This window comes from Mus musculus, chromosome 5 (genome assembly GCF_000001635.26).
Source record: "Mus musculus strain C57BL/6J chromosome 5, GRCm38.p6 C57BL/6J".
NCBI classification, from domain to species: Eukaryota; Metazoa; Chordata; class Mammalia; order Rodentia; family Muridae; genus Mus; species Mus musculus.
In genome coordinates this window covers 93,619,773-93,691,861 of record NC_000071.6, presented here as the reverse complement: position 1 = coordinate 93,691,861, position 72,089 = coordinate 93,619,773, and the positions used below count along the sequence as shown (strand labels likewise).

Sequence of the window (72,089 nt, the reverse complement as noted above, 5' to 3'; positions counted from 1 at the left end):
GGCTCATGAGAATATATGTTGCTAACATGTTTCAGGAAAAACTTGTTTCTGTTCAGTTTGTGGTGGGCAAAGTTTAAATGCTAACATGTCTAGCTCCCTGTTTATTGTTTCTTTTTGTTTTCATTAATTCATTTATGTATTCACTTTACCACCTGATCAATTCCTGCCTGTCTTTTCCTCCCAGTTCTACCCTCTGACCTTTTCATCTCATTTCCTTCTGCCATTCTCCTCAGCAAAGGAGAGGCACACACTCCCCACCCCTACCAGGTTCCACACCACTTTGACACAGCAAGTTGCATCAGAACTAAATGCATCCTCACCCACTGAAGCCAGAAAAGTCAGCCCATCAAGGGGAAAAGGTTCTAAATGCAGAGAACAAAGTTCAAAAGGAAAAAACAGCCAGTCTGATTTTTAGGAGACCCACATTTAAGACCGAACTTCACATCTGTCCCATATGAGTAGGAGGCCTAGGTCTAGACCATGCATGCTCTTTGATCGGTAGTTCAGTCTGTGTGAACTCCCAATGGGTCCACATGACTTAGTTATGTAGGTCTCCTTCTGGAATGCTTGACTCTGTTATAAAGCTCTGATGACCGTTAGCTAATGGGGACCCTCGAGTGAAGAACTCATAGAAAATGATGATTTCAAATTCAAGAGAAATTTATTGTTCCAGTATGCTAGGATCATCATGCACCTCAAGAAGAGGCCCCAAACCCACATGGCCCATTTGGCCAGTATTTATACAGCAACTAGGCACAGTATGAATTTTAAACTGATTGGTGTTTAGGGAATGAGGTGGCAAGGACTTCTCTTGTCTGTAGGTGGCAAATGGACGCTGTGCCCATGGGTACTCCTGAGAAATGTAATCCAGGAAGGGAGGGGTGCCTACATGCTTCATGACCTCCTCTGTCTTCCAGGAAGGGCTGGGTCCTTAAGCTCTGCTGTTTGGTCAAATTTGGTAAAATCCCTGGTCTGATCTCTTCACCATCTGGCTCCCTCTATCCTTCCTCTGACTTTTCCACAAGACTCCCCAAATTCTGCCTAATGTTTGGCTGTGGGTATTTATCTGTTGCCATCAGGTGCTGGATGAAGCCACTCACAAGACAGTTATGCAAGGCTTCTGTCCTTAAGTATAACCAAGTATCATTAAGAGTGTCAGAGTTTGGCTCTCTTCCATGGGGTAGATCTCAAGTTTGATTAATCATTGGTTGTTTATTCCTTTAATCTCTGCTCTATCTTTATACCTGCATATCTTGTAGGCAGGGAAATTTTTGGATAGGAATTGGTGGATTGGTGTCCCCATCCCTCCATTGGAAATCCTGCCTAAGCTAGAGGAGGTGGCTACTTCATCTCTTTATACCCATCTGCTGGGCTCTCAGCCAAGGTCCCTCCCATATACTCCCAGCACCCTGCTCCATCCCAGGTCTCTTGCTTTTCCCTGAAATGCCCCCACATGGATTGCTTTTCTATCTCACAAATCTCTAAATCCCTTGACCCTTCCCACCATACCTGATACCCCAAAATGTTCCTGTCCCTCTACCCTCTCCTATACAGATCTCCCTAAGAAATCACCACTGATACCAATTTATTTCCTCTTCTGAGTGAGATTCAATAACCTTACCTTGTCCCCTATTGTTACTTAGCTTGTTCAGGTATTTGGATTGTAGCATGGTCATCTTATACTCTATAAGTAATAATGCATTAACAGTGACTACATAACATGCAATTCCTTCTGGTTCTGAGTTACCTCACTCAGAATGATCTTTTCCAGTTTCAGCCATCTGCCTGAAAATAACATGATATTCCTTATTTTTTAATAGATGACCAGTATTCCATGGCATAAATGTACAAAGTAGTCCTTATCCATTCTATGTTAGAGGGACAGGTGGGTTGTTTCCACTTTCTGCCTATTATGAATAAAGGTGATATGAATGTAGTTGAGGAAGTATCCTTGTATTATAGGGAAGCATGTTTTAAGTATTTGCCCAGGAGTGATATAGCTGGGTTTTGAGGTAGAACTATTTGTGAGAAATACCAAGATTGATTTAAAAATGTAGTATAAAATTTGACACACTCACCAGAATTTGAAGACTGTCTCCCTTACTCCACATCCTCACCAGCATGTACTGCTTCTTGAGTTTTTAGTCTTTTTTTTAAGTGGGAATCTTTTTTTATATATATATATTTTTATTATAACGTATTTTCCTCAATTACATTTAGAATGCTATCCCAAAAGTCCCCCATACTCTCCCCCCCCACTTACTTACCTACCCATTCCCATTTTTTTTAACCATGCTGATGGTTATAGGATGGACCCTCAAAGTACTTTCAATATGCATTTGACTAGGAAAGTAGAATATGTCGTGAATTGCTTCTTGACCATTATAGATTCCTCTGTTCAAAATTCTCTGTTGACCTCTGTACTCTATTTTTAAATGGAGAATTTGGTTTGTAGATGTCTGGTTCCTTGAGATATTTATTTTGTTTGGGTATCAGCCCTCTGACAAATGAATAGATGGTAAAGATGTTTGTTGTTTTTTTTTTTTTTTTTCATTTTATAGGCTTCTGTTTTGACATACTAATTCTGTCCCTTGTCTTCCAGAGGATATTCCATTTAATGGGGTCCCTTTTATTAACTGTTGAACTGAGTGCCTGAGCCATGGGTGTTCTTTTCAAGAAGTCATCACCTTTTCCAATCTGTTCAAGAGCCCTGACATTACTAATGATATTCTGCAGACAGGAGCCTAGCACAACTGTCCTTGGAGAGGAATCACACAGCCATAAATAGAATCACATGCAGAGACCCCAGGCAAATGAAGTTCAGGGAATTTTGTAGGGAGTGGGGAGGATTGAAGGAGCCAGAGAGATCAAAGACAGCACAAGAAAAACCTACAGAATCAAGCTACCTAGCCACAGTTGGGATCATTGAGATTGAACTACCAACCAGAGAACTTTCATGAGACAGACCTAGGCCCCTTACACATATTTAACAGTTCTGAAGCTTGGCCTTCATATGGCACTGAAACGACAGAACAAGGCGTGATTACTGACTGTTGCCTAACTTTTGATCACTTTCCCTTATTTGGGCACCATTGTCTAGCCTTAATTGAAAAAGATGCACATTGATAAGCTAATATTTATCCATGGGAAGTCTCCCCTTTTCTGAGGAGAATGGGAGGCAAGGTGTGGAAGAGAATAGGGAGTGATTGAGAGGAGTGGAAGTGACTGAGGGTATGCTATGAACTGTAAACTAATCACATGACCCTGCTGCTGGCTTCTGTCCTTAAGCATAACAAAGTATCATTAAGAGTGTCAGAGTTGTGACAGACATGTACACAAATAGAATAGAATTGAAGACCCAGATATGAACCCACACACCTATGGTCACTTGATCTTCTACAAGGAAGCTAAACGCATCTAGTGGAAAAAAGACAGCATTTTCAACAAATGGTGCTGGCACAACTGGTGGTTATCATTTAGAAGAATGTGAATTGATCCATTCCTATCTCCCTGTACTAAGGTCAAATCTAAGTGGATCAAGGAGCTCCACATAAAACCAGAGACACAGAAACTTATAGAGGAGAAAGTGGGGAAAAGCCTTAAAGATATGGGCACAGGGGAAAAGTTACTGACTAGAACAGCAATAGCTTGTGCTGTAAGATTGAGAATTGGCAAATGTGACCTCATGAAACTGCAAAGTTTCTTTTTTTGCGTTATAATTTTTTTAATTTATTTATTTATTTGTATATTTTTTTGTGAAGTATTTTCCTCATTTACATTTCCAATACTATCCCAAAATCCCCCATACCCTACCCTCCCCCCACTCCCACTTTTTGGCCCTGGCGTTCCCTTTTACTGGGGCATATAAAGTTTGCAAGTCCAATGGGCCTCTCTTTCCAGTGATGGCCGACTAGGCCATCTTTTGATACATATGCAGCTAGAGTCAAGAGCTCTGGGGTACTGGTTAGTTCATAATGTTGTTCTACCTATAGGGTTGCAGATCATTTTAGCTCCTTAGGTACTTTCTCTAGCTCCTCCATTGGGGGCCCTGTGATCCATCCAATAGCTGACTGTGAGCATCCACTCATGTGTTTGCTAGGCCCCGGCATAGTCTCACAAGAGACAGCCATATCTGGGTCCTTTCAGCAAGATCTTGCTAGTATATGCAATGGTGTCAGCGTTTGGAAGCTGATTATGGGATGGAACTGTGGATATAGCAGGCTCTAGATGGTCCATCCTTTTGTCACAGCTCCAAACTTTTTCTCTGTAACTCCTTCCATGGGTGTATTGTTCCCAATTCTAAGAAGGGGAAAAGTGTCCACACTTTGGTCTTCGTTCTTCTTGAGTTTTATGTGTCTAGCAAATTGTATCTTATATCTTGAGTATCCTAAGTTTTTGGGCTAATATCCTCTTATCAGTGAGTACATATTGTGTGAGTTCCTTTGTTATTGGGTTACCTCACTAAAGATGATGCCCTCCAGGTCCATCCATTTGCCTAGGAATTTCATAAATTCATTCTTTTTAATAGCTGAGTAGTACTCCATTGTGTAAATGTACCACATTTTCTGTATCCATTCCTCTGTTGAGGGACATCTGGGTTCTTTCCAGCTTCTGGCTATAATAAATAAGGCTGCTATGAACATAGTGGAGCATGTGTCCTTCTTACCGGTTGGAACATCTTCTGGATATATGCCCAAAAGAGGTATTGCAGGATTCTCCGTAAGTACTATATCCAGTTTTCTGAGGAACTGCAAGACTGATTTCCAGAGTGGTTGTACAAGCTTAAAATCCCACCAACAATGGAGGAGTGTTCCTCTTTCTCCATATCCTTGCCAGCATCTGCTGTCACCTGATCCCACACACCTATGGTCGCTTGATCTTTGACAAGGGAGCTAAAACCATCCAGTGGAAAAAAGACAGCATTTTCAACAAATGGTGCTGGCACAACTGGCGATTATCATGGAGAAGAATGTGAATTGATCCATTCCTATCTCCTTGTACTAAGGTCAAATCTAAGTGGATTAAGGAACTCCACATAAAAGCAGAGACACTGAAACTTATAGAGGAGAAAGTAGGGAAAAGCCTCAAAGATATGGGTACAGGGGAAATGTTCCGGAAAAAACAGCAATGGCTTGTGCCGTAAGATCGAGAATCAATAAATGGGACCTCATAAAGTTGCAAAGCTTCTGCAAGGCAAAAGACACCATCAACAAGACAAAAAGACCATCAACAGATTGGCAAAGGATCTTTACCTATCCTAAATCAGATAGGGGACTAATATCCAATATATATATATAAAGAATTCAAGAAGGTGGGCTCCAGAAAATCAAATAACCCCATTAAAAAATGGGGCTCAGAGCTGAACAAAGAATTCTCACCTGAGGAATACCGAATGGCAAAGAAGCACCTGAAAAAATGTTCAACATCCTTAATCATCAGGGAAATGCAAATCAAAACAACCCTGAGATTCCACCTCACACCAGTCAGAATGGCTAAGATCAAAAATTCATTTTCCATTCTTTACGCTGCCATTTTGTCCTATTGATGCTGTCTTTTGCCTTACAGAGGATATTCAGTTTCATGAAGCCCATTTATTGTTGATCTTAATGCATAAGCTATGGTTGTTCTGTGCAGTAATTAGTCAACTTTTACTATAACTTTGAGAGCCCTGACACCATTAATGATATTCTTCAACCAGTAGCAATTAGGAGTGGAGGATATAAAACTATTTACACTACTACTGTTTGGTTTTCCTCTAATCTGATTGTGACTGTGCCCCTTTTCTTTTCTCTTGAAGTAAAAAGTATTTCATATGCAAGGGCCACCATGAGATATAGCCTAAAAAGGAAGCTCCTGTTACTCGAAACTAGGGATCACTGAGCAAGAGTGAGGGAGAGTGACTGGCATTTCTTTCTTTTCCTTTCTTTCCTTTCCTTTTCTTTTTTTTTTTTGATATTATATTTATTAGATATTTTCTTTATTTACATTTCAAATGTTACCCCCTTTCCTAGTTTCCCCTCCAAAAATCCCCTATCTCCTACCCCTCCCCATGTTCACAAGCCCACCCACTCCCATTACTTGTCCTGGCAATCCCCTATATTGAGGCAGAGAGTCTTAGCAGGACCAAGGGACTCTCCTCCCATTGATGACCGACTAGGCCATCCTCTGCTACAAATATAGCTAGAGCCTCAAGTTCCACCATGTGTTTTCTTTGGTTGGTGGTATAGCTCCAAGGAGCTCTGAGTGTACTGATTAGTTCATATTGATGTTCCTTCTATGAGACTTCAGTCCCCTTCAGCTCCCTGGGTATTTCTCTGGCTCATCCACTGGGGACCTTGTGCTCCGTCCAATGGACAACTATGAGCATTCACTTCTGTATTTGCCAGGCACTGGCATAGCCTCGCAGGAGACGGCTATATCAGATTCCTGTCAGCAGACTCTTGTTGGCATCTGCCTAGTGTCTGGGTTTGGTGGTTGTTTATGGGATAGATCCCCAAGTGGGACAGTCTCTGGTTGGTCATTCCTTCAGGCTCTGCTCCGAACTTTGTCTCTGTAACTTCCTCCATGAGTATTTTGTTCCCCATTCTAAGAAGGAACGAAGTATCCACACTTTGGTCTTCCTTCTTCTTGAGTTTCATGTGTTTTGCAAATTGTATTTTGGGTACTCTAAGGGACTGGCATTTCTTATCAATGGTTTCCTGAAGGACAAAACTCTGCTACCAGGAAAGGCAGAAGAACCAAAAGAAGAAAACAAATAGAATAAAATCATCCTGAGGCCCATTTAGTTATATTTCCATATCTCTATCTATATATCTATATCTCCATACATCATATATTTCCATATATATTCCATATAGTCCATATAATTTATATATAGTTATATTTTCAAGTACAAATTAATCATGGTTGCAAGAGCTGGGGAGAGGGTGGTGGTGTATGTAAGCTTCTCAGCCTAGCCCTTGGTGAGAACACACAACTACCCGAGGCACCGTTTATACTCTATGTCAGTGCTGCCCCCTACTGGAAACCAGGTTGATCTTGGCTACAGGATTGCTTCAAAGATTCAAGGTTCCTACTACCTGCACTCCCAGCCCGTAAGGATCATTCTTCAAAATCACATGTATTTTTTGAGACAGAAAAGTCACAATCCATTAATAACTACAGTCTATGGAATTGAGCAGAGCTTACAGACCAAAGTCATTATCTTACTTAAGGTTTCTATTGCTGCGATAAAATCATGACCAAAACAAATGGGGAGGTTTATTTGGAGAGAAGTCCTCACACAAATGCACATTAGCTTCCCAAGGTGCATCTGTTTTTATTGAGGCTAGACAAGGTTTTCCAGTTAGAGAAAAGGGGCCAAAGGCAGGCAATAGTCAGAGGAGTCACTAGAGTGTAACATCCCCCCTTATCCCCCCCCCCAACCAAAAGTTCACTGAATCAGACCTCCTCAAATTTGTTGCCACCAAGGAGATTATCTAGGGTGTATCCTGCCTCCATAGATCACTCTATTGTTCAGCCCCTGTCCGCTGCTACCTACTGGGAGTTGGCATAGATATTCAGGAGTCTACATCTGATCCTACAGGTGGTCACCTGCAGCTGGACTCCAAAGGATGATTTGGTGGGAATGGACTTCCCCTCTCCTTTATACAACGTGTCTGCCATTAAAAATTTGAACCTTGATCAGAACACTGTCTTGGTTTCATCTCTCTCATCACCTAGTTTCCCTCTCTTTCAGCGCCTTCCTGTCATTCAGGTGTACCTGTCCTTGTGAGCTGCTGGAAGGCTCGCCACACTAGAGGACTTCAGATCTGGAACTAAAACAGGGCAGGAACCTGGAGGCAGAAGCCTATACAGAGGCCTTGAAAGGTGCTGCTCACTGGCTTGCTACACTCAATGCTGCTGTTGTTCTTGGGGTCATCACATGATACTGGCAGCTCCAACACACTGGAGTCTTCTGCTGTGACAAGATTGCACTTTTAGCAATAGGATCTCATAGGCTCTCCTCATGGTCCAAGCTTCATCTTCTCTCCATCACCCCTATAAGCATGTGCCTTCAAATGTCACTGAGGCTTTACCTTCACCAATGTCCTCTACTGGCTTCTCACAGGGCCAAACTTCAGATGCTCTCCTTTACCCTTCATGCCTTCTAAACCAGTATAGCCTTGATGACTCTTAAACAACAAAGACTGGCTGCCAGTGCAGGAGGTTTCTCCAGTATTCCCCTCTAGGTTCCTGCTTGACTTCCTCCCCTGATGCCCCTCAGTTAAGGACTGGGACCTGAAGGCTGTAAGAGGAAAGAAATCCTGACTCCTCAAGTTGCTTTTGGTAAAAATGTTTTGTCACACAGCAGAAAACTGGTTAAGACAGCATGTCCCAAAGTTTTCATGTGGGTGATGGGAAATGAGCCCAGTAGTCTGAAAGAGCAGCCTCTTAACCACTGTGTGGTCTCTCCAAAACACCCCCATTTTTTTAAAAATTCAAACCCATCCCTAGTGGCAAATATCCCCCAGCAGGATCATAGCGACTGAGAATTCCCAAACAATGCCACCAACTTGAGAGCAGGTATTAAGACACCCCCACGACTAGAAACAGCATCATATACATCCCACCAGAGATTGTTCATTCCCAAAACTCAGCATCAGCTTATAATTTATTTTCTTGGATGTAAATTATTGCAAAAAGGAGGGAATAAGGCACTCAGTTGTTGAGTAAAGTCTTTAATAGACTTTAATAAAGTCTTTTAGTAGACTTTCCTAAGGTAACATTGCTTTTTCTTGTGACTTGTCTTCCTTTATCTTCTAGATTGTAAACAATACGAGGACCAGTAACTTCCTGTATGAGGGGACGTCATTAGACCTGACAACTGTGAAGCAGATGAACAGACTGAAGTCATCAATTCCTCATGTTCCTTTCTGAATCTGTCCCTCTGGTGTTCTCATTAGGCAATAACAACTCATGTGACTCACACAGATTTATTCTTTTAGAGAATGATGACTCTGGTGATGAGACTCCTTGGACACTCTAAAAAGGCTTCAAGGGGTCTTAGGAGTCAGCATGCAGGCGTGCCAGCTGGGATGAGGAGCTGGTCCTTGGAAGAAGGGCTGGAAGAGCTCAGTGTGTTTTCCACCAGCTTAGCTGAAAAGCCCAGCTCACTTGTCTTGAATCTGAAATTGAGAACCACTTTACCTTTCTAGTTACAAATGTATCCCCTCCTCACACATAAGAACCACCTGCACATGTCACTGTGAGAGCATTCATTCCTGTAACACGGTTGTCAGATTGGCTTGTGAAAGTAAAGCTGGTTTCACAATTTAGCCAAGTTTTCCCTTTTCTGTGGTGTCCTGGTACTTCGTACAGGTCGATTTGTTTTGTGCCCAGTCACTGATGAAAGAAACATAAGTCCCTTTTTATAGTCTTTGCCAGGTGGATTTCTGAGTTCGAGGACAGCCTGGTCTACAAAGTGAGTTCCAGGATAGCCAGGGCTATACAGAGAAACCCTGTCTTGGAAAACCAAAAAAAAAAAAAAAAAAAAAAAAAAAACAACAACAAAAAAAAAAAAACAAACCTCTGACAGGAAGTGTTGGTAAGTATGCAGATAGAATGGAGAACTAGTCACGGTTGCCTGTGCTGCAAATTATACAAGAATTGTAAGAAAGTGTCTGGAGATGTCTCAGAATGAACTAAAACTAACAATAGTATCTGACCTTGCTTTTTCACTTCTGGGCATATGCAGAGAGGATTATATACCCTACTACAGAGGTACTTCACACCCCAATGTTTGCTACTGCTCTGTTCACTAGAGCACTGAATTACATTACAACTAGTAGTTCATCAACAGACAGAATAAAAATGAAAGGCTGATATATATGTAACATGGATTACTATTCAGATCTAAAGAAGAACAACGTTATAAAATATGCAGAAGAGGCACAGACATAAAATGATTAACACCAAGTGAGATCACCCAATATCAGAAAGAAAAATGCATGTTCTCTCTCCTATGCAGTATCTGTCCATATATGTACATGAGTAGTCATTTGGTTACAATAGAAACAGTCAGAAAGAAGACAAAAGGACTAAATACTAGAGGACCAGAGAGGACAGAATTGCTGACTGACATGAGTTGTACATTGTAAAGAGGATATACATCACATGATTTTCTCATTCAAATGTCATGGAATTTTCAGGCTTTGTGGTAGATAGGTGTACTAGAATATATTCCTTATTGAAAGTATAGAATCAATTGTGAAGTTCCACAGATAAAAATACTGTTTTTAATGTGTAGAAGTTTATAAAGATATACAGACTTTGAGTCTGGTTTACTTTGATGTGAGATTTTATTGGCAAAGTTCTTATAATAAACACTATAAAATTTTATTTTTGAGATTATGATTACAACATCTCTCTCTTCCTTTTCCTCCTTTCAACCTCTCCAATATATCACTCCCAAACAACACACACACACACACACACACACACACACACACACAAAGTTCCACCAGTTCATATTAAAAGTAGTAACTTAAGAATAAGCCTCAATTATCCTCATTCTGGTCGGGGACATACCTGCCATCTTCCTTCTGAGCCCTGCGGAGGCCACTAAGGGTACCAGAGTGCTCTCCACACTGCAGGACCTTGGGATGACCTTGGGATCATGGGTGAGTGATTCCATCCCATCAGCTCCAGAGAATGGCAGAGGGTCTTGTGTCAGCAGGAACAGGGACAGAGGAACCCCACCTGACCAGAGGCTGGGACCCATTCAGGTCAGGGGCAGCCCGGCCATCTTCTGCATGAACCAGGCCGAGGGCATCTAGGGCACCAGAGGATGATCCACACCGCAGGACCCCTAGCATACCCAGGACCTTATGATCATCTGAGAGCACTTGGGCAATAGAAGCAACAAAGCACCTTGGTCAGGGTCCCATTGGGCCTTCATCCTCAGCCAGGAGGCTGAGCTGAGACCCAGATCCCTGGGCACGTTCCTTGCCAGAGGAGAGTCAGCCTACATGGATGACTCTGACCCCAGATCTCAGGATGTGGATCAGAGCCCCACACTTCTGGACACCTGCCCTGCAAGAGGAGAGCTTGCCTGCAGAGAGTGCTCTGACCACTGAAACTCAGGTGAGAGTTGGAGAGTGCAGACAGAGGCTAACAAAATCACAGGAGGATCAAGCTCCAGCCAGAGACAGCTTGAACATTAACACCAGAAAATTCCATATGGTGAATGGGAAACGTAAGAATCTTACTAACAGAAACCAAGAACACTGGGCATCATCAGAACCCAGTACACCCATCACAGCAAGTCCTGGATGGCCCAACACACCCAAAAAGCAAGATGCAGATTTAAACTCATATCTCATGTCTCATGATGGTGGTAGAAGATTTAAGAAGGACATTAATAACTCACTTAAAGAAATACAAGAGAACATTATTAACCAGGTAGAAGTCCTAAAAGAACTACAGGCAAACACTGCTAAACAGGTAGAAGATTCACAAAAAGCCCTTAAAGAAAAACAGGAAAACACAACCAAACAGGGGATGGAATTGAACAAAACCACCCAAGATCTAAAAATGAAAGTAGAAACAATGAAGAAAAGCAAAGGAAGACAACTTTGGAAATAGAAACCCTAGGAAAGAAATCAGGAACCATAGATGTGAGCATCAGCAACAGAATGCAAGAAATGGAAGAGAGAATCTCAGGTGCAGAAGATCCCATAGGGAACATGGATATAACAATCAAAGAAAATGCATAATGGAAAAAGATCATAACCCAAAACATTCAGGAAATCCAGGATACCATGAGAAGACCAAACTTGCTGATAATAGGAGTAGAGGAGAAAGAAGATTTTCAACTTAAAGGGCCAGCAAATATCTTCAACAAAATTATAGAAGAAAACTCCCCATACCTAAAGAAAGAGATGCCCATGAACATACAAGAAGCCTACAGAACTCCAAATAGACTGGACCAGAAAAGAAATTCCTCCTGACACATAATAATCAGAACAAATGAACTAAATAAAGACAGATTATTAAAAGCAGTAAGGGAAAAAAGGTCAAGTAACATATAAAGGCAGGCCTATTAGAATTACTCCAGACTTCTAACCAGAGACTATGAAAGCCTGGACAGATGTTATACAGATCCTAAGAGAACACAAATGCCAGCCCAGGCTACTACACCCAGCAAAATTCTCAATTACCATAGATGGAGAAACCAAAGTATTCCATGACAAAACCAGATTCACACAGTATCTTTAGACAAACCCAGCCCTTCAGAGGATAATAATGGGAAAACACCAACACAAGGATGGTAACTACACCCTAGAAAAAGCAAGAAAGTAATCCTTCTACTAACCTAAAAGAAGACAGCAGCAAGAACAGAATCCAAACTCTGACAACAAAAATATCAGGAAGCAATAATTACTTTTCCTTAATATCTCTTAATATCAATGGACTCAATTCCCCAACAAAAAGACATAGAGTAACAGACTGGCTGCACCAACTGGACCCAACTTTTTGCTTCTTACAGGAAACCCACCTCAGGGACATAGACAGACACTACCTCAGACTAAAAGGCTGAAAAACAATTTTCCAAGTAATTTGTCTGAAGAAACAAGCTGGAGTAGCCATTCTAATAAAGAATAAAATTGACTTCCAACCCAAAGATATCAAAAAAGACAAGGAGGAGCACTTCATACACACCAAAAGTTAAGTCTACCATTATGAACTCTAAATTCTAAATATCTATGCTCCAACTGCAAGGGCAGTCATTCATTAAAGAAACTTTAGTAAACCTCAAAGAACACATTGCAGCTCAGATAATAATAGTGGGAGACTTCAACAACCCATCCCACCAATGAACAGATCCTGGAAATAGATACTAAACAGAGACACATGGACATTAACAGAAGTTATGAAACAAATGGATTTAACAGACATTTACAGAACATTTTATCCTAAAATAAAAGGATATACCTTCTTCTCAGCACCTTATGGTACCTCCTCCAAAACTGACCATATAATCAGTCACAAAACAGGCCTTAACAGATACAAGCATATTAAAATTATCCCATGCATCCTATCAGATCACCATGGACTAAGGATCATCTTCAGTAACACCATAAATAATAGAAAGCCAACATTCACATGGAAACTGAGCAAAACTCTACTCGATGATACCTTGGTCAAGGAAGGAATGAAGAAAGAAATTAAAGAATTTTTAGACTTTAATGAAAATGAAGCCAAAACATACCCAAACTTATGGAACACAATGAAAGCAGTCCTAAGAGGAAAACTCATAGCCCTGAGTGCCTCCAAAAAGAAACCAGAGAGATAATACTCTAGCAGTCTGACAGCACACACAGAAACTCTAGAAAAAAAGGAATCAATTTCACCCAAGAGGAATAGACAGCAGGAAATAATCAAATCTAGGGCTGAAATCAACCAAGTGGAAACAAAAAGAACTATTCAAAGAATCAACCAAACCAGGACCTGGCTCTTGAAGAAAATCAACAAGATAGATAAAGCCTTAGCCAGACTAACCAGAGGGCACAGGGACAGTATCCTACGTAACAAAATCAAAAATGAGGAGGAGACATAGCAACAGATCCTGAGGAAATCCCAAACATCATCAGATCCTACTACAAAAGGCTATACTCAACAAAACTGGAAAACCTGGATGAAATGGACTCCTTCCTAGACATATATCAGGTACCAAAGTTAAAACAGGATCAGATTCATGATCTTAACAGTTCCATTTTTCCTAAGGAAATAGAAGCAGTCATTAATAGTCTCCCAACCAAAAATAAAAGCCCAGGACCAGATGGGTTCAGTGCAGAGTTCTATCAGACATTCAAAGAAGACCTAATTCCAACTCTCCTCAAACTATTCTACAAAATAGAAACAGAAGGTTCTCTACCCAATTCATTCTATGAAGCCACAATTACTCTGATACCTAAAACATACAAAGATCCAACAAAGAAAGAGAACTTCAGACCAATTTCCCTTAGGAATATCGATTCAAAAATATTAAAATCCTTGCAAATGGAATTCAAGAACACATTAAAACAATCATCCATCCTGAACAAGTAGGTTTCATCCCAGGGATGCACGGATGGTTTAATATATGGAAATCCATCAACATAATCCACTATGTAACCAAACTCAAAGACAAAAACCACATGATCATCTTGTTAGATGTTGAGAAAGCATTTGACAAAATCAAACAACCCTTCATGATAAAAGTTATGGAAAGATCAGGAATTCAAGTCTCATTCCTAAACATAATAAAAGCAATCTACAGCAAAACAGTAGCCAGCATCAAAGTAAATGGTGAGAAGCTAGAAGCAATCCACTAAAATTAGGGACTAGACAGGCTGTCCACTTTCTCCCTACCATTAAACATTGTACTTGAAGTCCTAGCCAGAGCAATTCGACAACAAATGGAGATCAAGGGGATACAAATTGGAAAGGAAGAAGTCAAAATATCACTATTTGCAGATGATATGATACTATATATAAGTGACCCTAAAGTGATTCCACCAGAGAACTCCTAATCCTGATAAACAGCTTCAGTGCAGTAGATGGATATAAAATTAACTGAAACAAGTCAACAGCCTTTCTCTACACAAAGGATAAATAGGATGAGAAAGAAGTTAGGGAAACAACACCCTTCTCAATAGTCACAAATAATATAAAATACCTTGCTGTGACTCTAACTAAGGAAGTGAAAGATCTGTATGACAAGAACTTCAAGTCTCTGAAGAAAGAAATTGAAGAAGGTCTCAGAAGATGGAAAGATCTCCCATGCTTATGGACTGGCAGGGGTAATATAGTAAAAATGGGCTATCATGCTAAAAGAAATCTTCAGATACAATGCAATCCCCATCAAAATTCCAACTCAATTCTTCACGGAGTTAGAAAGGGAAATTTCCAGTTTCAAATGGAATAACAAAAATCCTGGAAGAGCCAAAACTATTCTCAACAATAAAAGAACCTCTGGGGGAATCACCATGCCTGACCTCAAGCTGTACTACAGAGCAATGGTGATACAGCAACAGACAGGTAGATCAAAGGAATAGAATTGAAGGCCCAGAAATGAACCCACACACCTACGGTTACTTGAACTTTGACAAGGGAGCTAAAACCATCCAGTGGGTAAAAGACAGCATTTTCAGCAAATGGTGCTGTTTCAACTGGTGGTTATCATGTAGAAGAATGCAAATTGATCTTTCTTATCTCCTTGTACAAAGCTCAAGTCTAAGTGGATCAAAGAACTCCACATGAAACCAAACACAATAAAATTTATACAGGAGAAATTGGAGAAAAGCCAAGAAGATATGGGCACAGGGGAAAAAATTATAAACAGAACAACAATGGCCTGTGCTTTAAGATCAAGAATTGACAAATGGTACCTCATGAAATTGCAAAGCTTCTGTAAGGCAACAGACACTGTCAATAAGACAAAAAGGCCACCAACAGATTAGGAAAGGATTTTTACCAATCCTAAATCTGATAGGGGAGTAATATCCAATATATGCAAAGAAGCCACGAATCTGGACTCCAGAAATACAAATAAACCCATTAAAAAATGTGGTATAGAGATAAACAAAAAATTCTAATCTAAGAAATACCAAAGGGCTGAGAAGCACTTGAAAAATGTTCAACATCCTTAATCATCAAGAAAATGCAAATCAAAATAAACCTGAGATTTCACCTCATACCAGTTAGAATGGCTAAGATAAAAAATTCAGGTGACAGCAGATGCTGCTGAGGATGTGGAGAAAGAGGAACACTCCTCCATTGTTGGTGGGATTGCAAGCTTGTACAACCATACTGGAAATCAGTCTGGTGGCTCCTCAGAAATCTGAATATAGTACTACCAGTAGATCCAGGAATACCTCTCCTGGGCATATAACCAGAAGATGTTCCAAATGGTAATAAGGACACATACTCCAGTATGTTCATATCAGCCTTATTTATAATAGCCAAAAGCTGGAAACAACCTAGATGTCCCTCAACAGAAGAATGGATACAGAAACTGTGGTACATTTACACAATGGAGTACACTCAGCTATTAAAATCAATGAATTTATGAAACTCTTGGCCAAATGAATGTATCTGGAGGATATCATCCTGAGTGACATAACCCAATCACAAAAGAAGTCACGTGATATGCACTCACTGATAAGTGGATTTTAGCTCAGAAAACCTAGGATACCCCAGATACATTTTCCAAAACACAAGAAAATCAAAAAGGAAGACCAACACATGAATACTTCATTCCTCCCTAGAATAGGGAATAAAATACCCACGGAAGGAGTTGTAGAGACAAAGTTTGGAGCTAAGACAAAGGATGGACCATCCAGAGACTGCCACACCCAGGAATCCATCCCATAACCAGCCACCAAACACAGACACTATTGCATATGCCAGCAAGTTTTTGCTGAACGGTCCCTGATATAGCTGTCTCTTGTGAGGCTATGCCAGTACTTGGCAAATACAGAAGTGGATGCTCACAGTCATCTATAGGATGGAACACAGGGTTCCAGATGGAGGATCTAGAGAAAGTACCCAAGGAGCTAAAGGGAACTGCAACCCTATAGGTCGAACAACAATATGAACAAACCAGTACCCCTGAGCTCTTGTCTCTAGCTGCATATGTATCAAAAATGGCCTAGTCGGCCATCACTGGAAAGAGAGGCCCATTGGACTTGCAAACTTTATATGCCCCAGTACAGGGGAATGACAGGGCCAAAAAGGGGGAGTGGGTGGGTAGGGGAGTGAGGGTGTGGGTATGGCGGAATTTTGGGAAGCATTGGAAATGTAAATGAGGAAAATACCTAATAAAAAATTAAAAAAAGAAAAAAAAGAATAAGCCTCAGTTTATCCATGCTTCAGCCTTCAGGACTGAACTAGACAGAAGGTTACAATTCAATAGCATCAACTTGATGGCTCAAATCAATGACTGCCTGTGACCGCAAGACCTCCCATGTAATATGTTTCATTTGTGAATAAACCAGCTAACATTCTCTTCCCATCTTAAGTCTACAAGTCCAGGAGTTAACAACCTCTTTCCTTCTACAATCCCCAAATGAAGTGTGTTCTACATGCTGACACCCCCAGTAAGAACTAAGTTGTGGTTTGGAAAAGTCACTTTCCTTCCCTACGACTTCAATATTTGTGGCTTTTTTAAAAATCCTATATCCTGGTGTTTCTCCTGCACTTCATGCTTCCCAGAGCTGTGATGCAGTCCACAGGACAGACTCTATTCTCACCTGCAGGTGTAGCCTGGAAGCTTCTTCCCTGTAACTATCCTGGCAGGGATGAAAGGGGAAGACAGTCTAGACCAGTGGGCCTCAACCTTAGTGCTGAGACCCTTCTTCAGTGCACTTCACATTGTTGTGGGGACCCCAACCAAAAAGTTATTTCATGGTTAGTTTTTTACTTTATTTTGCCAAGGTTATGAATTATAGGATAAATATCTGATATGCAAGATATATAATATGGTACATCAAAGGAGTCCTGTCATACAGGTTAAGAACCACTGATTTAGTAGATGCACTGAAGAAAATGAGGCAATTGATATAACTCATTTTAAATACATTAAAATTTCACTATCTGGGTCTGGAAAGATGGCTCAGCAATTAAGAGCACCAATTGTTCTTCCGAAGGTCATGAGTTCAATCCCAGCAACCACATGATGATTCACAACCATCTGTAATGAGATTTGACCTCTTCTTCTAGAGTGTCTGAAGACAGCCACAGTGTACTTACATATAATAAATAAATAAATATTTTTAAAAAATAAAAAAAAATAAAATTAACTCAAACAAATCAATGGTCTTTCTCTACACAAAGAATAAACGGGCTGAGAAAAAAATTAGGGAAACAATACCCTTCATAATAGTCACAAATAATAATAACTTGGTGTGACTCTAACTAACGAAGTGAAAGATCTGTATGATAAGAACTTCAAGTTTCTGAAGAAAGAAATCAAAGATCTCAGAAGATGAAAAGATCTCCCATGCTCATGCATTGGCAGGATTAATATAGTAAAAATAGCTATTCTGGTGAAAGCAATCTACAGATTCAATGCAATCCCCATCAAAATCCCAACTCACTTGTTCACTGAGATAGAAAGGGCAATTTGCACATTCACCTGGAATAATAAAAAACCTAGGATAGCAAAAACTATTCTCAATAGTAAAAGAACCTCTGGTGGAATCACCATGCCTGACCTCAAGCTGTAATACAGAGCAATTGTGATACAGCAACAGACAGGTACATCAATGCAGTAGAATTGAAGACCCAGAAATGAATCCACACACCTATGGTCACTTGATCTTTGACAAGGTAGCTAAAATTATCCAATGGAAAAGAGACAGCATTTTCAGCAGTTGGTGCTGGCACAACTGGCGATTATCATGTAGAAGAATGAGAATTGATCCATTCTTATCTTCTTGTACAAAGCTCAAGTCTAAATGGACCAAAGAACTCCACATAAAACAAGAGACACTGAAATGTATAGAGGAGAAAATAGGGAAAAGCCTTGAAGATATGGGCACTGGGGAAAAATTCCTAAACAGAACAGCAATGGCTTGTGCTGTAAGATCAAGAATTGACAAATGGGACTTCATGAAATTGCAAACTTTTGTAAGGCAAAAGACACAGTCAATAAGACAAAAAGGCCACCAACAGATCGGGAAAGGATTTTTACCAATCCTAAATCTGATAGGGGACTAATATCCAATATATACAAAGAGCTACTTTCTCTTGGACATACTATAGGGTCTGAGTTTGACCCCTGACTCTGAGAGAACCCTGTCATTTTAATCTGTACCAAAGATTAGAATATTACATTGCATTATCCCTTTAATTTAGGAGTTAATCCAAGTTGACCTGTCAATCACCTGGCAAAGAGACCATCCCAAAGGAAAGTTGGTTCACCTGAGGATATTCTAAGGGCATGGGAAGAATGATCAACCACTTAATTAGCTGCAGTTCTTACACTTCCCTCCTACCAGTTGAGCGGTCATCTTCAATGCCAATCCAGCATATTGTTTGGGTTCTAACTCAAATTTGTGAATGCAATCTTTAAACTTTTTCCCTCCAATACCTGTGTATGTTCTAAACATTCCTGCTGTGATTCTTTGGGCTTTTTGTCCTTCTCTTCTGTAGACACCACCTGCCTTTTTATATTGTGTTTGCAGACCACCATTGCTGTCCCTAACTCTAAAGACATGATTCTCCCTCATTATCTCCTTTCCCATCTGGTACCTTCTGGGATTTACAGATGGCCTGTCTCCCTCTCGGACTCTAATAAGATGATATAGGCACTTCCTTCTGAATTTCATTTTCAATTCTTTTTAATGTACTTCATCTCTGTTAGGACTGCAAAGAGATTCCTGGGAAGATGGCTGCAGAGGCTGATTGGCTGACTGGCATGCAGTGACATGGGGGAGATAGAATGCCTCAGGCAGGAAACTGAACACAGTTGACTTGGGGAATCTTTATTGTATTAAATAGCCATGCCTTGTCTCTCCCTGCACGTCCCACCAAACACCCTGTCACTAACAAATAAAACAGGACCTAATATCCTAATAGATTTTTAAAAAATCTTATAGTGTATTAAATAAAAAACACCAGTCCCAACAATCAAAAACTTCAGAATGTTCTCAGATGGCATCTGAAGCTGATATGAGAGATTTTTCAGGTTTTAAAAACCTACCTACTAACATTCCCAGCAATGTAAATATTAAAATTTAACATTAAAATTTTACCTATATATTTTTTTGAGTTGCTAGTATAAGAACTTCATGAGACTGCTTTTATGTTGAAACATGAAATTTGGTGTAACCTAAATCTTTTTTCAGAACATGACTACTCCTATTTGGCACCAGAATAAAGTATGTTTTATTCCCTTTGAGATTAGAGTTGGTTTGTTTCGTTTTGTTTAGTTTATAGGTGTTGTTTTATAGGTGTTGTTTTGTATCAACAAAAAGGGAATCCACTTCTCCCCTTCCTGATGTGTCAATCTTAACTTTTTGCTCATCACACAAAGAAACCGAGCATTGCATTGGGAGAGATCCAGTAATAATACACAAACAACTACACATAGACACATGAACATATGAGTGTCTGTACAGATCTGTAATATATAACTACAACCAGCTGAGTCTGATTTACTATTTCCTGTGTATATGTGTTTTCAAGTCCAACCACCTGGAGCTGCACAGCAATTAGGAAGCTCAGGGTTTTTGTTTTTTGTTTTTTGTTTTTTTATTAATTCCCCCTCACTGAGCAGCCCTTGGTTACTGCGATTTTTTTAACTAGAGGTGGGGCTCTCTGAGATTTACCCCTTCCCATCGAATCAAATTGTAGCTTGTGGGTGGATCTGGGGTGGCAAAGAGGAGGAGTAAGGAAGAAGGTGGCTTTTTGTTCCAGAGGAGTAAGGGAAACTTTCAGAGTTGTAGAACCTAAAACTTCAGCCTGTCCTTGCTTGAACTAGGAACAGTGTCACCAGAGGTAAGTTAAACACCTGCATTCTGCAGCCCACCCTGCCATTCCATGCTGAGGACATTGGGTGGTATGGGGCACTGTAATTTCTGAGCCCAGATTTGCTTTTTAGAGGTTGGTTTCAAACCCAAATTCAGTTTTAGTTTAGCTAAAAGTGTCTTTTCCTTTGATAATGTGTGACTCTTCATTTTTGAGACAGCATTTTGATATGTTGCCCAGACGGGCCTGGAACTAGCCATGTAGCTCAGATTGACTGGAATTTGCAGTCCTCCTGTCCCTGTCTCCTGAATCCTTGAGTCATTGGCATGTGTGACCAAACCCAGCCTCAGCTCCCAGGGGCTGACCTTACAGGCTATTACTCAAGAATCTTCTGTTTCATTTTAGTGTTTCTGGCTAGTTTTATTGCTTGGTTAGTTTTGCTAAACTGAAACATGGTCTCCTATAATCCAGGCTACTTCAGAAATATATATGTATCTTAGAAGAGTTTGAGCAGAAGAGACCTTTCTACCTCTATGTCCTATGTGATGGGACAAAGTTCAAGCTCTGTGGCCTCTTAAAAGTGTTTGGTGACAGAGAGTGCTCAAAGCACACTGGCAAGCCTTCCTGAAACTCACTACATGTCTAATATCTACCTTTAAACTTTTATTTCATTTATTTTTGTCAGCATTCATGGAACTTAGACTCATTAAAAAATGAAGTTCTCATTGGTGAGAAAAATGTAAAGAATAATACCTTAAAATATCTTGAGGGGTTTTCCTCTGTTACTAATAAGAGTAAGAACTGTTGGGTTGGAATTTGTGTGTAAGTGTGTGTGTGTGTGTGTGTGTGTGTGTGTGTGTGTGTGTGTAGACAGTTTTGTGTCAACTTGACACTGGCTAGAGTCATCTGAGAGTAGGGAATATGAATTGAGAAAATGCCTCCATAAGACTGCGCTATGGGCAAGCCTGTAGAACATTTTCTTAATTAGTGATTAATGAGGAAGTGCACAGCCCATTGTGGGTAGTTCTATCCCTAGGCTGGTGGACCAGGTTCATCACAGCAAACAATCCCAAAGACATAACCTGGTACTGGCATAGTGGGATGTTACCTTGACAGACCTGATCATGTTTTAGGGAGTATTGAGAAAGGATTTTGGAAATTTGGGTAGGAAATCCATTAAGTGAGGAGATCTCAGGCGTTCTGTAGGAGGTTGGAAGGTAAGAGCATTGAGAGCAGTACAGATGGTGGAGGCATGGCTTGTGATACTTCGGAGGGAAGCCAAGACTACTGAACCATTTGAGTTAAGACTTCTTGGTTCAGGTTTTAGCTTAAGAATCAGCTCTTGATGAACAGGTCACCAGAACAAGTAAAGTGAAACCTTTGCTTTCCTGAAATATCAATATAGGTCAGCTGGGGCTGAAGAATCAGCAGATATAAATTAAGAGACCAGCATTATTGATGTAAAGTCATCTGGAGAGTGTTCTCTCAGAATACAAAGAAGCTGTATTCCAAAGTTGGCAGCTGAACTTGTTAGTGAAAGAATCACCCAGGTGGTGCTGGTTATGAAGTTACTAAGGGGAGAACAGGTGAGGCTTGGCATTGGAGAGCATTGCTGGAATCTTGGAGTCTAAGAAAGGCTATGGGTGAAAGTGCTACCCAGTTGACAGACCCCCCCCCCAGCATTTGGAGATGCAGTACATTGGCATGAGTACCAAGGACAGCAGGTATGGAGTGGAGCTAGCCTGAGCCTAGAAGACAAGCTCTGTGTGCAGTACAGGGCAGACCAGAGAAGTGATCCAAGCCCTTTGAAGGAACCCAGAAGAGAGAAGGTAGTCCCCAGACATTGGACATTGAGTTCTTTATACTCTTGCCATTTAGGTTGGTTCTAATCTGATTGTGACTATGCCCTGGTTTTCTCCTCTTAAAGTAAGAATTTAATTTACATTTGATTTTCACAGGAGCTCAGACTTGAGAGACTTTGGACTTTGAAAGGAGATTGTGTATTTTAAAAGAGAATGGATATTTTGTTTAAAATATTCTCTAATATATAAGATACATCTCATTCATATTTCCCCTTCCTCTACTCCTCCTAACTCCCTGTAAACACATATCTCCCCTTCCCAGAGCTAATCCCCTTTTGTTTTCTCTTCAGAAAAAATGCAGGTTTCCAAGAGATGACAGCCAGAGAGAACAAAACAAGGCAAGACAAAGGCTCCCATATCAAGGCTGTACAAAGGAACCCAATAGGAAGAAAGAGAGACTGGATGACTTCCATTAATTTATTAATTTATTTATTTTACATCCAGAATGCAGCTTCTCCTTTCTGTCTGGCCAGTTATGCTCTCTCACCTCCTTTACCTCCTCTCCCCTTCATTTCTCCACAGAGAAGTGGAGGTCTCCCATGAATATACCTTGGTATATCAAGTTGCAGTAGACTTTGTGCTTCTTTTTTTTTTAATTGTGGCAAGACAAGGCAGCCCAGTTAGGGAAAAAAGATCCAAATGCGGCAAGAATTAGACAGCCCCTGTTCCTGCTATTAGGGGTCTCATGGAAAGACCAAGGTGCACATCTGTTACATCTGTGTAGGAAGCCTAGGTCTATCCCGTGGATGCACTCCAGTTGGTAATTCAATCTCATTGAGCCCCTATTGGGCTTGTTTTGTTGATTTTGTAAGTTTTGTTGTTTACTTGAGCTATCTGATTCTTAAATCCTTCCTCCAACCCCTTTCTTCCACAAATTCTCCAAGCTCTGCCTAATGTTTTGCAGTGGGTCTCTGCATCTGTTTCCATCAGCTGCTGTGTGAAGCCTCTCAGATGACATGTATGCTAGGCTCCCGTCGGTAAGTATAAGACAATATCCTTAATATAACATCAGGGGTAGTGTCTCTCTCCTGGCATGAATCTCACATTGGTCCAGTCATTAGTTATGCATTCCCTCAATTTCTGCTCCTTCCTTATTCATGCATATTTATAGGCAGGGAAATTTGTGGGTCAAAGGTTTGTGGCTGAGTTGTTGTCTCCATCAGAAAACTTGCCTAGTTACAGCATGTGACAGGTTCATTTTCTATATGTCCTATTTCAAGAAGTCATAGTTAGGGTCACTCTCATAGATTCCAGGGAGTTTCCATTGTCCTAGTTATCTAGCTCATCTCAGAGATTCTCCACAGTCACAGATTCCACTTCTCTCTGCCTTCAACCTCCTCACACGTGATCCCTCTGGTTACTGTCCAGATTTTCTCTCTCACACATTTCCCTCCATCCATCTATTCCTGATGTGTTCTTAATTTCTGTTCTTAGTAAGATTCAAGCATCTTCTGCAGGGTCTTCCTTCTTAGTTACTTTGGGTCTGTGGATAGCATGGTTATCCTGTTCTATATGGCTAATATATACTTATGAGTCCATGCCACATTTGTCCTTTTTTGGTCTGAGTTTTGCCTACAAATTCCATGATATCATTGTTTTTAATAGCTGAGTAGTATTCTGTTGTGTAAATGTACCATATGATCACTATCCATTTTTCAGTTGTGGGACATTGCTTTGTTTCAAGTTTCTGGCTATTTCCAGTAAAACTATGTACATAGTTAAAACACTGTCCTTCAAGTATGATCAAGTATCTTTTGTGTGTATGACCAGGAGTGGTATAATCAGTTCTGGGAGAATTATTTCCAATTATTTGAGAAAACTCTGAATTGATTTCCAGACTGGTTGTATGAGTTTGCACTCCTACCAGCAAAGGAAGAGTTTTCCCCTTGCTGCACATCATAGCCAGCATGAACAGTTGCCCTATTAAAGGATATAAAATGAAATCCTATAGTCATTTTGATTTGGATTTCCCTGATGACTAAGGGTGTTGAACATTTCTGTACATACATCACCATCATTAATATCCCTCTGTTGAGAATTCTATTTAGCTATGTGCCCATTTTTAAGACTTGGGTTATTTGGTTCGTTGGTGTCTATGTTTTTTAGTTCTTTATATTTTTTGCATATCAGTGTTCTTTCAGATGTAAGGGTGGTAGAGATCTTTTCCCAATCTCTAGGCTTCTATTTTGTCCTTTGACAGTGTTCTTTCCCATACAGGAACTTTTTAGATTCATGAGGTGCCCCCCCCCCTTTTTTTTGGTTCTTCGAGGCAGGGTTTCTCTGTATAGCCCTGGCTGTCCTGGAACTCACTTTGTAGACCAGGCTGGCCTCGAACTCACAAATTCACCTGCCTCTGCATGTGCCACCCTCCCTGGCATGAGGTCCCATTTAATTGTTGATCTTAGGGGCTGAGATGTTGGATCTGTTCAGGAAGTTGTCTCCTGTACTAATGGGTCCAAGGCTATTCCCCACTTTTCTATTAGAATTAATGCATGTATGTCTAGGTTGATATATTTGATTCATTTGGACTTGAGTGCTCTGTAGGGAGATAGATATGGATCTATTTGCATTCTTCTACATACAGGCATCCAGTTAGAACAGCATCATTTGTTGAAGTTCTTTTCTTTTCTTTTTTTTTTTTCTTGTATGGTTTTGCCTTCTTTGTCAAAAACCAATGTCCATAATTGTACTGGTTTATTTCTGGGTCTTCAATTTGATAACATTGTTCAACCTCTGTCTTGAAACTAACATTTCATGGTTTATTACTACTGCTCTCTACTAGCACTTGAAATCAGAGATGGTGATCACTCCAGAACTTTTATTGTACAGGATTATTTTAGATATCTTGTTTTTTATTTTTTCTCTTTTTTTCCAATTTTTTATTAGATATTTTCTTCATTTACATTTTAAATGCTATCCAGAAATTCCCCTATACCCTCACCCTGCCCTGCTCCCCTACCCACCCACTCCCACTTCTTGGCCCTGCCATTCCCCTGTACTGGGGCATATAAAGTTTGCAAGACAAAGGGGCCTTTCTTCCCAATGATGGCAGACTAGGTCATCTCCTGCTACTTATGCAGTTAAAGACATGAGTTCTGGGGGTGCTGGTTAGTTCATATTGTTGTTCCACCTATAGGGTTGCAGACCCCTTCAGCTTTTTGGGTACTTTCTCTAGCTTCTCCATTGGGGGCCCAGTGTTTCATCCAATAGATGACTATGATCATCCACTTATTTTTTCATATGAATATTAGAATTGTTCTTTTAGGGTCTATAAATAATTGTGTTGGAATTTTGATAGGAATTGCATTAAATCTATAGATTGCTTTTGGTATCATGACCATTTTTACTAGGTTGATCCTACCAATCCATGAGGGTGGAGATTTTTTCCATGTTGTGATATGTTCCTCAATTTCTTTCTCCAATTTCTTTTAAGTTTCTTTCTTCAAAAACTTGAAGTTCTTGTCATTCAGGTCTTGCACTTGCTTGAGGAGAGCTTTACCGAGATATTTTGTAACTATTGTAAAGGATGCTGTTTCCCTAATTTTGTTCTAAGCCAGTTTATCATTTCTATAAAACGAGTCATTTTTTACAGTGAGCTTTGTATCCATCCATTTTGTTGAATGTGTTTATCAGCTGTATGAATTCTCTGGTAGAATATTGGGGATCTTTTATCTATTCTATCATATGATCTGTGACTAGTGATGCTTTGAATTCTTCCTTTCCAATTTTTATCTCCCTGAGATCCTTTAATTTTTACTCTAGCTAGAATTTTAAGTAATATGTTGAGTAGGTAGGAAGAGAGTTGGAAGACTTTTCTGGTCCCTGGTTTTACAGAGATTGCTTTAAATTTCTCTTTTTAACTTGATGTTGGGTATTGCCTTGTTGCATATTGCTTATATTATGTTTACATATCCAATTTGTATCCTGATAACTCCAAGATTTTAACATAATAGGCTGTTAGGTTTTGTCAAATGCTTTCTCAGAATCGAGTGAGGTGATCATGTGATTTTTTTCTTTAATTTGCTTTTATGGTGGAATACATTGATGGATTTTCCATGAATTGAACTGTCCTTGCATCCGTGGGATGAAGCCTACTTGATTAAGGTGAGTTGTGTCTTTGAAGTAGTCTTGGATACAGTTTCCAATATTTTTGCATAAATATTCATAAGGGATGTTAGCCTGAAGTTCTTATTTTATGTTGAGACTTTGAATAATTTAGGTATCAGGGAGACCCTGGCCTCAGAATGAGTTATCAATGTTCCTTTTGTTTCTATTTTGTGGAATAATTTGAGGAGTATTGGCATAATCTCTTCTTTCAAAGTACAGTAAAGTTCTGCAATAAAACTGTCTAGCCCTGAGCATTATTATTTTTTGGGGGGGGGATGGGCTCTTTTTACTGACTACTACTATTTCTCTAGGGGTTATAGGAATAGCCAGTTAACTGGACATTGAGTTTTAACTTTTGTAATTTGCATTTGTCTTGAAAATCATCCATTTCATTTAGGTTTTCTAATTTTGTAGAGTACAAGTTGTTGAAGTAAAACCTAATGATTTTCTTGGTGTCTTTTTTCATTTCTTCATTTTAATTTCTGATTTTGTTAATTTGGGTACTGTCTCTCTGTCTTTTAGTTAGTTTGCCTAAGATTTGCCTGTCTTGTTGATCTTCTCAAAAAACAAAAAAACAAAAAAACAAAAAACAAAAAAACAAAAAACAAAAAATAAAAACAAAAACAAAAACAAAAACAAAAAAAAAAACCAAAAAAAAAAAAAAAACAAACAAAAAAACAAGAACCAAAAAAACCTTGTTTGGTTGATTCTTTTTACTGCTCTATTTGTTTCTAATTGATTGTTTTCAGCCCTGTTGTTTACAAATGGTGGGTGTATTTGCTTCTTTTATTATTAGAGCTGTCAGGTGTAGTATTAAGATGCTAGTATGAGAAATCCAATTCTTTAGGATGGTAATTAGTGTTATGAATTTACCTCTGAGGACTGCATTCCCCATGTCCCATAAGTTTGGGTGTGTTAACCCTTCATTTTTATTGACTTCTCAAAAGACTTTAACTCATTTCTTCTTGACCCAGTGATCACTGAGTAGACAGTTGTTCAGTTCCCATGAGGCTGTTTGCTTTCTGTTGTTTCTATTGTTAGAGTCCAGGTTTAATAGAGTGGTCTGATAAGATACAGGGATTTATTTCAGCTTTCTTATATTTGTTGATGTTTGCCTTGTAACCAGCTACATGGTCAATTTTGGAGAAGGTTACATGAGTTTCTGAGAAAAGGTATATCCTTTGTTGTTGAGGCCGGCCCTCAGCTTGCAATGAACGTTTCAAATGAGATGGCAACTTGGGCTGAAAGAGAAGAACTAGATGAGCAGAAGAAAGAACGAAGCCAAGTCAAAAGTCACTCTGATCAAAGCTCAATTTTTACTGTTGTAACATTCAGTTATGAAGGAAGGGGGAGGGGACTTGATAAGTAATCTCGGAGTCCAGTAGCAGGGTGAGCACGTGGGCGTGACAGAAAGAATGAGCAGGAAGCTCCACCCCAGAGCAAGCAGGTTTCAGGCTGGGGGAGGGGAGACTACACTTTGTGTTTGGGTGAAAGGGTCTGAAGATCTGTTAGGTCCATTTGATTCATATCTCCATTTCATTATTTCCCTGTTTACTGTTTGCCTCAATGACCTACCTTTTAGCGATAATAGTGTATTGATGTATCACACTATTAATGTGTGCTATTCTAGGTTTTATTTAAACTTTAGTAATATTTGTTTTATGAAGGTATGTGCCCTTTCATTTGGAGCATAGATAATGATAACTGAAACATCCTCTTGGTATGATTGAGTGTGAAGTAACCTACCATAATTTTCACTGAAAGTCTGTAAAACTATCAGGATGGCTACAATAAGTTGCTTCTTGGTCTGTTTGCTTGGAAAATCTTTTTCCATCCCTTTACTCTAAGGTAATGGCTATCTTTGTTGTTGTGGTCTGTTTCTTGTATGACATGGAATGCTGGATCTTCTTTTCACATCCATTCTATTAGTTAGTCTGTGTCTTTTTACTTGAAAATTGAGTCCAATGATGTTAAGAGATATTGATGACTAATGATTAGTAATTCCTCTTCTGATGTTGGTGATGGATATGTGTGTGTGTGTTCCCCTGCTTTTGTTTTTGCTGGTGTGGAATTATATTATTTCATGTACATATTTTGTGTTTCCTTCACCTGATTGGATTGGCATTTTCCTTTTAGTATCTTCTATAGGGCTGTATTTTAAGATAAATATTGTTTAAATTTTATTTTCTCATGGAAAATCTGGTTTATGCCATCTATGGTGATGTAAAATTTTACCTGGGTATAGTTGTCTGCGTCTTCCATCCGCAGTCTCTGCTGTAAGACATTTGCTAAGGCCCTTCTGGATATAAAGTCTCTTTTAAGAAGTTGGGTGTAATTTTAATAGGTCTCCATGTATATACAACATGACCCATGTAGAATCAAGTAGAGGATCCTGGGATTCAGGGAAACAAGATACTTAATCTTTGAACCACGTGGACCTTGAGTACTTTGCAGGATGATGAATATGGATTTATTTACATTCTTTTACATGCAGCTATCAAGTTAGAAAAGCACCATTTGTTGAAGATCATTTTTTCATTGTCTGGTTTTGGCTTTGTTAAACATCAAGTATACATTGATGTGTGGATAATCAATTCAATTCTATTGATCAACCTGTCTGTCTCAATACCACTATGCAGTTTATATTACCATTGCTCTGTAATACCACTTGAAATAAGAGATGGTGATAACTCTAGAAATTATTTTATTGTTCAGAATTGTTTTTAACTATCCTAGGTTTTTCGTTTATTCATATGAAATTGAGAATTGCTCTTTCAAGGTAAATAATTATGTTGGAGTTTTTGGTGGGAATTTCATTGCATCTATAGATTTCATTTGAAAAGTTGTCCATTTTCACTATGTTAATCCTTCTGATCTGTAGAAAAATGGCATGACTCCCAGCCTGCTATCTGCGAGGTGACATAAGGATTTCTGTAAATCTCAGGATACTGAGACATGGAGAAGATGTACTTTCTCAGCAGAGAACACTGATGTTAAGCCAATTTAGGTGTATGCCTGAGGAAGTGGGTTTCTTTGCCATTTTTTCATTAGAAATGTACTTTGCTTTTAATTAAACTAAGCATCACTTAAATTAAGTGGGTTGCTGACAGAATTCTCACTCAGCAAGGAGGTTTGTGTCACCTTGAAACTAGATAAGTTATGGCTTGAGATATGGAAGCTGTTGAGAATTAGAATCTGTAGGCAACCTTTATTCTGAGTACCTAGAAAAGATTATTGAGCACTCAATAAACTATGCATTGTCACACTGTTGCTATGCATCCCTTGTGTACTTATTAATGCAACTCTACCCTTCAGACCTATGCCCTAGACATTGATACCAATCCATAAGCATGAGAGATCTTCCCATGTTCTGATATATTCCTCATTTTCTTTCTCCAAAGACTTGAAGTTCTTGCCATACAGGTCTTTTACTTGCTTGGTTACAAAAAGATATATTATTTGTGATTATTGTGAAGGACATTGTTTGTCTAATTCCCTTTTCAGCCAATTTATCATTTGTATAGAGCCAAGATACTGATTTTTTTTTACTTAATTTTCTATCCAGCCACTTTGCTAAAGGAGTTAATCAGCTATTAGATTTCTCTCTTAAAATATTTGGGCTCATATACATATGCTATCATATTATCTGTAAATAACAATAATTTGGCTTCCTTTTTTCCAATTTGTATTCTATTGACCTCTTTTAGATGTCTTGTTGCTCTAGCTGGGCCTTCCAGTACTGCAATAAAGAGACAGGGAGAAGATGGACAGCCTTGTCCCTGATTTTAGTGGAATTGCTTTAAGTTTCTCTCCTTTTAATTTGATCTTTGTTTTTGACTTGATGTATATTGACTTTATTGTATTTAGCTATGTGCCTTTTATCCCTGATCTCTCAAAGATTTTCAACATAATACATTGGATTTTATCAAAGTCTTACCCAGTAGCATGCAATTTTTCGTTGGTATGTTTATATGGTAGATTATATTGATGGCTTTTTGTACTTTAAACCATCCCTGCTTCTCAGGTATGAAGTCTAGTTGATCATTGTGGATTGTGTTTTTGATGTCTACTTGGGTTCTGTTTGCCAATATCCTATGGAATACCTAGGTCGTAAAACCCATTGTAGCAAGCACTCAGTGTCTGTTTACCTGCTCAAGGCTGGGGGGAGATTATAATCCCCACATTTTTATTTTATAAACATGAGCAGTAGCTAGACAGGGGCACAAGATTTACTTGTTTTTTGTTTTTGTTTTTGTTTTCGTTTTTTTTTGTTTTGTTTTGTTTTGGTTTGGTTTTTTGTATTCCCATATGGGGGTATAGTAGCTAGGTGACCATGCCTATCTTATGTCAGTGCCTATTTTGCTCCTTCTTACCAATGATGGAGGACAAAGGTAGCATTGATGTATTACTCTCTTAGATTGATAGAAGCATAAGAACTCTCATACCTGTCTCTGGCTACTGGCCTTCTGTCACACTCTTTCCCATTCAGACCAAGGCTACAAAGGGTATATGAATATGCACTCATTGCATTTCTTTATAGCATGAATAAGTGATATGGTGAAATAGCTGAGCTTGCTAAAGTGATCCTGTGTGAAGGCAACCAATCTGCCTAAGATAAAAGGTACAAAAGTTAAAAGCAACAAGATTATATTTAATGGTTCAAACAGTTTAGAATTTAATATTGTAAGCCATGGGAAATTGGAATATCAGGATTCAAACCATCCCTGATTCTGTCCTTTTTCTTTTCCTTTTGACTATCCCTACTCGAACTTTTTAAATAGAATCATTTACTATTCCTGAATGATGGATATAAAAGTAACATTCTTCATGAAGGGCTGTACATAGTTGTTCTTGTTGAAGGAATAAAAGATTAGGAGCTTAAACACATGTACTAACACTTGTTCAAAATCCAGTTCCTGTCCAATTTTATCCCCTGCAAATGTAACTGCATAAAGAACTGTAACTAATTTCCAAGTATGTCTCTGAAAATGTACAGAACTGTGGGAACTAAAAAGGGGCCTGAGAAAGAAGGGGGAGGGACTATAGCCCATGTCTGGCCAGAGTTCCACCTATGCTCTGGCCAGGCTGAAGTGGGAAGGTTGCCAGACACTTTCCACTCAGCCCAGGTGGGCATCCAAGCCTCTGACCATTTTGACAGGGGGTGGACAAGGGGCAGCCCTGAAACCAAAAGAGGCCCTTGGGTTATACCCTGTAGCCCCGGGGTTATGGGAGAGAGGGCATAAGGAAGAGAGGTTCCCACACAGACAAGAGTGAGCACAGAGGACTTTGGCTGGAAGGCCTTCAATTGGGAGATCAGAAATGGCTTATTAGGAGAAAACCTATCTCATCATCCTCCAAATTCAGTGGGCCTTGATGAACAGAGACTGTCCATGGTTTTAGAGCTTTATTATAGAAAGACAGGAGGGAAGAGAGAAGAAAGAAAAGACAGAGACTGGCCATGGCCAAGAGGAAAGAAGGGGGAAAGGAGAGAGAGAGAGAGACAAGAAAGGCTAGAGAATGAGAGGGAGAAAGAGGAGAGAAGAAAGAAGACAAAGAGAGAGGAGAGAGGAGTGAGAGAGCAAGGAGGGGCCAAACAGCCCCTTTTAAAATATGCTGCTATTTTTTCTGTTGCTAGGTAACTGGGGAGGAGTTTAGCCTGAAGGTCAGAAGCTTGGAGCATTGCCTATGTGACTGCTAGCCACACACTTCTCCTGTGGGGGCTGAGCGGGTTGGTGTCCTTGTAACGTTTCGCCAGCAAAACACACTTGGACAAACAGATCCTTCTATAGCAAAGCTTTATTGCTTACTTCTCAGGAAGACCCCAAACCCGGGAAAAAGAGCTGCTTAAATACCCCTCCATGTGACGTGTCAGCTCCTGATTAGCTGCTCACTCATCACCCCACTGCTACGCCCCAAGATGGTCAGTGACTTGGCACAAATTTACTCCAGCACCTGCTCACATTGCTTGTTTACTAGATAGGCACTGAGGAAGCCAGCGCCATCTTGTAATGGCGATTGCTCACGGCTCTCCACATCTCCCCCTTTTTATTTTATTAAAATGCAAGCCACTCTTTAATGGATGAAGATAGAGGTCGAATCCCTAGTGTGCAGAAATAGGAGCCATGTACAGGATTGGCTCTTAGACTCACAGGTTTTTACCCAGAGCAACCCTGACCTGCTCCCGTGCCGTTTTTCCTAGGGGAGGGACACTTGGACACTCAACCCTCATGCAAATTGACTTGTCTTCTAGGACTGCCCAAACCTCTGAGTGACTCCTATGTGGTACTTAGACCAACAATCCAGAAGAGTTAAAGACCTACTCACTCGTTCCTGTTCAATGAGTCTAGCCTCTAGGGGAACAAGAGCTGAGTATGGCCCTGGGCAAGCTTTAATTGTTGAGTCTCTCTCATTTTTCTGCAGAACCGAGGAGCGCAAGAGTAGAGAACTCAGATGCCAATTAAGTCTTAAGCATGGATAGCCAAATTTCAGGGGAGGCCCCCTTGTTCAATGGCAGCAAGTGCTTGAGCAATAACGACCTTTTCACAGTTTTGTTGGGTTCTGAGCTTGTAAACCAACCAGAGCATAAACACAAGTCCACAGCAGATAACAGCAGCAAACAAAAGTAGCCCCACCCATTCCTTAAAATAAGAAAATGCAGATGAAATCCAGGAGGAGAGACCCTCTGTCAATGACAGGTCCTCTCGTGTTGAGTTGATCCTGAGAACAGCCACTCTCAGGGCCTCAAGGGTCTCATCGAATCTTTCAGACCAATTTCCTGCAAGATATAAAGAAAGCTGCCTAGACAGATTAGATGCATGAGTAAATTTATCATATAGAACACTGGTAGTGCACAGAGCACCCACTTTTCTTTCACAGCCCAACTGGGCCAACTGGTATAGAACACTTATTTGTTCCTCAACCAGATCGAGGCGCTGATTCAAAATCATCAGCCCTTCTTTCAACTGGGCACCAACACCTGTCTCATTACTTAGAATCCATTGGTAATATGGCCAAATATTTTCTTTTCCTGTAGCATCTCCTTTACCAGTTATTACAGCAAAATCCAATGGAGGTGACAAAACAAAACAATATGTTATTTCTTTCTGAGGAAAAAGTTTTTGATTGACAAGGTGAAAAAAACTATAGGCAATGCAAGGTCCGGATGACACCAAGGCATGCTGCGTATAGCAGTATTATTGTCAACAGGCCATCGTGATCTTTTTGGGAATAGTCGCATTTCCCTTTATTATAATCGTGGTGATGTTTATAGGTGAAGTTACATTATTTCCATCACTTGAGCCTGACTGTGCTCCTTGAGCAACTTGTGTTAAAGCATTAAATAACACTCCAGAGCTCACTTTATTTTGGCTAATGAAATCTGCCCAATTAGAGGTAATCTTTTTCTTTAAAAATATTCAGTTGCCAAAAACAAAGGCAAGGTAGAAGAATTGGAATGTACAGGTAAAGGTACTGGCCATGATCTTACTATGGCCCACAAAGGTATACTTATCCTGGTCTCAATCATCAGGAGTAAGAATAACAGGATCATCTTGGGATTCATCTTGATCTTTCACGGTCCTTGTCAGTCACATCAGAACCCAAAGTGGATTTTCTTCACCCTGTGGAAAAAACACAAATAGCTCCCCGGGATCTGATTAAGATAGGATCCGGGCCATACCATTTATTATCAAGGACATTCTTCTACTTGACCATTTCACTTGGCGGTTGAGGCCATTGTCCATGCCTTTCAGGTGGTGATCTCCAAGCATTATCCAGTTTTAAGAAATTAAGAGTAAATATTATAAGGCATAGAGCCATCTTTGGCATCATAGCCTTTATCCCCCCCTTTATGTTTTTGTTTTTAAAGAAGTTTTAATTTTCCTAATTATCTAATGACCAGTTTGAGATAGAGGCCTTCATATACATTCTGTGTCCTCCCCAGGATATAGCCTGTGGGAGTCGGTTGCCATGATGCCAGGTGTAGGTCATGAATCTTTTGATTTACAAGAACAGAACATTTGTTTCTAGGGTGGCTTTTCAGCCCAGTCATATATACTATTTATATTTACAAAATAAACAGCTAGGACTTATCTGTTTAGTCTTTCTTGCCAGTGGCTAACTTCAGCTTAGGAATTTTTCTCTTGAATAGGAGCCAGGTAATGATGTATGTGCTCTAACATGTTGAATATAAAAGGGGTGCTCACGCATCAAAATACAATCTTGTATTTTCATCAAAATTTTAGATACTGAACTGTTAGTTTTAATACAACATGAACAGTGACTAATTACCTTTCAATTGTTTCTCTTGAAGAGAGATTGTAACTAGAATGCTTGAAAAGACATTATAGTCACTTGTGTATAATTTATTTATTTATTTATCAGAAATTAGAGAAAATCTTTAAGTTGTCTCTGTAAATAACTATCTTCTAAAACCCAAATGAATATAAGAATCCTGTATCTTCTCAGGAGCTATCTGTAATCTTTATTATTTAAAGCTTTATGTAAACCTCTATAACACAAAAGCAAATCCTGGGGGTCATTTCCAGGCAACCCAGGATAAGATCTTAACTGTCCAAAAACAATTTTCTTAAAGAAACAGTATTTTTTCTTATAAGTTGCATAAGCAATTGTAAGCTCTTAGATATAATATTAACTATTAATGTACAACTTAAAGTTTGATTGTTCAACATTTTTGAACACCATCTTCAGCACACAATTTAATTATCTGTGCTGAAACAGGAGGAAACTCAAAAGAATAATCATGTGATTTAATTCACATATACATTTTTCTTCTCATATAAAGGCTATTTTTAAACACAATAAATGGAATGCATGCATGCATGAATTTATAAATTTTTAACTTATCTTAGGATGATGATTATCAATTTTACTTTATATAATGGTATGCAATAAATCAAACATCAATATTCTGCAATAACCAAATTAATGGCTGTTTGGAACAAGGAAAAGACACTTATACATGTAAGCAAACTCTGTACACTCTAACTTTATATAAAGTAGGCAAGTCAAATCGCAATGTATGGATAAATTTCACAGTGTAATTGACCTTTTATAAACTTTGAATTTGAATTTTATTTAGAACAACATCTGGCTAGGTCTGTAATAAGGCTCTAAGAAGTGTCACACAAGCCAAGCTGAGGCTGCTCCCCTCTGAGCTCTACTTCAACCCAAATGCAAACTTTTCTCAATCTGAACACTCTGCCACAGTCCCGGCCCAAAGACTATCCCATATTGAAGTATCCCTAAAGACCTGCCCTCTTGTGTTCGTTCATGTTGTCTAGAAAGACTCTAACCCTGAGTTCCCAACCCCAAGCCAACTTTCCGTTACAAGCAAAAGGCTGTCTGCCCCTTTAAGAGCTCCGTTTGCAATCGGCCCTCAGCAAGGCTTTTCCAGCTGTACTTGGCTCCCAGCCACAGTGTAGCAAACTTATCTGCTTGTGCTGTGGAAATTGAGACTGCTTTTTAAACAAGGTAAAGGATGGAGAGCCAGCAGATAAAGTTTTAACCATTTATATTTTTTTCAACATGAAACACAGAACAATAATCATTCAAACAACATAACAAAAACAAACATGAATTGACAGATATATGGACAATTTGTACTGGTGCACCAGAAACAAACAATAGACAGACAGGGAATAGAACTTGGTGTCTCAAAGGGACACATATATCCTAGCCAGAGCTAAGAATATCTCCATAGGAGCCAGAGAGAAAGTAGGACGTCTCACATTTTTTCTTCTGTTCCCAGGAGAGCTCTGAAACAGCTTATTTTCATTTTTTCTCTTTTTTGCTAAAAGATCCCAAACAGGGGATAACTGCTTTTCTAAAACTTATTTTCTCTCTCTCATGTTCAGACTCTACTTCCTTATCTCCTTCTTCTGGGAATACTGCCAGTGAATGAGAGGAGGCACAGTGACCCTGAGAACTATCTTTAAGCCTTTAATGAAGGCTGCCTCTTTAGTCAAAGTCCTCGAGAGGAGGGTAAATTGACTTAATTTGTATTATCCTTTGTATCTTTATAATTTATATTATCTTTTGTATCTTTATATTTTCTATTATCTTTTGTTTTTCTGTTTTCTCCTTTTCTAAACTCTCCCCGGGCATTCTTTACCGACATTATCTTTTCCTCAGGTTCAAGACCCATGGAATGGCCTGTATGCTTGATTGGTGCACCATGATTCCCTTTTGGCTCCTACTCTCTCTCCCCGCTTTGCCTCTGATAGGCTTTCTTGAATTTCATCCAAAATTTTCTGCCCTGCCTTAACTACTTGTTGACATTCCTCGTCCTTTAAGCATGATCTTACCACCTTCCACAACAGCATGATTCCTGCTTTAAGTTTGCTGTTCTCCTGCTCCCCAACTAAATCTCCCCTGAGTTTCTCCCAAGAGGAGATAGTTAAGGACCCTGAGCACGCAAACCTCGGTGCTATGCGATCTATCTCTTTTACAAAGCCTTCTAGTATCTTGGTGGAGACTTTCAAGCCACTCTGCCTCAGGACTGACCGTAAGGTGGTCACCACAGAGTGGGAGGCTCCCATGCTATCTTCTTGCCTTTTTTCTAACCTTGCCTGACTTTGATTGAGCACTAGTTAGCAATTCCTCCTGTGGAAACTGTACGCAATCTAAAGAAAAGAACGAGCCCTGTGAAAAGGAACAGAAAGGCTTCTAACACTGGAGAAAGTTCAAGGCCATACCTTGAGAAATTACCCAAGGAGCTAAAGGGAACTGCAACCGTATAGGTGGAACAATGATATGAAATAACCAGTAACCCTGGAGGTCTTGTCTCTAGCTGCATATGTATCAAAAGATGGTCTAGTCGGCCATCACTGCAAAGAGAGGCCCATTGGACTTGCAAACTTTATATGCCCCAGTACAGGGGAACGCCAGGGCCAAAAAGGGGGAGTTTTTCTTTCTCTACATCGTTGCCAGCATCTGCTGTCACCTGAATTTTTATCTTAGTCTTTCTGACTGGTGTGAGGTGGAATCTCATGGTTGTTTTGATTTGCATTTCTCTGATGATTAAGGATGCTGAATATTTATTCAGGTGCTTCTCTGCCATTCGGTATTCCTCAGGTGACAATTCTTTATTTAGTTCTGTACCCCATTTTTTAATGGGAAACCCTGTCTCTAAAAACTAAAACAACAAAAAAAAATTAAGCAATACCCAAGACCCCAACCTGCAGTATGAGAGGGTCAGACAGACAGACAGACATATATCATGCTGGGACAAATAATGAACTTTCATTCATCCATGGTGAAGGACTCAATAATAGGACCCACAGAAAAAATGAGATGAATTTATCAGATTCCAGTCCTCCAACTCTACATACATGCTGACACACCCATGCACGAATGAACTAAGACAGTCATCACATACAGAACAGGTCGAGAGATGATCCAGTGTGGTGATGCAAGCTTCAGGGAACTGACGAAAGATGGTTCCATACAGATTCTAGCCTAGACTATATAATGGAATTCTGTCTCACCCAACCAAATACCAACAATGGGAATTGAAGATAAATAGACAGCTCAGTCACTTGTCCTGGGCTTTCATGACTGAAAATAGCTGCAGTAAAAATTTCAAATTCCTCGGGTCAAGAGAAAGAGGTTTTCTACAAAGAGGTCTATAGAGGTCTTTTGGGAAAAGTAAGGATAAATCGTTATTGAAAAGAAAAAATTTTCCGGGTAAAATGGGATCAAGACAAAGGAGACTTTGAGCTGGGTCAGGCTCATGAGCAGGAAATTATCCTAGGGCCCAGCATTGACCTTGACAATTTAACAAGCACCACAGTTATTAATGGAAGGGCCACAAGTACCTCTGGCCAGATAAAGACAATGACTCACTTTTTAGCATGCATGAAAAATTTCAAGCCTCAAAAGTCATGGAGGCTTTTGCCTAAACACCCACTGGTAAGAAAAGGACTTCCTTCAGTCCAGGCTTTGGGCTCAATGGGAAGGGATCCATCCCTGATCCTGTTATATTGCTGAAAGCTGTTTCCCAGAGCTTTTCTGTGATTGACCTGTGTCCCTCTGAGAAGCTTGTCCAGGGTGTCCTTGGGGAATTCCATGCCAAGGATAGAACACAGTAGGAATGGTTTCAGCATGATGCTAGGAGTGCTGCCCAGGTGACTTTCATCTTCTGTTTCATGCTCTTCAGAGTAGAAGGATGGAGAGCCTGGCAGGTGTTGTTATTGTTTCTTTCTTTGTTTGTGACTTCTGTCTTTTGTTGAGTGTTTCTCTGGTGTTGGCTGAGGCTGAGATCCTGCTGCCAAGCCCTGTTCTCTGTCTGGCCATGAAACTTCTAGCCCCTTTGCTGGTCTGTTTTTCAGAGCTTTTATTCTGGTGGCTTGCTTCCCTCTACCACCTATGCAGGTGTAGCAGCTGCTTCACAGTTGTGCCCTTAGTATTTAGCATTCACATCTTCCTAGCCCACACAATTCCTTTGCATTGCTAACCCTGAGCCTCCACAGTAGGAACTGGGAATGAATACTTGTGAGCCTCTGAGCAAAACCTGCTTTCTGCCCAAATCCAGGAACAGCCATTTTCTTCCTTTCTTGGCAGTTTTACTCAAAAGGCACAGTCCAGAAACTGAAGACTTGAATCCAAAGGAACTGTTGAGTTTGGCTGATAAATTTTTATGATGAGATCTTTACTCAATAAACTTGAGAATATTGGAGGATGATAAATACAAAGCAACTTGCTTTCTTAAACATGCAGATATCCTGTTAGACAGGCACCATTTGATAGGGACGATTTCTTTTTTTCAATGTCTCATTTGAATTCTCTATTAAAAATCTAGTGTCCAGGTCTTCAGTTTCATTCCATTGATCAACCTATTTTCCTGCCAACCCAATGCAGTTTTCACTATACTATGGCTATGTAGTATAACTTCAGATCAGAAATGGTGATACTTCTAGAACATCATATATTATAGAGGATTATGGTCTTCAGGCTCAGTCTAAAGGTTGCCTGTGAGTGTCTGTAATTATCTTAGACAGGTGATAGCAGATCCTCTCAGAGGTCGGCCATACCTGTATCCTTTATATAAGTACATCTTGTCATTAGCAATAATGTAGGGGTTTGATGTCTCCTAATTAGATTGATCTCAAAACCCTGTGTCTGGATGGCCCTTTCTTCAGTTTTTTGTCCCTGTTTTTCTGTTAAACAGGAACAATTCTAGGTTAAAAATTTTGAGATGTGTGAGTTGCACCTTCCCTCAACTGGAAGCCATGCCTACCCACTGGGGGTGGTCTCTTCAGGTTCTGTGTTCTTTGTATTGCATATTAAGGCTTGCATTTTATTGTTTCCTTCCTTGGTTATTTATTGTTTGATTGATTTCTTTACTCTCCTTTTTGCTCTTGACCTTCTTGGTTTGGATTGTATTCTGTGACAACATTGTTCTATAGTCAGGGATAATTTATAATTTCAACTCATGGGGATCTTCTTGCCCTGGCCTTCTTGCTGGAAGGATTACTATGTGAGCCAAGTCACCTAGTTGTGTTTTCCTCATTGGTGACCAGCATGGTTCAGAGGGAAATTCACTTGGGAGCCATAATCTGTCCTTGAAAATACATGTGCAAAACCATAAAATACCATTGTAAGAGGAGGACATGACAAGTACCTTGAGCAGTGCATTTGGGGCCTCCTTGTAGGAATTTGGCAGGAATTTGACAATGGGCTAGGACAGTGAAGTAGGCTCAGATAAGAATATTTACTTTGGGGCTAATACAATGCTCAAGGAAAACTCAGCAGAGGAATGTGTGGCATTTGTTTTACCATGGTCAGCTTGATAAACCCATAGAAATATTGATCAGGGGATATTTATTTATTTATTTTTGTTTGTTTTTGTCAATAGAATTTTTATTGGATATTTTATTTATTTACATTTCAAATGTTCTTCCCTTTACCATTTTGCCCTCTGGAAACCCCATCCCATCCCCTCTTCCCGTTTCTACGAAGTTGCTCCCTTTCCCAACCACACCTGACTCCCCACCATGGCATTCCCCTACACTGAGCATTGAGCCTTCATAGGACCAAGGGCCTCTCCTCTCATTGATGCCCAACAAGACCATCCTCTGTTGCATATACATCTGGAGTAATGGTTCACTCCATGTGTACTCTTTGGATGGTGGTTCTGTCCCTGGGAGCTCTTGGGTTCTGGCTGGACGATATTGTTTTTCTTATGGGGTTTAAACAATTTCATCTACTTCAGTGCTTTGATAACATCTCCAATGGAGTCGCCTTACTTGGTTTGTTGTTTATTGCCTGTTTTGTTCCTTGACCTAAAACTGACTTTATCCTTTGCATGTATTTAGACTAGTATAAAAGCAGACTGGAAAAGAGTGAATCTACTTCAGCATTAGCACTGGCTGGAGTCATGGAATAATGTTGTCTAATGGTCATTGTCTTTTCAATCTTCATTCCCACCCTTGAGACCTTGTTGCCTGACTGAGCTCTCTTGGTCACACATTAAAAAATTATTTCACTATTCTGGAATAAAAAGGTAAGCTTCATGCTTTGCCAATCTTCTACTATGGTAGCCCTCAGAAGGCTGAAGCAGGGTGATGGCTTCATCCATTTTGTCAGGGAATTCTGTGATATAACTTGAGTAAAAAACTCCTTGCTTGGCGTTCACATCTTAGATTTTAAATCATTGCATGATCTAGACAAATGGGGCATGCTGTGTTCCCAGTTCATGTGAGTCTGAGTAGAGGCTCAGAAATCCAGTGACACCTTGGAATGTAATAGAAAGTGCCATGAAAGCCTGAGCTGTACTAAAATGTTTTCAAAAAAATGTAAATGGTGTGTCATGAAGGGACATGCCATCCATGATTGTAAGAAAGTTGGAGCATATTTCAGAAAGGAAGGATCACTGGACTTGGAGAGAGTCTCAGTGTTTACTGGCCATAGAGAAAATCTCTAGGATTAGGAGAGAACCTTGTTATTTGCAGAATAGCTAAACTCAATGACCAACAGGTGTGGTGATGACTTGGAACTACCCTTACCTTCAGTGTTCTGGCATCCTCTGCCCTTTCCTAGACTTAATAAGCACATACTCATATGTGTGCACAAACACACACACACACACAAACACACACACACAGAGAGAGAGAGAGACAGAGAGAGAGAGAGACAGAGAGAGAGAGAGAGACAGAGAGAGAGAGAGAGAATTTAAAACTCAGAACTAAAGAGGTATGTCCAAAGAATCATGTCCAAAAAATACTCCCCTCAAGGCTCAGGGAATCCTGTAGAAGAGAACAAAGAGGGATAGAGCCAGAGGGTATGGTGGACACCAAGCAAGTCAGCCCTTCTTTTCTTTTTTTTTTAAATTAGGTATTTAGCTCATTTACATTTCCAATGCTATACCAAAAGTCCCCCATACCCACCCACCCCCACTCCCCTACCCGCCCACTACCCCTTTTTGGCCCTGGCTTTCCCCTGTACTGGGGCATATAAAGTTTGCGTGTCCAATGGGCCTCTCTTTCCAGTGATGGCCGACTAGGCCATCTTTTGATTCATATGCAGCTAGAGTCAAGAGCTCCGGGGTACTGGTTAGTTCATAATGTTGATCAACCTATAGGGTTGCAGATCCCTTTAGCTCCTTGGGTACTTTCTCTAGCTCCTCCATTGGGAGCCCTGTGATCCATCCATTAGCTGACTGTGAGCATCCACTTCTGTGTTTGCTAGGCCCCGGCATACTCTCACAAGAGATAGCTACATCTGGGTCCTTTCAATAAAATCTTGCTAGGGTATGCAATGGTGTCAGTGTTTGGATGCTGATTATGGGGTGGATCCCTGGATATGGCAGTCTCTACATGGTCCATCCTTTCATCTCAGCTCCAAACTTTGTCTCTGTAACTCCTGCCATGGGTGTTTTGTTCCCACTTCTAAGGAGGGGCATAGTGTCCACACTTTAGTCTTCATTTTTCTTGAGTTTCATGTGTTTAGGGAATTGTATCTTATATCTTGGGTATCCTAGGTTTTGGGCTAATATCCACTTATCAGTGAGTACATATTGTGTGAGTTCCTGTGTGAAAGTGTTACCTCACTCAGGATGATGCCCTCCAGGTCCATCCATTTGGCTAGAAATTTCATAAATTCATTCTTTTTAATAGCTGAGTAGTACTCCATTGTGTAGATGTACCACATTTCTGTATCCATTCCTCTGTTGAGGGGCATCTGGGTTCTTTCCAGCTTCTGGCTATTATAAATAAGGCTGCTATGAACATAGTGGAGCATGTGTCCTTTTTAATAGTTGGGGCATCTTCTGGATATATGCCCAGGAGAGGTATTGCTGGATCCTCCGGTAGTACTATGTCCAATTTTCTGAGGAACTGCCAGACTGATTTCCAGAGTGGTTGTACAAGCCTGCAATCCCACCAACAATGGAGGAGTGTTCCTCTTTCTCTACATCCTCGCCAGCATCTGCTGTCACCTGAATTTTTGATCTTAGCCATTCTGAATGGTGTGAGGTGGAATCTCAGGGTTGTTTTGATTTGCATTTCCCTGATGATTAAGGATGTTGAACATTTTTTCAGGTGCTTCTCTTCCATTCAGTATTCCTCAGGTGAGAATTCTTTGTTCAGTTCTGAGCCCCATTTTTTAATGGGGTTATTTGATTTTCTGAAGTCCACCTTCTTGAGTTCTTTATATATGTTGGATATTAGTCCCCTATCTGATTTAGGATAGGTAAAGATCCTTTCCCAAAGTTTTGGTGGTCTTTTTGTCTTATTGACGGTGTCTTTTGCCTTCCAGAATCTTTGGAGTTTCATTAGGTCCCATTTGTCAATTCTCGATCTTGCAGCACAAGCCATTGCTGTTCTATTCAGGAATTTTTCCCCTGTGCCCATATCTTCAAGGCTTTTCCCCACTTTCTCCTCTATAAGTATCAGTGTCTCTGGTTTTATGTGAAGTTCCTTGATCCATTTATATTTGACCTTAGTACAAGGAGATAAGTATGGATCGATTCGCATTCTTCTACATGATAACAAACAGTTGTGCCAGCACCAATTGTTGAAAATGCTGTCTTTCTTCCACTGGATGGTTTTAGCTCCCTTGTCGAAGATCAATTGACCATAGGTGTGTGGGTTCATTTCTGGGTCTTCAATTCTATTCCATTGGTCTACTTGTCTGTCTCTATACCAGTACCATGCAGTTTTTTATCACAATTTCTCTGTAGTAAAGCTTTAGGTCAGGCATGGTGATTCCACCAGAAGTTCTTTTATCCTTGAGAAGAGTTTTTGCTATCCTAGGTTTTTTGTTATTCCAGATGAATTTGCAAATTGCTCCTTCTAATTCGTTGAAGGATAGAGTTGGAATTTTGATGGGGATTGCATTGAATCTGTAGATTGCTTTTGGCAAGATAGCCATTTTTACAATGTTGATCCTGCCAATCCATGAGCATGGGAGATCTTTCCATCTTCTGAGATCTTCTTTAATTTATTTCTTCAGAGACTTGAAGTTTTTATCATACAGATCTTTCACTTCCTTAGTTAGAGTCACGCCAAGATATTGTATATTATTTGTGACTATTGAGAAGGGTGTTGTTTCCCTAATTTCTTTCTCAGCCTGTTTATTCTTTGTGTAGAGAAAGGCCATTGACTTGTTTGAGTTAATTTTATATCCAGCTACTTCACTGAAGCTGTTTATCAGGTTTAGGAGTTCTCTGGTGGAATTTTTAGGGTCACTTATATATACTATCATATCATCTGCAAAAAGTGATATTTTGATTTCCTCTTTTCCAATTTGTATCCCCTTGATCTTTTTTTGTTGTCGAATTGCTCTGGCTAATACTTCAAGTACTATGTTGAAAAGGTAGGGAGAAAGTGGGCAGCCTTTTCTAGTCCCTGATTTTAGTGGGATGGCTTCCAGTTTCTCTCCATTTACTTTGATGTTGGCTACTGGTTTGCTGTAGATTGCTTTTATCATGTTTAGGTATGGGCCTTGAATTCCTGATCTTTCCAGAACTTTTATCATGAATGGGTGTTGGATCTTGTCAAATGCTTTTTCTGCATCTAACGAGATGATCATGTGGTTTTTGTCTTTTGAGTTTGTTTATATAATGGATTACATTGATGGATTTACGTATATTAAACCATCCCTGCATCCCTGGAATAAAACCTACTTGGTCAGGATGGATGATTGCTTTAATGTGTTCTTGGATTCAGTTAGCGAGAATTTTATTGAGGATTTTTGCATCGATATTCATAAGATAAATTGGTCTGAAGTTCTCTATCTTTGTTGGATCTTTCTGTGGTTTAGGTATCAGAGTAATAGTGGCTTCATAAAATGAGTTGGGTAGAGTACCTTCTACTTCTATCTTGTGAAAAAGTTTGTGCAGAACTGGAATTAGATCTTCTTTGAAGGTCTGATAGAACTCTGCACTAAACTCGTCTGGTCCTGCGCTTTTTTTGGCTGGGAGACTATTTATAACTGCTTCTATTTCTTTAGGGGATATGGGACGGTTTAGAAGGTCAACTTGATCCTGATTCAACTTTGGTACCTGGTATCTGTCCAGAAATTTGTCCATTTCGTCCAGGTTTTCCACTTTTGTTGAGTATAGCCTTCTGTAGAAGGATCTGATGGTGTTTTGGATTTCTTCAGGATCTGTTGTTATGTCTCCCTTTTCAGTTCTGATTTTGTTAATTAGGATTTTGTGTCTGTGCCCTCTAGTGAGTCTAGCTAAGGGTTTATCTATCTTGTTGATTTTCGCAAAGAACCAACTCCTCATTTGGTTAATTCTTTGAATAGTTCTTCTTGTTTCCACTTGGTTGATTTCACCCCTGAGTTTGATTATTTCCTGACGTCTACTCCTCTTGGGTGAATTTGCTTTCTTTTTTTCTAGAGCTTTTAGATGTGTTGTCAAGCTGCTAGTATGTGCTCTCTCCCGTTTCTTCTTGGAGGCACTCAGAGCTATGAGTTTTCCTCTTAGAAATGCTTTCATTGTGTCCCATAGGTTTGGGTACGTTGTGGCTTCATTTTCATTAAACTCTAAAAAGTCTTTTCTTTCTTTATTCCTTCCATGACCAAGGTATCATTGAGAAGAGTGTTGTTCAGTTTCCACGTGAGTGTTGGCTTTCTGTTATTTTTTTTGTTATTGAAGATCAGCCTTAGTGCATGGTGATCTGATAGGATAGGATACATGGGACAATTTCAATATTTTTGAATCTGTTGAGGCCTGTTTTGTGACCTATTATGTGGTCAATTTTGGAGAAGGTACCATGAGGTGCTGAGAAGAAGGTATATCCTTTTGTTTTAGGATAAAATGTTCTGTAGATATCTGTCAGATCCATTTGTTTCATCACTTCTGTTAGTTTTAGTGTGTCCCTGTTTAGTTTCTGTTTCCATGATCTGTCCATTGATGAAAGTGGTGTGTTGAAGTCTCCCACTATTATTGTGTGAGGTGCAATGTGTGCTTTGAGCTTTACTAAAGTTTCTTTAGTGAATGTGGCTGCCCTTGTATTTGGAGCATAGATATTCAGAATTAAAAGTTCCTCTTGGAGGATTTTACCTTTGATGAGAACGAAGTGCCCCTCCTTGTCTTTTTTGATGACTTTGGGTTGGAAGTCAATCTTATCAGATATTAGGATGGCTACTCCAGCTTGTTTCTTCATACCATTTGCTTGGACAATTGTTTTCCAGCCTTTTATTCTGAGGTAATGTCTATCTTTTTCTCTGAGATGTGTCTCCTGTAAGCAGCAAAATGTTGGGTCTTGTTTGTGTAGCCAGTTTGTTAGTCTATGTCTTTTTATTGGGGAGTTGAGACCATTGATGTTAAGAGATATTAAGGAAAAGTAATTGTTGCTTTCTGTTATTTTTGTTGTTAAAGTTGACATTCTGTTCTTGTGGCTGTCTTCTTTTATGTTTGTTGAGGAATTACCTTCTTGTTTTTTCTAGGGCGTTGTTCCCATTCTTGTATTGGCTTTTTTCTGTTATTATCCTTTGAAGGGCTGGATTCGTGGAGAGATAATGTGTGAATTTGGTTTTGTCGTGGAATACTTTGGTTTCTCCATCTATGGTAATTGAGAATTTGGCTGGGTATAGTAGCCTGGGCTGGAATTTGTGTTCTCTTAGTGTCTGTATAACATCTGTCCAGGCTCTTCTGGCTTTCATAGTCTCTGGTGAAAAATCTGGTGTAATTCTGATAGGCTTACCTTTATATGTTACTTGACCTTTTTCCCTTACTGCTTTTAGTATTCTATCTTTATTTAGTGCATTTGTTCTGATTATTATGTGTCGGGAGGAATTTCTTTTCTGGTCCAGTCTATTTGGAGTTCTGTAGGCTTCTTGTATGTTCATAGGCATCTCTTTCTTTAGATTTGGGAAGTTTTCTTCAATTATTTTGTTGAAGATGTTTGCTGGTCCTTTGAGTTGAAAATCTTCATTCTCATCCACTCCTATTATCCGTAGGTTTGGTCTTCTCATTGTGTCCTGGATTTCCTGGATATTTTGAGTTAGGATCTTTTTGCATTTTCCATTTTCTTTGATTGTTGTGCCGATGTTCTCTATGGAATCTTCTGCACCTGAGAGTCTCTCTTCTATCTCTTGTATTCTGTTGCTGATGCTCAAATCTATGGTTCCAGATTTCTTTCCTAGGGTTTCTATCTCCAGTGTTGCCTCACTTTGAGTTTTCTTTATTGTGTCTACTTCCCTTTTTAGGTCTAGTATGGTTTTGTTCATTTCCATCACCTGTTTGTATGTTTTTTCCTCTTTTTCTGTAAGGACTTCTACCTGTTTGATTGTGTTTTCCTGTTTTTCTTTAAGGTCTTGTAACTCTTTAGCAGTGTTCTCCTGTATTTCTTTAAGTGATTTATTAAAGTCCTTCTTGATGTCCTCTACCATCATCATGAGATATGCTTTTAAATCTAGGTCTAGGTTTTCGGGTGTGTTGGGGTGCCCTGGACTGGGCGAAATGGGAGTGCTGGGTTCTGATGATGGTGAGTGGTCATGGTTCCTGTTAGTAGTATTCCTACGTTTACCTTTCGCCATCTGGTAATCTCTGGAGTTAGTAGTTATAGTTGACTCTGTCTAGAGATTGTTCTTCTGGTGATTCTGTTACCATCTATCAGCAGATCTGGGAGACAGATTCTCTCCTCTGAGTTTCAGTGCTCAGAGCACTCTCTGCTGGCAAGCTCTCTTACAGGGAAGGTGCAGCAGATATCTTGTTTTTGGACCTCCTCCTGGTCGAAGAAGAAGGCCCAAAACAGGGCCTTTCTCAGAAGCTGTGTTGCTTTGGCAGTTCCCAGAAGCTGTCAGCTTCTGTGGTGCAGACTCTCACCTGTGCAGACTAAATTCCTAAGTTCCAGGGAGTCCCGGAACCAAGATGGCAACCGCTGCTCCTGAGGCTGAGGCTGCCTCCCGAGCCAGGCGGACACCTGTCCTCTGGTCCGGACGGTGGCCAGCTGTCTGCGGCCCGCCAAGGGTGCTGCCTCAGCGGCTCTGTGCTTCTGCCTGTCCCAGAAGCTGTCCGGTTCTCTGGTGCACCCTCTAACCTGTTCAGACTAATTTCCTAAGTTCTGCTGAGTCCCTGAACCCAGATGGCGACCGCTGCTACTGAGGCTGAGGCCGCCTCCCAAGCCAGGCGGACACCTGTCCTCTGGTCCGGACGGTGGCCGGCTGTCTGCGGCCCGCCAAGGGTGCTGCCTCTGAGGCTCTGTCAAGTCAGCCCTGCTTAAACACAGGGAAACTAATGCACCTATGAACTCAGAGAGACAAAACAGAATTCTCAGGGCCTGTGATGGTCTATACTCCATGGCATATCATTGTAGAGAAAAGAAATAGACACAAGCTCCAATCCCAAACCCAGAAACTATTAATAACAAATGAAAAATTAGTTCTCTCAAATGAAGTCTCCCTTAGGATACAGATCCCATTCAGATGGGCAGGTCTGCAGGCCAACACAAAGTGAACTCAGGGGCCTCTTTGGAGGTCCTAGGTCTCATAATGTTTTGTCAGGCCTTTTATCTTTTTTTTTTTTTTTTTTTTTTTGCTTATTTATCTTAAAACCCACTAGCTGTTCTCTTCAAGGTCACACCCTAGCACACTCCTTCTAGGTGCGTTCTTACCATTTCCTCTAAGTGAGTGGAGGCTCCCTGTGTATTTCCACACACTTGTACTTTAAGAATTTTCAAGGCAGGGTATATCCCCTCTCACTGAGTCCAGACAAAGCAGCTCAAATAGAAGAACATGTCCCACATACAGGCAACAGATTTTGAAGGAGGCCTCCACTCCAGCTGTTAGGGGACCCACATAAAGACCAAGCTGTACATCTGTGTAGGGAGGCCTATTCCAAGCCCATGTTTGTTCTTTGGTTGGGGGTTCAGTTTCTGAGAGCACCAAAGGTCCCAGTTAATTGACTCTGTTGGACTTCCTACAGTGTCTTTATCACCTTTGGGACCTTTGCTCATATATTATGGCTACCAATGTTGGGTTTTTATTGGAATCTACTGTGTGTGAACATGTCCTGCATCTATATGAATTTCTCATGGTTTTTCATTGGCTCTTTTTGCTCTATATCTTTATTTTGTTATATCCCAATATGTAGCAGTTACCTAGGTCTTATATTCCATCTAGGTCTTCATATTTTACCTTGATCCCAAGAATGTGTTGGTGGTCTAGAAACCATGAGATACTGAAGTGATTTCTCTCCTTACATCTGTGTGTCTCATAGCTGAATTCAGGTTTGGCAACAAGTGCCATTGACCATTGAGATATCTCACAGCCTACTGGGCTCCCTAAAAAATTTTTCTTAAAAACACTATTTATTTCATTTTTTGTTTTTAGCGTTTTCAAAACAGGATTTCTGTTTAACAGATCTGACTGATCCAGAACTTACTCTGTAGACCGGCTAGATCAAATTCAGTGGTTCACCTACTTCTGCGTCCTTAATTCTGGGATTAAAGGCTTATAGTAGCACCTCATGGCTAAAGTAGATTTTGGTTTTATTTCTTCGATTTGGATTGGTTTTGAGAGAGAGTTTCCCTATTTTACAGGTTTCCCTGTTCCACACTTTAACCTGTAGATCAGTATGGGCCCTATAGGTCCACATCCCTCTGCCTGAAGGGTGCTGGGATTAAAGTTATTTGCCACCCATCCCAGCTCTGCTTTAATTATAAAACAGATCCTTAGTCAATAGGCTTCACTGGTTAATAATTAGCTACTTAGATAAAGCTAGCCTTGAACTCACTGAGCCCAGTCTACCTTTGCCTCAAGAGTTCAGGGATTAAAGGTGTTTGCCACCATTCTACTTACAGATTTATTTCTCTTAAAGATTTTTTTCTCTGTGTTTTGTTGTTTTCTGTGCATATATGAATGTGCACCACATGTATGCCTGATGCCCACATTGTTGAGAAGGAGGGTTCAGATTTCAAGGAACTGGATTCACAGATCATTTCAATCCACCATGTAGGTGCTCAGAATAGACTATTAACAGGTGCTCATTATTGAGGATCCAACTCCTCAGCACAGGTCCCACTCCTGATTTCATCTTGGGCAAGCATGCTGGTCTTATCCTACCTGACACATTATCTGTTTTCTGTCTACAAAGGGCAGCATCTCCCTCAGACCCTCTGTTTTCTGTTTCTCTTTAGGTCTTTTTAAAAACAGAATCACATGTAAGTCTCAGGCTGTCCTTCTATTTACAATATGGCTGAGGATCGGATTAATTGATCCCCCACTCCCAACTCTTGAATTGTGAGTTTCCAGGCACGGCAGTCATATCTGCTGCATGCACTGCTCGAAAGAGGACTCCCTGTATGTTTGGTAGCTCCCTACAAACTGAGTGTACACCCAGCACACTTGGACAATGTTAATGGAATCAGGCCATGCTCCTTCCTCTAACTTTTGTGTAGGTACTACTGCAGTTTATTGAAGCATCCAATTCAGTCCTAGAGCTCCAGAACTTATTCCTGACTATTAAAAGCTGTCTCAAATTGAGTGACAGTAATATTGATGAATTGTTTTATGTCTATTATCAGCAATAGATTGAACCCTGATCTGACACAAATCAGACTGACTTTGTGTGCATGAATAAAAATTTGCCCAGATGTGGTGTTTCATATTAATCCTAGCAGGAAGAAGGGAAAGAACTGAGAGAAGAGGATTGCTAGAACTTAGAGTTTGGAAACCACTCTAGATTCACAGCAAGACCCAGTCCTGTACCAAACTCAAAGTTATGTAATAAAAAAGCAAATGAAGGGGGAAATCCACAAATTCAGTGATGTGCTGTTAAGTAACAAATAGAATGTTTGAGGGGTGTTGTGCTATGGATGCATTCTCACAGAGAGCTCTAATGCAATCAATGAAGTGGTTGGATGTTACATATAGAATTAAAAGGGTGGAGTTTAACCATCTAATCCAATTCTACTTCGAGGTTGAAGGGTGTGGGTGCAATAGGGAAGGTTACAGAGAGAGGCATATAAAGTCTTCAGTGGAGACAGAAAATATTCAGACCTCGAGGCAGAAAAACTGCCTACTTTGTCTAGGACTCAGAACTGCAGTACTCACAACGGGTATGTAAATTGGTTTCCCTAGGGTTAAGCCGTTTGATGCAGAGCTCTTTAGACTCCAGGATAGTACAGGAAATTTCATTTTCTGTCTCTTTAGTAAAACACATTGAAGACCTTGTGTTTCATTCCCAATGCAGTTTTAGCCTCTTCTCCAATATATCTCTATGATAGCTTGTATACTTCATTAGTGTGCTTTATATATTTCTTTGATAGAAGAATTTTCTAAGCCCTTGGGCATGTTGCTCTGGGTTTGCTGGAAATCAGATCATTCTGACTAACCTGTTCCTTCATATTTCCTTTCACTGAAATGATGGTCTTCTTTGTTTTTGTGAGACCCTGGCTCACATTGTAGCCCTATAGAACATTTAACTTTGATAATCATTAACTCCCAATAGCAGGAATTACAATTCTGAGTTAATCAAATGTCTCACCTTAGTCTTTGCTTTAGATCATTTTCACATGTTTCACCTGATTTCCTGATTTTTCTTTCCTTTCCTTTTCTTTTTCTTTTTCTTTTTCTTTTTCTTTTTTCTTTTGTGTGTGTGTGAGTGTGTGTGTGGAGGGGTTTGGTATGTTTTTGGGACCCAAGAGAGCCTGAAAGTTGTAGGAACCCACAGTTGTCATCTTCCTTAGTGAGAATTCAATATTGATCTACAACACAAGACTTTTGTTTGTATTATATTTTTTGCTTGTTTTTTTTGTTTGTTTCTTGTTTGCTTGTTTTTTGTTATTCAGTTTTTGATTTGTTTTTTTTTTCTTTTTTTAATTTTTATTACTAAATTTAATTATTCTTCAATTCATTTTACCCTCCAGTTATTATCCCACTCCTGATCTGCCACTTGATTGTTCTATTGTTCCTCATCCCATTCCTCCTCCTTGTCCCTTGCCCCCCCCCTTTTTTGGTTTTTGAGATAGGGTTTCTCTGTATAGCCCTGACTGTCCTGGAATTCACTCTGTAGACCAGGCTGGCCTCGCCCCCTCTCATGATCCCTCCTCTTTACCACTAAGAGGGTACTCCCCCACCCACCCACACACTCCTGCCTCACTCCTCTAGCTTATCCCCTTCACCAGGACAACAAGCCTCCACAGGACAAAGGACCTCCTCTCTTATTGAAGCCATATAAGGAATCATTTGCTACATATGTATCAGGAACCATAGACCCACTCATGTATGTTCTCTGGTTGCTGACTTAGTTCCTGGGAAATCTGAGGGGTCCAGTTAGTTGATATTTTTTTCCTATGGGATTGTAATCCCCTTCAGCTTCTTCAGTCCTTCCCTTTCTCTTCCATTGTGGTCCCCAAGCTCAATGCAATTGTTGGTTGTGAGTGTCTACAATTGTATTAGACAGGTATAGGCACAGGCTCTCAGAGGACAGCCATACCTTGGCATCAGCAACAGTGTTGGGCTTTGGTGTCTGCTGATTTTATAGATCCCAAGATCCCAGTCTCTGGATGGCCTTTTCTTCAGTCTCTGCTCCATTTTTTGTTCCTGTTTTTCCTTTAGATAGTAACAATTCTATGTTAAAATTTTTGAGATCTGTGAGTGGCCACTTCCCTCAAAAGGGAGCCATGCATATTCATTGGGGGTTGCTTCTTAAAGTTCTATCTCCTCTATGTTCCATATTTCAGCTAGGGCCAACTGTACTGGTTCCTGGGAGTCTCTCCCATTTTGCATTCTTTCATTCTTTCCTTTTTTAAAGAAAGAGTAACAAATAAATATATTTTGACCCAAAAATTAGGTGTCCATTAGAGTAATAGAGAGATTCCCATGATGCCAGTTTGAGAGTCTTTACACCACCAGTTTAGGGTGAAGAGGTAATTTGGTGGCTCTATGACTGTCATGGCAATAACTCAGAAGCTAAGTGGTTGATGTGATGGTGAGGGAATATTATAAAGTTTGTCTTGAATATATATTCTTTTCTAACTGCTTCCCCAGGAGCCTTTACTGAAGACCTGAGAGGATGAGTGGTCAGACCCCACCCACACACACTCTGCTGACACATGAAGCTTTGATCATGTCCTCTCTGGAGGAGTTGCCTACTGTGGTCTTCCCAGCACTATTCAAAGAGGCCTTTGCTGGCAGACACACCAATCTCCTAAAGGCAATGGTGGCAGCCTGGCCTTTCCCCTGTCTCCCTGTGGGGCCATTGATGAAGAAGCCTAACCTAGAAACCTTGCAAGCCCTGCTAGATGGAATAGACATGCGACTGACAAGAGAGTTTCACCCCAGGTAAGCAATATCCATGTAGTATAAGGGAGCATGAGGAGTACACAATAGACATTGACAGGGTGATTGGCTTTGTACTAAATGGATCAGATGCTTCTAATCACATCATCAAGTAGGGATACAAGGTTCTTGAAAGCTATTGTTTACTTATACTGAGGACAGTTGGATATGGATTAGAGTTGAATATGGACTAGATTAGATTTAGCCTCACAGTAGAATGAGCCTATCCCTGGCCTTCCCACAACTAGTAATAATAATTAAATTTTCTAATTAATAATTAATTAATCTCTAAGGAGAAATAATGGTTACCTTACTGAAAGGAAAGTAATCAGTGTAATGAAGCCCAGGAAAGCTTCTGTAGCATACCTGAGTCCACCTTGGATATCAGGTGCTTAAAAAGTCAAACACCTTAAATAGGAGGGGAGCTGAGTTTAGATATATGTAGCAAAAGATGATTCAGGGTGTGCTAACATTCATATGTTTCAACCACAGGAGGGCAAAACTTCAGGTTCTTGACATGAGAAATATGTACCATGCCTTCTGGAACATACGGGCTGATGCAAATGACAGTGACTGTAAATCAAAGACATTGGATGAAAAGCAGCTAGTGAAGGTCCTTCCGAGATATGCACGGAGGCAGCGTCTGAAGGTCATAGTCAACCTGTCAATCAGTTCCCACTTCAATAAATCAAAGGCATATTTCTTGAATTGGGCCAAGCAGAGAATAGGATCCCTATATTTCTGCTGTATAAAGATGAGGATCTGGGACCCACCAGACCAAGTTATCAGAGACATCTTTAATGTTTTTGATCCAGAGCACATCACAGAATTAGAACTGAATACTGACTGGACTCTGTTACAGCTTGCACATTTTGCTTCCTACTTTGGGCACATGAAAAATCTTCAAAAAGTCTTCCTGGCACCACTCCACAAGAATACATCCCCTATTATCAATATAACAAATGCCACAGAAGCCAAGTGTGTTCATAAAATTATTTCTCAGTTTTCCCAATTCAACTGTCTCCAGCATATCTTCATGAAACACGTCCATTTTCTAAGAGACTACATGAATCAGGTCCTAGGGTAAGCAAGAATGGAGATCTGGGTCAGGTACAAAAGCAAATCTGTCTATCTTAAGATTAGTGGTCCATGATGCCTGCCAGTCACTAGGAACAAAATTTAGACATTCATTAGACTCTGAGAGTTGTATCTTGTTTCAATGTATACTGAAATATACAATGGGAATACTACAAGTTATAATAGTATCTCAAATGAGAACTCATGGTGTAGAGAAGTGATTTGGTGTAAAGAGTAGGTCAGATCTTGTAAGAATGAGTTGTAATTCTTCCTGGAATCATGCCCGCCCAATCAAATGGATAGGGAAGAGAAAGGGGAGTGTATAGATGAGTCAGGATACTCATTAGTACAGTTTGAACATGAGCTATATGCTCAGATCTGTGAGAACAGCCTTCTATCTTCCCCAAGTGCCAATGGGAGAAACGTTTTGAGCCTAAGTAGCACTGAGTGTATGGGACAGGTGAATGTAAATTAGAGCAAGGATGATTGCAGAAGGAATGATAGAATGTAGATTCAATGAGTCCACAGAATTTATCAAAATTCTGTCAGGACTTTCTTAGATTGGAAGTTCTTCTGTGTGTGTGTGTGTGTTTTTTTTTTTTAATGATGAACTGGTTTTCAGCTTGAGTGTGAGATCCAAGGATGAATTGTGGGATTGGCATGAATGAGCAGATCCAATAGTAAGCATCATAGATGATGTACTTGATCCTTTTGTCAAACTGAGCTTGGGGCCCCTGGTTTATTCTACCTCTATGTACATCCCAGCCAAACCTTTACAACACTACTTTTTAGAACTAACCCTCTGGTCTCCTCTATCCCTAGGTGCCTGATGACACCCTTGGAGACCCTCTCCATCACTCAATGCCTAATTTCACAGAGAGACTTTGATTTATTTTCCTGCTCCCAAAACCTCTTTAAATTAAAACATCTGGAAATAAGAGGGATGATCTTATATGCTTTGGATCTTATGCCTCTGAGAGTTCTCCTAGAAAAAGTAGCAGACACTCTTGAGATTCTGGATTTTCAGTGGTGTAGGATGAAGGACTCCCAGATCAATGCCCTCCTACCTGCCCTCAGTCAATGTACTCAGCTCAACCAGATCAACTTCTACAACAATGACTTCTCCATGTGCACCCTGAAGGCCCTTTTCCAGCACACAGCCAACTGGAGCAAGATGAATGTGGAACAATACCCTGCCCCTCTGCAGTGCTATAGTGAGTTGGGTCATGTCTCTGTAGAAAGATTTGTCCAACTTTGTCAGGAGCTCATGTATACTCTCAGAGCTATAAGGCAGCCCAAGAGCATCTCTTTTGCTACAGATAACTGTCAAAAATGTGGTAAGCCCTGTGTCTATGACCAGGGCCCAATACTTTGTTCTTGTTTTCAGTAAACATAGATACAGGACTTCTGGATATGAATAAATGACAGGCTTGGGACACATCTTTTATCTGCAGTGCTCAGAAACTGTGATTTCAGACACTTCCCATATGGTTGGAAATAAAGAGATTTACAGTGACTGGGACCCTGAAGGTTGAGCTTAACATTGGGACCATTTCGATGGAATCTGATATCAGGGGGGTTGTGGGGTCAGAAAAACAGTGTGGCATTTATATGTGGCTTCTGCCCAGACAGTGTATATATAGATGCTTTTTTGTGTACTCATAAACCTAGATGATCTCTCTCATGGGTCTTTGACTATTAACAACATCACTATCAGGGTCAGGGTCTAGAAAGTTGAATAGGTCCAGGATTGGAAAGACACTGTTATTTTATAAAGAAAGGTAAATTTTAGGTGATAAATGGCATGTATAAAATGAAAGTATTCGTGACACATCTTTCCCTTGTCTCTTGCCTGGGCTACATGTGTAACACTTTTGTGTGGCTGATCAGTTATGTGCACAAAACATTTAAACTAAAGTGAGCAACATAGACAAATTCTTTGAAGGAGGAAGAAAAGTGTCACAAATGGTTACTATACAGTACATTCAGACCACAAAGCACCTTGGACCCATCAAAGATGCCTAAAGGTAAGAAGACAACATAGAGCAAAGCAAACAGGCTTTCCATTCTAGCTTTGAACTCTTGATATTTTTGTCATGCCTTAATGAGTTTACTAACAGGAACCTCTATATGAAGTCTTCATGACATGTGTCTCTAGGGCCCTATTCCTATGGAGTCCCAAAATCTATGAAGTACCTATAGTATATGTAAAGGTGTCCAATAATATGCAGGTAACTTATCTACATGAAGTATTTACTTTTAAAAAATGTATTTTAAGGCTTTAGTTGTAATAAAAACAAAAGAAAAGGATCTCCCTCTGCCTAGTCATTATACCCCTTTCTGTATAGCAAACTATCAATAAAATAATTTATTGTTACTCTGTATTTATTGAACACTTGGAACATGAGTCCTTTGCTTAAGATCATTGTTATTGTCTTTAAATTAAACTGTAGAATAACATATCAAAATTTAAGGACTCTGCCACAAATGCCCTCTGGAGAGAAGTCAAAATTAACACATTGATGCCAGGAATGTAACAATTAAATCTGGGGAAGGTGGATAAAGTTATCTGCTATGGTTGAACACATGGACATCTAGGCTGGCCTAAGGCACAGAGGAAGACAAAACAAACAAGCCTCTCTTAGGCTCCTTCTTTCTGTCTTCCCCTACATTCTGACTACCTGTCTGAATGTCCAGTTTCCTAGCCTTGTTCCTTAGGACCAGTGAACTCACCTGAAATTTGCTGACAATAAACATGCATTCACATTCTTTAAACAGGCAACCCGTAGTTTGGGAGAGATTGCTCACAGGTTAAATGCACATGCTGCTTTTGCATAGGAGCAAAGTTTGGTTTCAGTGCTAATAATCAGTTCACTCTTGAACTCAGACTTCAGGTGAAAGGACTCTCTTTTCTGGACTGTGGATCTTGGCTTTCACATGCATGAACACGTAATATGTCACTATGCACATAGCTAAAGAAGTCCTTTAAAAATGACTCAATTTCACAAATAGAACTCAATTAAAATGGGGATGTTGATTGTGTTTCTCTGAAGAGAGCCTGTGGAATTTCAGGTGTTTCCATTGAGTTGAGTTGGTGATCAATAGTGTAGGGTGCTCTGGGCTTCAGAGTTTGAACTACTGTACCATGGGTGAGTGAGAGGAAATTAGGAGTTTGTCCATGTTCAACATTTATTTCTGTATGTATTTTATATTCCTGTTCTAGTTGCATGTATGCTTACATGTCAGAAAAAGGCATCAGAACCTTGTATAGATAGTTGTAAGCAGGTCAGGTGGTTGTCTAGAATTGAACTCAGGTTGTTGGAAAGAGCAGCCAGTACTCTTAGTTACTGAGACATTTCTCCAGACCTATGTTTGACAATCCAAAAAGTACTTGTGGATACATAATTACAAGGAATCGGCTGTCTGTTTTGCATAAAAACTTACCAGATTGTCATTGTCTTTAATTCATTACATTTCAAACATATTTTACACATGTGTGTGTTGAAGTATTGCTTGTTTATTTCTTATATAGTCACTATATAGGTCTGCCAAAGAAATTAAAATATCCACGGTCAGTCCAAGAAAGGTCTGGATGTAGTTCTCTTCATAGATTGTTTATCTATCCATTCACTGGATCTGTGAACCCCATTAAACAGGGTGTAATAGTACATAAGAGTTTTCTGGTTTCAGAGCAGAAATTCAATATCATACTATCTACTTAGCTAAATATCTAATATGAAAATTCAAGAAACTTACTTTTGATGTGGAGCTAGAGTCCCTCAGCACTTTCCTCCCAGTCTCTCTTGACATTATCTTATCCCTGCTCAGGAATGGAATAAAAGCTGTGCAAAATAAGTAAATAAAAATCAAAATAATAAAAAACTCAATGATTTCTATAGTATAGACATCAAGCATACATTGCTAAGAGAAGAGAAATAAACCATGTGCAGATGGAGGGAAATGAGAACTAAAATAAATATAGCTTTACCTATTTATGTCTGTAGGGAAATGTCTGACTGAAGCAACATTTTTGTATAATTGGCACATGCTGATTATCAGTTATAAGTACAAACTAATGATAGCCATCAAGCTTCACAACAATCTTTAAAACTTTATCTTATACCAAAATACTTGCATATCTCATATTTTTAGTGTAATTATAACAATCCCCATCAAAATTCCAACTCAATTCTTCAATGAATTAGAAAGGGCAATCGGCAGATTCATCTGGAATAACAAAAAAACGAGGATAGCAAAAACTCTTCTCAAGAATAAAAGAACCTCTGGTGGAATCACCATGCCGGACCTAAAACTACTACAGAGCAATTGTGATCAAAACTTCATGGTACTGGTATAGTGACAGACAATAGACCAATGGAACAGAATTGAAGACCCAGAGATGAATCCACACACCTATGGTCACTTGATCTTTGACAAGGGAGCTAAAACCATCCAATGGAAAAAAGACAGCATTTTCAATAAATGGTGCTGGTACAACTGGCGGTTATCATGTAGAAGAATGCGAATTGATCCATTTCTATCTCCTTGTACTAAGGTCAAATCTAAGTGGATTAAGGAACTCCACATAAAACCAGACAGACGCCCTTCCGCTCCACTCGAGCCCCGGGCTTCCTGGCCAGCGGAGTTGCCTGGCACCCGCAAGGGCCCACACAGGATTCCCCACGGGATCCTAAGACCTCTGGTGAGTGGAACACGGCGCTGGCCCCAATCCAATCGCACGGAACCTGAGACTGCGGTACATAGGGAAGCAGAATGCCCGGGTCTGACCTGGGACAAAAGCCTCTTCCACTCCACTCCAGCCCAGGGCTTTCTGGCCAGCGGAGTTGCCTGACACCCGCAATGGCCCGCACAGGATTCCCCACGGGATCCTAAGACCTCTAGTGAGTGGAACACAACTTCTGCCAGGAGTCAGGGTCGAACACTAGATATCTGGGTACCTTCCCTGCAAGAAGAGAGCTTTCCTGCAGAGAATACTCTACCCACTGAAACCAAGGAGAGTGCTACCCTCCCAGGTCTGCTTATAGAGGCTAACAAAGTCACCTGAAGTACAAGCTCTTAACAGAGACAACTATAACAGCTAGCTTCAGAGATTACCAGATGGTGAAAGGCAAACGTAGGAATCCTACTAACAGAAATCAAGACCACTCACCATCATCAGAACGCAGCACTCCCACCCCACCTAGTCCTGGGCACCCCAACACAACGGAAAATCTAGACCCAGATTTAAAAACATTTTTCATGATGATAATAGAGGACATCAAGAAGGACTTTCATAAGTCACTTAAAGAATTACAGGAGAGCACTGCTAAAGAGTTACAGGCCCTTAAAGAAAAGCAGGAAAACACAGCCAAACAGGTAGAAGTCCTTAAAGAAAAACAGGAAAACACATCCAAACAGGTAATGGAAATGAACAAAACCATACTTGAACTAAATAGGGAAGTAGACACAGTAAAGAAAACCCAAAGCGAGGCAACGCTGGAGATAGAAACCCTAGGAAAGAGATCTGGAACCATAGATGCGAGCATCAGCAACAGAATACAAGAAATGGAAGAGAGAATCTCAGGTGCAGAAGATTCCATAGAGAACATCGACACAACAGTCAAAGAAAATACAAAATGCAAAAGGATCCTAACTCAAAACATCCAGGAAATCCAGGACACAATGAGAAGACCAAACCTACGGATAATAGGAGTGGATGAGAATGAAGATTTTCAACTCAAAGGACCAGCAAACATCTTCAACAAAATAAATGAAGAAAACTTCCCAAACATAAAGAAAGAGATGCCCATGATCATACAAGAAGCCTACAGAACTCCAAATAAACTGGACCAGAAAAGAAATTCCTCCCGACACATAATAATCAGAACAACAAATGCACTAAATAAAGATAGAATATTAAAAGCAGTAAGGGAGAAAGGTCAAGTAACATATAAAGGAAGGCCTAAGAGAATTACACCAGACTTTTCACCAGAGACTATGAAAGCCAGAAGAGCCTGGACAGATGTTATACAGACACTAAGAGAACACAAATGCCAGCCCAGGCTACTATACCCGGCCAAACTCTCAATTACCATAGATGGAGAAACCAAAGTATTCCACGACAAAACCAAATTCACACAATATCTTTCCACGAATCCAGCCCTTCAAAGGATAATAACAGAAAAGAAGCAATACAAGGACGGAAATCACGCCCTAGAACAAACAAGAAAGTAATCCCTCAACAAACCAAAAAGAAGACAGCCACAAGAACAGAATGCCAACTCTAACAACAAAAATAAAAGGAAGCAACAATTACTTTTCCTTAATATCTCTTAATATCAATGGATTCAATTCCCCAATAAAAAGACATAGACTAACAGACTGGCTACACAAACAGGACCCAACATTCTGCTGCTTACAGGAAACCCATCTCAGGGAAAAAGATAGACACTACCTCAGAGTGAAAGGCTGGAAAACAATTTTCCAAGCAAATGGTCTGAAGAAACAAGCTGGAGTAGCCATTCTAATATCGGATAAAATCGACTTCCAACCCAAAGTTATCAAAAAAGACAAGGAGGGACACTTCATACTCATCAAAAGTAAAATCCTCCAAGAGGAACTCTCAATTCTGAATATCTACGCTCCAAATGCAAGGGCAGCCACATTCATTAAAGACATTTTAGTAAAGCTCAAAGCACACATTGCACCTCACACAATAATAGTGGGAGACTTCAACACACCACTTTCATCAATGGACATATTGTGGAAACAGAAAATAAACAGGGACACAGTGAACCTAACAGAAGTTATGAAACAAATGGACCTAACAGATATCTACAGAACATTTTATCCTAAAACAAAAGGATATACCTTCTTCTCAGCACCTCACGGGACCTTACCCAAAATTGACCATATAATTGGTCACAAAACAGGCCTCAACAGATACAAAAATATTGAAATTGTCCCATGTATCCTATCAGACCACCATGGCCTAAGACTGATCTTCAATGACAACATAAATAATGGAAAGCCAACATTCACGTGGAAACTGAACAACACTCTTCTCAATGATACCTTGGTCAAGGAAGGAATAAAGAAAGAAATTAAAGACTTTTTAGAGTTTAATGAAAATGAAGCCACAACGTACCCAAAACTTTGGGACACAATGAAAGCATTTCTAAGAGGGAAACTCATAGCTCTGAGTGCCTCCAAGAAGAAACAGGAGAGAGCACATACTAGCAGCTTGACAACACATCTAAAAGCTCTAGAAAAAAGGAAGCAAATTTACCCAAGAGGAGTAGAAATCAAACTCAGGGGAGAAATCAACCAAGTGGAAACAAGAAGAACTATTCAAAGAATTAACCAAACGAGGAGTTGGTTCTTTGAGAAAATCAACAAGATAGATAAACCCTTAGCTAGACTTACTAAAGGGCACAGGGACAAAATCCTAATTAACAAAATCAGAACTGAAAAGGGAGACATAACAACAGATCCTGAAGAAATCCAAAACACCATCAGATCCTTCTACAAAAGGTTATACTCAACAAAACTGGAAAACCTGGACGAAATGGACAAATTTCTGGACAGATACCAGGTACCAAAGTTGAGTCAGGATCAAGTTGACCATCTAAACAGTCCCATATCACCTAAAGAAATAGAAGCAGTTATTAATAGTCTCCCAGGCAAAAAAAGCCCAGGACCAGACGGGTTTAGTGCAGAGTTCTATCAGACCTTCAAAGAAGATCTAATTCCCGTTCTGCACAAACTATTTCACAAATTAGAAGTAGAAGGTACTCTACCCAACTCATTTTATGAAGCCACTATTACTCTGATACCTAAACCACAGAAAGATTCAACAAAGATAGAGAACTTCAGACCAATTTCTCTTATGAATATCGATGCAAAAATCCTCAATAAAATTCTACTAACCGAATTCAAGAACATATTAAAGCAATCATCCATCCTGACCAAGTAGGTTTTATTCCAGGAATGCAGGGATGGTTTAATATACGAAAATCCATCAATGTAATCCATTATATAAACAAACTCAAAGACAAAAACCACATGATCATCACGTTAGATGCAGAAAAAGCATTTGACAAGATTCAACACCCATTCATGATAAAAGTTTTGGAAAGATCAGGAATTCAAGGCCCATACCTAAACATGATAAAAGCAATCTACAGCAAACCAGTAGCCAACATCAAAGTAAATGGAGAGAAGCTGGAAGCAATCCCACTAAAATCAGGGACTAGACAAGGCTGCCCACTTTCTCCCTACCTTTTCAACATAGTACTTGAAGTATTAGCCAGAGCAATTTGACAACAAAAGGAGATCAAGGGGATACAAATTGGAAAAGAGGAAGTCAAAATATCACTTTTTGCAGATGATATGATAGTATATATAAGTGACCCTAAAAATTCTACCAGAGAACTCCTAAACCTGTTAAGCAGCTTCGGTGAAGTAGCTGGATATAAAATAAACTCAAACAAGTCAATGGCCTTTCTCTACACAAAGAATAAACAGGCTGAGAAAGAAATTAGGGAAACAACACCCTTCTCAATAGTCACAAATAATATAAAATATCTTGGCGTAACTCTAACTAAGGAGGTGAAAGATCTGTATGATAAAAACTTCAAATCTCTGAAGAAAGAAATAAAAGAAGATCTCAGAAGATGGAAAGATCTCCCATGCTCATGGATTGGAAGGATCAACATTGTGAAAATGGCTATCTTGCCAAAAGCAATCTACAGATTCAATGCAATCCCCATCAAAATTCCAACTCAATTCTTCAACGAATTAGAAGGAGCAATTTGCAAATTCATCTGGAATAACAAAAAACCTAGGATAGCAAAAAGTCTTCTCAAGGATAAAAGAACCTCTGGTGGAATCACCATGCCTGACCTAAATCTTTACTACAGAGCAATTGTGATAAAAACTGCATGGTACTGTTATAGAAACAGACAAGTAGACCAATGGAATAGAATTGAAGACCCAGAAATGAACTCACACACCTATGGTCACTTGATCTTCGACAAGGGAGCTAAAACCATCCAGTGGAAGAAAGACAGCATTTTCAACAATTGGTGCTGGCACAACTGTTTGTTATCATGTAGAAGAATGCGAATCGATCCATACTTATCTCCTTGTACTAAGGTCAAATCTAAGTGGATCAAAGAACTTCACATAAAACCAGAGACACTGAAACTTATAGAGGAGAAAGTGGGGAAAAGCCTTGAAGATATGGGCACAGGGGAAAAATTCCTGAACAGAACAGCAATGGCATGTGCTGTAAGATCGAGAATTGACAAATGGGACCTAATGAAACTCCAAAGTTTCTGCAAGGCAAAAGACACCGTCAACAAGACAAAAAGACCACCAACAGATTGGGAAAGGATCTTTACCTATCCTAAATCAGATAGGGGGCTAATATCCAACATATATAAAGAACTTAAGAAGGTGGACTTCAGAAAATCGAACAACCCCATTAAAAAATGGGACTCAGAACTGAACAAAGAATTCTCACCTGAGGAATACCGAATGGCAGAGAAGCACCTGAAAAAATGTTCAACATCCTTAATCATCAGGGAAATGCAAATCAAAACAACCCTGAGATTCTACCTCACACCAGTCAGAATGGCTAAGATCAAAAATTCAGGTGACAGCAGATGCTGGCGAGGATGTGGAGAAAGAGAAACACTCCTCCATTGTTGGTGGGATTGCAGGCTTGTACAACCACTCTGGAAATCAGTCTGGTGGTTCCTCAGAAAATTGGACATAGTACTACCGGAGGATCCAGCAATACCTCTCCTGGGCATTTATCAAGAAGATGCCCCAACTGGTAAGAAGGACACATGCTCCACTATGTTCATAGCAGCCTTATTTATAATAGCCAGAAGCTGGAAAGAACCCAGATGCCCCTCAACAGAGGAATGGATACAGAAAACGTGGTACATCTACACAATGGAGTACTACTCAGCTATTAAAAAGAATGAATTTATGAAATTCCTAGCCAAATGGATGGACCTGGAGGGCATCATCCTGAGTGAGGTAACACATTCACAAAGGAACTCACACAATATGTACTCACTGATAAGTGGATATTAGCCCCAAACCTAGGATTCCCAAGATATAAGGTACAATTTGCTAAACACATGAAACTCAAGAAGAATGAAGACTGAAGTGTGGACACTATGCCCCTCTTTAGAATTGGGAACAAAACACCCATGGAAGGAGTTACAGAGACAAATTTGGAGCTGAGATGAAAGGATGGACCATGTAGAGACTGCCATATCCAGGGATCCACCCCATAATCAGCATCCAAACACTGACACCATTGCATACCCTAGCAAGATTTTATTGAAAGGACCCAGATGTAGCTATCTCTTGTGAGAGTATGCCGGGGCCTAGCAAACACAGAAGTGGATGCTCACAGTCAGCTAATGGATGGATCACAGGGCTCCCAATGGAGGAGCTAGAGAAAGAACCCAAGGAGCTAAAGGGATCTGCAACCCTATAGGTGGAACAACATTATGAACTAACCAGTACCCCGGAGCTCTTGACTCTAGCTGCATATGTAACAAAAGATGGCCTAATCGGCCATCACTGGAAAGAGAGACCCATTGGACACGTAAACTTTGTATGCCCCAGTACAGGGGAACTCCAGGGCCAAAAAGGGGGAGTGGGTGGGTAGGGGAGTGGGGGTGGGTGGGTATGGGGGACTTTTGGTATAGCATTGGAAATGTAAATGAGCTAAATACCTAATAAAAATGGAAAAAAAACAGACAGACTGAAACTTATAGAGGAGAAAGTAGAAAAAAGCCTCGAAGATATGGGTACAGGGGAAAAATTCCTGAATAGAACAACTATGGCTTGTGCTGTAAGATCAAGAATCGATAAATGGGACCTCATAAATTTGCAAAGCTTCTGCAAAGCAAAAGACACCGTCAATAAGACAAAAAGGCCACCAACTGATTAGGAAAGCATCTTTACCTATCCCAAATCGGATAGGGGACTAATATCCAATATATATAAAGAACTCAAGAAGGTGGACTCTAGAAAATCAAATAACCCCATGAAAAAATGGGGCTCAGAGCTGAACAAAGAATTCTCATCTGAGGAATACCAAATGGCAGAGAAGCACCTGAAAAAATGTTCAACATCCTTAATCATCAGGGAAATGCAAATCAAAACAACACTGAGATTCCACCTCACTCCAGTCAGAATGGTTAAGATCAAAAAACTCAGGTGACAGCAGATGCTGGCAAGGATGTGGAGAAAGGGGAACACTCCTCCATTGTTGGTGGGATTGCAAGCTTGTACAACCACTCTGGAAATCAGTCTGGCTGTTCCTCAGAAAATTGGACATAGTACTACCGGAGGATCCCGCAATACCTCTCCTGGGCATATATCCAGAAAATGTCCCAACCAGTAAAAAGAACACATGCTCCACTATGTTCATAGCAGCCTTGTTTATAATAGTCAGAAGCTGGAAAGAACCCAGATGCCCCTCAACAGAGGAATGGATACAGAAAATGTGGTACATTTACACAATGTAATACTACTCAGCTATTAAAAAAATGAATTTATGAAATTCCTAGGCAAATGGATGGACCTGGACGGTATCATCCTGAGTGAGGTAACCCAATCAAAAAGGAACTCGCACAATATGTACTCACTGATAAGTGGATATTAGCCCAGAAACTTAGAATACCCAAGATATAAGATACAACTTGCCAAACGCATGAAATTCAAGAAGAAAGAAGACCAAAGTGTGGACACTTACCCTTTCTTAGAAATGGGAACAAAACACCCAGGGAAGGAGTTACAGAGACAAAATCTGGAGCTGTGACGAAAGGATGGATCATCTAGTGATTGCCATATGCAGGGATCCATCCCATAATCAGCTTCCAAATGCTGACACCATTGCATACACTAGCAAGATTTTGCTGAAAGGACCCAGATATAGCTCTCTCTTGTGAGACTATGCCGGGGCCTAGCAAACAGAGAAGTGGATGATCACAGTCAGCTGTTGGATGGGTCACAAGGCCCCCAATGGAGGAGCTAGAGAAATTACCCAAGGAGCTAAAGGGAACTGCAACCGTATAGGTGGAACAATGATATGAAATAACCAGTAACCCTGGAGCTCTTGCCTCTAGTTGCATATGTATCAAAAGATGGTCTAGTTGGCCATCACTGCAAAGAGAGGCCCATTGGACTTGCAAACTTTATATGCCCCAGTACAGGGGAACGCCAGGGCCAAAAAGGGGGAGTGGATGGGTAGGGGATTGGGGGGTGGGTATGAAGGACCTTTGGGATAGCATTGAAAATGTAAACGAGGAAAATACCTAATAAAAAAAATCACTCACACACACACAAAAGTGGCCCACAAAAACATTTGTTGCTAGTACATCTCAGGGAAAACTTGTTTCTATTCAGTTTGCAGTGGACAACATTTAAATGTTAAAAATAGCTAGCTCCCTATTTATCACTTCTATTGATTTTCATTAACTCATGTATTTATTCTCTTTACCAGGTGATCATATCCTGCCTTTCTTTTCCTTCCAGTCCTACCTTCTGTCTTTCCCCCTCATTTCCTGCTCCCATTCTCCCCTGTAAAGAAGAGGCACCTACTCCCCACCATCCTGGCACACCAAGATGTGTAATACCATGTGGAGTTACACAGTCAGGTAGGTCTACACCAACCATACAGTTCCATGTTTTCTGCTACTAAACAGAAAAGCCTGGGAACACACACCAGAAATTTAGTAAGGTGTTTCCCCAGTAGGCAGAAGGGACCCTAAATGCCCAGATAGGGCCTGGTCAGCCTTTCTTGGGCTAAGAGGTTGGCATTTCAATGCTCTCATTCTTATGACCAACCTCCTAGCTGATCTTTGAGATAAGAATTAGACCCTTGGGTGACTTCTCTTCTTGAAAGCCATTCATAATCCCTCAGGCTCTTGTAGCAATTCCTAAATTCCTACATCTAGGTTGAACCACTTTCAGGCAAATTCAGTACATTCTTGTGATGACCTGAACATCTAGCCTTGGCTGTAGACTTAAACCTGTTACTGAACTCTTCTCTGGATGCCAGTACGAATAGTTCAGTAACACCCCATCACCCAGGGGGTGCTAAATTGTCTTTGAACACATCCATGGGCACTCCACTGGGATGTCTCCTGGAAAATCTCAAATCTCTGAAGTTAGCGCCTGACTTGAGGGCATCACTAATACAACTCTTCAATAAGGTCAGGATTAAGTACCCATTAAACAATAGCTCCAAATGGACACTTAAAGGTACACTAGATCTAATGATTTTTAAGGGATCTTCATCCATACTTCAGAGGTCTGGTAAATGAAAAGAGGTTCCCTTTGTACAGGCATTCATCTATCTTCACTCCCATCCCTCCATGTGCTCCTCTTGTACCCCAACCAAACTTCTCTTAACTGTGAAACCTACATAACCTTTGATAGATGAGTCTACGACCCTTCATCCACCTCCTTTACAATGCAGACCTGTTTCCACGCTGCTGAAAACTCAAACTGCTGCCTCAGTTTCTCCTTCTCACCAGGACAACCCATACCCTCCTAGCTTGACCTCTCAAACCCCTCCCCTCCTCCTGTGCCAGCTGCAGGTTACTACAATCACATTGCGTTGGTGTTGACCTTTACTCCTCCTATAACCTGCTATAAGGCCACAGCCAAACCCCCAAGTCCTCTTCCAGGGCCACCTGACCAAGCTCTGGTCCTTCCTCTAAGGGAAGTTACTGGGGTGGACAGCCTTGTCAGAGTACATGTCCCTTTCTACATGAGTGAACTTTCTCAAATAGAAAACAGACTTGGTTCCTGTCTCTCTAATTCCTCTACCTTTATTAAAGAGTTTCAGTACATTACTCAATCTTTTATTATTATTATTATTATTATTATTATTATTATTAGGTATTTATTTAATTTACACTTCCAATGCTATCCCAAAAGTCCCCCACACCCTCCCACACCTACTCCCCCACCCACCCACTCCCACTTCTTGGCCCTGGCGTTCCCCTGTATTGAGGCATATAAAGTTTGCAAGACCAATGGGCCTATCTTTCCACTGATGGCCGACTAGGCCATCTTCTGATACATATGCAGCTAGAGACATGAGTTCTGGGGGGGGGTACTGGTTGGTTCATATTGTTGTTCCACCTATAGGGTTGCAGATCCCCCCAGCTCCTTGGGTACGTTCTCTAGCTCCTCCATTGGGGGCCCTGTGATCCATCCAATACTGACTGGGAGCATCCACTTCTGTGTTTTGCTAGGCCCCGGCATAGTCTCACGAGGGACAGCTATATCTGGGTCCTTTCAGCAAAATCTTGCTAGTGTATGCAATGGTGTCAGCGTTTGGAGGCTGATTATGGTATGGATACCTGGGTATGGCAATCTCTAGATGGTCCACCCTTTTGTCTCAGCTCCAAACTTTGTCTCTGTAACTCCTTCCATGGGTGTTTTGATCCCAATTCTAAGAATGGGCAAAGTATCCACACTTTGGTCTTCATTCTTCTTGAGTTTGATGTGTTTCACAAATTGTATCTCATATCTTGGGTATTCTAAGTTTCTGGGCTAATATCCACTTATCAGTGAGTACATATTATGTGAGTTCTTTTTTGATTGAGTTACCTCACTCAGGATGATGCCCTCCAGGTCCATTCACTTGCCTAGGACTTTCATAAATTCATTCTTTTTAATAGGTGAGTAGTACTCCATTGTGTAAATGTAACACATTTTCTGTATCTAATCCTCTACTGAGGGACATCTGAGTTCTTTCCAGCTTCTGGCTATTTTAAATAAGGTTGCTATGAACATAGTGGAGCATGAGTCCTTCTTACTGGTTGGAACATCTTCTGGATATATGCCCAGGAGAGGTATTGCTGGATCCTCCGGTAGTACTATGTCCAATTTTCTGAGGAACGGCCAGACTGATTTCCAGAGTGGTTGTACAAGTGTGCAATCCCACCAACAATGGAGGAGTGTTCCTCTATCTCCACATCCTCACCAGCATCTGCTGTCACCTGAATTTTTGATCTTAGCCATTCTGACTTATATGAGGTAGAATCTCAGGGTTGTTTTGATTTGCATTTCCCTGATGATTAAGGATGCTGAACATTTTTTCAGGTGCTTCTAAGCCATTCATATTCCTCAGGTGAGACTTCTTTGTTTACTTTACCAAATCTTATAGCTTGACTTTCCATTATGTACATATAATCCTTACTAATAATTTACTTCCTGATGAACACAGGTGAGTTTGGGAAGAGACAAAAACACATGCAGACAAAATTCACCAAATAGATGGAACCTATCCAATTCGTTTAATTGCATCAGTGCAGTACCTGACCAAGTTCCTCGATGGAATTATAATTTTGCAGTTTGGTATTTTACCCAGAGATTGATTTATAACATGCCGTCAGGCCAGCCTAAAAAAAGGCAGTCTTAAAGATGGTAAATTTTGAAAAACTCCAAGAGGTTTTCCAGGACAAAGAGAAAAACCCATCTCAATTTTTAGCATGCCTCACAAAGGCTTTATTTCAATACACTAATCTGGACCCTGAAAACCCAGAAGGTAAGCAACTTCTGATGCCTTACTTTTTTTCCCAGAGCTAGTTCAAAATAAAAGTTAAACTTAACTTGTTGGAGAAGGGGCCCCCACTTCTCAGACTGAAGCCTTGGTGCTGGCCTTCAAGGTGTACCATAAGAGAGATGAGAAGCCCACGGAAAAAAATTACCACAGGCTGGCAAAGGCTATCTGACCAGCCCCAGCTATGACACCATACTCCTGGTCTTCTAAGCTCAGTGACCAACATGCCCCTGCTATAGATGTGGTCAACCAGGTCATTGGGAGAGAGCTTGCCTTATGCCCCACAAGCCAAGGAGTCCATGTCCTAGTTGCATCAGGAGGGACAATGTGCTATCAATTGCCCTCATGTCACACAGGACAGATGAACATCACTCCCAGGTCACCATCCAGCAGATCACCTAGGCTTGGCTATAGATGACTAAAGAGACCTGAGCTCTCTTGACTTTGGCCACAACCATCAGTAGCAATAAGCCCCAGGAAGCCATGATGGTATGTGGGTGGCCCATCTCCGTCCTCTTGGAAACTGGGGCCACTTACTTGGTCCTGACAGTTTTGGGGACCTACTTCCCCTTCATGTTTTTCTATTGTTGGGATAGGAGGACAATGTCACCTTCCCCATCAAACCACACCACTTATTTGCATTTTTAGTTGCATTTTCAGGTGTGCCTCTCACCCATTCCTTTTTGGAAGTGGCGGCATGACTTGTCTATTATTGTGAAGGAAAGCTAAGTTGGAAGCATCAATTTTCTTTGATTCCGGATTCTTCTAAACCCAAGATCACCAGCAGTTCCTTTACTCTTCCTTCTAGCCAGTCAACCTACTAACTCTAGCATGCTGTTTCCTTTACCAGCTTCTCAGGTGACCCTTAAGTTTGGGAATTCCAGAACCCCACTGGTGCTAAACATGACAAGAACTACTCTTGCCATCCAGTTACTCTATTGTTCCAGGTAAAACACCCAAGCTCATTAACTTCTCTCTCCAGAGCCTCAGACTTAAGCCTATCAGTTTTGACCTTTTAAGGTAAAAACTCCTTCATCACAACTCTTCACACTTTGACACCCCTTTAATAGTAGTTAAGAATCCTAGCGGTTTGTATTACCTGGTTCAAGATCTCAGGTGCATTAATTCTGCAGTGATTCCTCTCCATCCTGTTGTGGCTAACCCTTAAATACTTCTTTCCACTATCCCCTCGGTAACTTCCCATTTCTCAGTCCCATATCTCAAGGATGCATCTTTCTGTATCCCTTTAGATGCCCAGTCACAGAACATATTTGCCTTTACCTGAACAGATTCTGACACCCACTTTTCTATGTAACTTACCTGGACTGTTCTACTTCAGAGATTCTGGGACATCCCAAACCTATTTGGCCAGGCCCTGGCTTCTGACTTACTCTCTTTATCTCTCCCTAAATCTAATATTGTACTTTATATAGATGACATCCTTCTCTAGTCCATAGCTAGATATTAGCCAAGCTGACACCTTTGCTCTTCTAAATATCCTTTCCAGTGGATGCTACAGGTTCTCAACTTTTAAAGTTCAAATTTCTACTCCTCAGGTCACCTATTTGGGACTAAAATCACCCCAACTCACAAGGTTATTACCTTAGATAGAAAGAATCTCATTCAGTCTCCAAGATTCCTTATACAAAAGAAGAGATTTTATCATTCTTAGAAATGGTTAGCTTTGTATGTTCCCAAGTTCATTCCTTTTCCCTCCTCTCTTGCTCCTTATATGGAGCAGCTTCAGGCACCATCCATGAACCTCTTCTCAAAACTGTTACTAAGCCCTTTCAAAGGCTCCAACAGGCTCTCTTTAAGGTCCCAGCCTTATATCTCCCTGACCTGACTCATCCTTTTTCCCTCCATGTAACTGAAAAAGAGGGATTTACCCTTGGAGTCTTAGGTCACCAACTGGGACCCTCTTTTGCACATGTAGCACACCTGTCAAATAAACTAGATCTAACCATCCAGGGATGGGCACCTTGTATTCATACTTTAACATCCACTGAACTCCTTATTTGAGATTCAAAAAAACTAAACTTGGAGTCACCTAAAACTGCCTTCTCTTCTCATAACCAGTAACAGCTGTTAACTTACAAAGGCTTAAAGACTCAACTTCCCTCCAAGGTTCTTTATCTTCAGGTAGCACTAATAGAAGACTCCACATGCACCTTCCAATCATG

The 72,089-nt window shown here is 40.3% G+C and overlaps 1 protein-coding gene across 2 annotated transcripts; it reads left to right on the top strand.

Annotated features, from left to right (window-relative positions):
* Positions 1-20,352: 20,352 nt before the first annotated feature.
* Pramel34 (PRAME like 34) lies at positions 20,353-56,680 on the top strand. Of its 2 annotated transcripts, none has more exons than NM_001164284.2 (6): positions 20,353-20,526; positions 23,263-23,335; positions 26,449-26,462; positions 52,929-53,222; positions 53,712-54,302; positions 55,119-56,677. In NM_001164284.2, exons 4-6 carry the CDS (start codon positions 52,954-52,956, stop codon positions 55,684-55,686), a joined length of 1,428 nt encoding a protein of 475 aa, NP_001157756.1. In that variant the 5' UTR covers positions 20,353-20,526; positions 23,263-23,335; positions 26,449-26,462; positions 52,929-52,953; the 3' UTR covers positions 55,687-56,677. The 2 variants fall into 2 exon arrangements, with proteins under 2 accessions (NP_001157756.1, XP_006535093.1); XM_006535030.2 differs by having other exon boundaries at positions 20,495-20,526; positions 23,243-23,335; positions 26,391-26,462; positions 55,119-56,680.
* The last annotated feature ends 15,409 nt before the right edge of the window (positions 56,681-72,089 follow it).

Excerpts from the sequence above, each read along its gene's own strand:
- Pramel34 (XM_006535030.2), top strand. The coding sequence starts at position 52,954 with ATGAGTGGTCAGACCCCACCCACACACACTCTGCTGACACATGAAGCT. Across the intron at positions 53,223-53,711 it reads ACAAGAGAGTTTCACCCCAG|GAGGGCAAAACTTCAGGTTC; the intron begins GTAAGCAATATC and ends TTTCAACCACAG. Across the intron at positions 54,303-55,118 it reads TACATGAATCAGGTCCTAGG|GTGCCTGATGACACCCTTGG; the intron begins GTAAGCAAGAAT and ends CTCTATCCCTAG.